The following is a 72,089-nucleotide window of genomic DNA, read 5'->3' on the forward strand; positions in this document are numbered from 1 at the left end:
CATCAAACAGATCCTTACGTTTTCTCCATGCATCATCGTCGTGAAGCCACCTTCGATGTCCCATGAACACGGTTTTTGAAGACCCGGGATCTCTATCTAGCTGGTGATACGTTGTGTCATCCATGCACCTGACGCATGCACAAAATCCGTGGACCACCTGCCCCGCGACATATCCGTAACCGAGATAGTCGTGCACCGTCGTGAGCAGTGCAGCTCTCATAGGGAAATATTGTTTCGCTGCGGCATCCCATGTATTGGCTGGCATTTTCCACAGCGTGTCTAGCTCCTCTTTCAGCAGCCCCAGATACAGATTGATGCCGTTCCCTGGTTGTTCCGGCCCTTCAATTAGCATACTCATGTGAATGTACTTCCTCTTCATGCACATCCCGGGGCACTACTAGGGAAAAGCCTATACATCGAAAGTTACTAGTAGCGAGGGTTAAAAACCCGCGCTACTGCTGTCAACTTAGTAGTAGCGAGGTTTAAAAACCCGCGCTACTGCTATCAACTTAGTAGTAGCGAGGTTTAAAAACGTGCGCTACTGGTAAGTAGCAATAGCGAGGGTTTTAACCCTCGCTACTACTAAGCGGTCTCTACCGTGCCCCCCGGGACATGCCATAGTAGTAGCGCGGGTTTTTAAAACCTCCCTACTACTAAGTTTGATAGCAGTAGCGTTGGTTTTTAGCCCTCGCTACTACTAAGTGGTGCCATAGTAGTAGCGAGGGGGTAAAAAACCGTGCTACTACTAAAGGTCCCATTTTCAAACTCTACCCCCCCCCCCCCCCCCGTGGATCGCCTTTTCAGTTTAAAAAAAAAGAAAATGATGAAAATGTCAAAAAAATAAATGAAAATAAGTTTCCCATGTGATATGTGGTCTAGTTGTTGGGAAAATTTGCAAATATGAATTTCGACTTTATTTGCAAAATCCCTCGAGAATTTGTAAAAATGGGCATATACTCGAAAAGTTACATCCAAATTTAACAGGGGGAACCCCGTTAAACATTTTCAAAATCCTCAAAAACCTAACAGAAAAGAAGTTACGGGGCTTTTAAGATCTAGAGTGGAAAAAATCGAAAAAATTTCAAACTGTGTGGTCAAACTGTGGTCAAACTAATTATTCTAGAATATTAGTGTTACTAAATAATTATTTTAGTTTTTTTGAATTTTGGTCAAATCTGGTCAAACTATGGCCAAACTGTGGTCAAACTAATTATTCAAGAAATATTAGTGTTACTATTTTTTTAGAACAATAGTTTCAAACTCAAATAGTGAAATGTGTGACTTCATGCTCAAGCTAAATTCCTGAGGTTAATAGGATTGACATCTTACTATTGTCAGGAAAACAACAAGTGCGGACTTGGAAACGAGGGAGAATAGAACCCGGAAGTTAAGCGTGCTCAGGCTGGAGTAGTGAGAGGATGGGTGACCTTCCGGGAAGTTAGATGATTTGGAATGATGAGGGGTGATTAGAGATTAAATTGAGCAGCGATGAGGGGTGGCACCCGCGCTACTGCTATAAGTTAGCTGTATCGCCTTATTAGTAGCGCCGGCCCCCGCGCTGCTAATAGACCCAAAACCCGCGCTGCTACTAGGCTTTTCCCTAGTAGTGGGGGGAAGGTTGTACATCCACACAATCACAGGCCAGGTGCTATGTGTGCTTCTCTAGCTGTCAAACGGATTGACTCCATCGGTGCTCGCGCCCAGCATGATGTTCCTTGGATCGTCCCCAAATTCTGGGTGTTTGAAGTTCAACGCTTGCCACTGGCTCGCATCCTTAGGGTCACTCATCATCTTGTCTTTTTTATTTATCTCCGGATCATTTCCGTCATCTTCTCGCTTCTTCTCCTTCCTATCCGCGTGCCAACGCAGGAGCTTTGCTAGCTTAGGGTCCGCGAAATAGCGCTGTAGACGAGGAGTGATCGAAAAGTACCACACCACTTTTCGAGGAGCTTTCTTCCTCTTCTTGTATCGAGTGACGCCGCACACCGGACATATGGTAGACTTTGCGTGCTCGTCCTGATTAATGATGTAATCATTCATGAACACATGGTATTTCACGTGCGGTAAATCCAGAGGACATACGATTTTCTTCGCCTCCTCGAAACTGGTCGGGCACTTGTTCCCCTTGGGAAGACGTTCGTGCCAGAATGACATGTTCTCGTCGAAGCATGCGTCGGTCATTTTGTGTTTTACCTTCATCTCCAGAGCCATGAGCGTTACTTTCAGGCGGGTATCCTCGGGCCTGCATCCTTCATACAATGGAGTAACCACGTCTATCTCCAGTTGATCCAGCTTGGCTTTCTCTCGGGCGGCAGCTCTTGTGTTACCCGTCTGCTTAAGAAGCAGCTCTTGAATATGAGGGTCCTGCACCCAGCCCATCGATGGTCCATCGTCGTCTGCTCCGGCATCTCCATCTTCATGATCATGCCCTTCGTCTTGATCTTCCCCATCATCATGTCCGGCATCTTCTACATGATGACTGTGTCCTGCATCTACTTCGTGATCATGCCCTAGAGATTCTTCGTCTTCTTGCCCGCCCTCGCCGCTATTGTCTTGCTGCCCTTCCTTATTTCTTGCCCGGCCCCCATGGACGACTTCATAATCATCTTCATCACCTTGCCACCAATAGCCATCCATGAAACCACGCACGAGCAGGTGGTCCCGCACCTGTCTGGAATCCGGGTCCATAAGGCTCTTCAGCTTGCATCTTCGACACAGACATCTTATCTCCGTCTCGTTCTTTTGAAGCATCTCGGCCTTCGCGGAGCTCAAAAACCTATTCACGATGCCTTCGGTCATCTTGCGGACCATGGTCGCCTGCGGGGTAGAGCAAAACGATATTTTAGAACAAAAAAAATTGACATGACTTTGCCTAAAAATAGGACCAAAAAGAATGCATAGTGCCAAATTCTCGCCGAAACGGAAATGAATCAACATTCCGGCAAAATACTGGCAACTATCGCATTTTAAATACCGGTACCTGCAAACACAAACATATGCAACACCACAAACATACGTAGATCTAGGCCATAAAAAGTGTGTACGTTGGAGGGAGAAAAAAGTAGATCTAGAACATAAAGAAAGCTTTCCCCTTACTTACCTATCAAAAAAAGGAAATTTAACCACTTAATTTGGGTGAATCTGTGGTGCAAATGAGGTGAGGAGGAGGAGGCATCCGAGACCAAGCTTGGTAAAGGTGGAGAGAATAAAGTGGAGAAAGTGAGTGTGGTGGGTGGCTGTCAAAAATATCTAGCTGCTCTCAGGTTACCAATGACGCACCTCCTAGAAATGCGCCATTGGTAACCAGGGTTACTAATGACACACCTGGTGTGTGGTGCGCCATTACTAGTTTTGGAAAAAAAATTGTTAGCCAATAGTGGCGCACCGTGGGTGTGGTGCGCCATTACTAGTTAAAACTAGTAATGACACACTTTCCCCTAGTGCGCCACTGCTAAGTCTGGAAAGAATGTGGGGCCAGGACAAAACTAGTAATGGCGCATCACACACCAGGTGCGCCATTAGTAATATGGCCATTAATGGCGCACCTATATCTGGTGTAGCAGTGGTGCACCCACATACATGTTGCGCCATTAATGTCTATATTAGCTATAGACATTTTTCTAGTAGTGAGTGTACCGCACAAATATTTTTTGTAAGAGTATTTTGTGAAGTGCACCTAAAATGGCACATCAACAACGTCGCTCTACCTTAGGTGCACTACAAAAAATAAGGGAGTACAATTTGAGCTCCCAATCTTAAAGAAGAGAAATTAAGGGTCTTTTGCATCGAGTTGAAGGATTCATTGGAATGTGAAATATGCAGTGTCGGGTTTGCTGAGGCCGCAATAGTTCTCGCTCAACAATGTTACTAATTCTTCCATGTCAAGACTCTTCTCTCCATTAGCACTTGAAAATATGTTGCCCTAGAAATTTGGACATGTAACAGAAATGTAAGGCAATTATGGTGGACGCGATTTATGCATTATGCATGTGATAACTTGTACAACAATCCATCCGTAGTTGCATTAATTGTTACTACATTGCTAGCAGTGCAAGGCCCGGGATTCCTAACCTAGAAAGTGTGATCACTGGGCGGCCATAGCTTTTTTGGTTAGTTGGTGACGAACTTTCGGGCCGTTCTTGAAAATCATCACCGATCGGTCAGTTGGTGAGGTATTTCATGTCATCATTGACCCGTAATCACGGACAGGTCTAAGGTGCGTCAGTGATGACTACTTTTCGCCAGTTAGTGCTGACTGGATCTGTAGTTAGTGCTTCTTCTACTATGTCAAGTTCATCTCCATGGCTAGCGGCAATAAAGTCAAGGCTATGGTCATCCCAAACCTAGATTGTAACTTCATATCACCACGTTATTGGTTCATGCAAATATTGTAGATGATTAGATTGGCCAGCCAATGTAGAAATGTTGTGGGCGCCCTTTAACTGTAAGGATATCGAACTAACACGTGCATAAGCACCGAAAGGGAATTGCCCAAATTTTTGGCTGACTAGAGAAAAAAAATAGGAAGCAATGGGTTTATAAGCATGATATGTCTCGGATAATGCGAGGTGGTAGCCAGCTTTGCCTGCCCGGACCTTACAGGAGCTGGTGATGGGCATGGTCATTATGGAAGTGAGTTCGTCATCCTGACATCATGATGACGCCATGCAATATTTTCTTTTTAGTTATATTATAAATGAATATATTTAAAAAAATACTTACAAAAAGTTAAAGCCATGAATTTAAAAAAAATGTCAACACGGTATAAAAAATGTTACCACAATTAAAATGTGAAATGTTTAAAAATGCATGTGATTTTCTAAAAATAAGTATATAATGTAAAACAATGTTTTGCATAGTATACAAATAAGTTTCATAGCATTAAAAATGTAAAAAAATATTTTTTAAATGTTCCCGCATCTCAAAAAAATACATGGAAAAAATGTGATTAAATGTAAAAAAGAAGACCACGTAGTTTTGAAAACAAATATGACCATACAAAATTCAATGTGTATTTGGAAACATGTTGACAATGCATTCCAAAAAGTGTGCAAAACTTTAAATGTACATTTTTTAATTGGAAAATCCAATGTGTATCAAATAAAAAATGTTTCATGTTGACATCATGAAAACTTAAATTAATTTAAAAAATATTTAAAACCATGACGAAAAATGTTAACACATAAAAAAATCTTTGCGCAACCTAAAAATGTTGACAGCTTTCAAAAGAAATGTTTGTGACACTGAAAAATGTTCATCGTTTGAAACTATGGTGTCTGAAAAATTTGCAAAATGCGGATACAATCTAAAACAAACTGTTTGCATAATATAATAGATGTACCACACCATTAATAAATGTATGTGACGTTTTATAGGAAAAGTAAAAATATGTTCACGTAGTTTCTAAAAAAATGTTTATTTCCACACAAAATGTTCGACATGTATTTGCAAAAATCTTGACCATGTATCGAAAAACGTGTTCAAAACCTATATTAAAAAATTACATTCTGTGTTGAACTGGGTTCAACGTGTTTCCAGAAACGTTTCATGTGTAGACTAAAAATGTATGTTGCATACTAAAATAATGTGATATATGTTGAACCCGAAAACACATAAAAAACAACAAAGAAACAAAAGAAAAATGAAGAAAACCAATAAAAACAACAACAATGAAAACCAAAGAAAACTAATTGAAAATAATGAAAATAGCGATATCCGAGAAGGAAACAAAGAAAAGGGAAGAAAACCGAGAAAAAGCAAAGAAAAGCAGCGAAAGTAAAAAAAGAAAAAAAAAAGACACATCAAAACCGAGAAAGAAACAAAGAAAACAAAAGAATGGTAAAAACAGAAAAGAATGTAGAAAACCATGAAGAAAACAAAGAAAAATAGAAAACCATAGAGAAACAGAGAAAATTGAAAAAAACATAAGAAAAGAAAAAAAACAAATAATAAAACCAGAACCTACAACAACTAAACGAGTCACAACGACCAATCAAACGTTAAATCGAAATCACTAATTAAATAGTATTCCTTCCAAAAATCAGTTTCACCTTGCCAAGTTGAGACAAGTGATGCGTTGCATGTGCGTCACTTGTCGCAACCTGGGCGTTTTTCTTTTTTTCATAGATTCGTTTATTCAAAACATTTTATCTCTTATACCGTGCTTCTAAATCTTGAACCGTTTTCACCATTGGATCTCTTGCGTCTCCTCAAAACTAGATCCCGCGTTCATAGGTTTCAACGAAAAAAAATTCAAGAAAAAAAATCTGAATTAGGAGCATGGTTTTTTTTCTTTTTGAAGAGGCACACGTATTTTCCCTTTCCGAAAGGCACGACCGTGCCTCCCATGGAAGCAAATCCTTGCCTCCACGAGAAGTAATCCATGCCTCTCACGGAATGAATTTTTTTTACATTTTTCCCTTTTCGAGAGGCATGCACGTCCATGCCTCTCATGGAAGTAAGTCCGCGCCTCCACGAGAAGTAAATCCGTGACTCTCGTGGAACAAAAAAAAAGAAAACATTTTCCCCTTTCCGAGCATGCCTCTCTCGGAACAAAAAACCGCATTTTTTCCCTTTCCGAGATGCACGACCGTGCCTCTCGTGGAAGAAAATTCACGCCTCCATGAGAAGTAAATTTGTATCTCTCGCGGAAAGAAAAAGAAGTGTTTTTTCATGATTTTTGGGGGGGTCGAATCCTAAGAAAAGTCAAAACAAAAATCTAAATGCCTAAAACGCGTACAGAAAAATGATCCTTGTGGGAACGGCTGAGTGCACTCCAAGTGACGGCGGCTGAGCGCGCCACTTCTAGCCCACCCCAAATTATCCTTGTGAGGGCTCCGAAGGAGTACTAATTTCTTTTGACAGCAGGAGTACTACTTTTTTTTCCAGCAGGAGTACTACTCAATTAGTTCCTCTCATGTTTAATGGAAGCTCCTAGTCAACGCGTTTTGTGTCGAACAGCCACGCGACGCACGCAGGCACACCGCGAGTGGGCTGGCTCAATAGTGGGGGCTATAGCGATCCCGCCTGTTTACTCTACAGTAGTACAGCGATGTTAAAAAGGAAAAAGGAAGCGCGCAAAATCCTTGCCTCCACGAGAAGTAATCCATGCCTCTCACGGAATGAAAAAAAAATACATTTTTCCCTTTTCGAGAGGCATGCACGTCCATGCCTCTCATGGAAGGAAGTCCGCGCCTCCACGAGAAGTAAATCCGTGACTCTCGTGGAACAAAGAAAAAGAAAACATTTTTCCCTTTCCGAGCATGCCTCTCTCGGAACAAAAAACCGCATTTTTTCCCTTTCCGAGATGCACGACCGTGCCTCTCGTGGAAGCAAATTCATGCCTCCATGAGAAGTAAATTTGTATCTCTCGCGGAAAGAAAAAAAAGTGTTTTTTCATGATTTTTGGGGGGTTCGAATCCTAAGAAAAGTCGAAACAAAAATCTAAATGCCTAAAACGCGTACAGAAAAATGATCCTTGTGGGAACGGCTGAGTGCACTCCAAGTAACGGCGGCTGAGCGCGCCACTTCTAGCCCACCTCAAATTATCCTTGTGAGGGCTCCGAAGGAGTACTACTTTCTTTTGACAGCAGGAGTACTACTTTTTTTTCAGCAGGAGTACTACTCAATTAGTTCCTCTCATGTTTAATGGGAGCTCCTAGTCAACGCGTTTTGTGTCGAACAGCCACGCGACGCACGCAGGCACCCCGCGAGTGGGCTGGCTCAATAGTGGGCGCTATAGCGATCCCGCCTGTTTACTCTACAGTAGTACATCGGTGTTAAAAAGGAAAAAGGAAGCGCGCAAAATCTTGCCTAAGATTCAAACTTTGGACCTCCTTCTTATGTACGATAGAAGCTAACCAGTGGAGCTACCAAACTATAGTGTAAAGAAAAGAGCATAATCGAACAAGAACAAATTTCAAAGAAGAATCTGGACAGGTTTTTGAATTTTTTCGAACTTTAACTGGAAATTATGTTTTTTACAACGAACAATGTTTGAAAATCCAATAATTTATTGAATAACTCGGACAGTTATTCAAATTTTTAAAAATTAAAATAAAAATGTGAACATTTTTCAACAGAAAGAATTTTGAAATTCCTAAACATTTGATGAAAACACAAACATTTATTGAATTTGAGAACAAAAATTTAATAATGGGAACAACTTTTGGAAAGTGCAATTTTTTTTTGAAATTCCCGACATTTTTTAAAAACTCAAATATTTATTGCATTTTGAAAACAAAATTTGATAATGGGAACTTCTTTTGAATTGTTGAACTTTTTTGAAAAGTCCCGAACATTTTTTGAAAACACAAACATTATTTGAATTTGTGAGGCATTAAAAAAAATTCTGAACAATTTTTTTAATGGGAATTTTTTTGAATTGTTGAACAATTTTTGAGAAGCAGGAACATTTTTTCTAAAATTACCGAACAATTTTAAAAAATGCAAACATCATTCGATAAGAGGGACAATTTTTTATCATCCTTAACATTTTTGTAAGCATGAACAATTTTGGCATTATGAGCAAAAAGTTTACAGCGGGATTTTTTTCTAAATCATGAACATATTTTGAATTCCTATAACAAATTTCGAAATGGAGAACAATTCTGAAAATTCCAACAAAATTGAAACACGAAGAAATTTTGAACACGTGACCAATAATTCAAAAAAAGAAATTTTTTTGAATTTGTGACCAAGTTTTCAATACAAGAACAAAAACATTCCAAACAATTTCTGAAAAACGGGAACATTTCTTGAAATTCCTGAACAAATTTAAAAAATTGAAATAGTTTATGAATTTATGAAGAGTTTTTAAAAAAACATAAAAATTTGATAAAATTTAAAAAAATAAAAACATGAACATTTTTTATGTTTTTGAACAATTTTGAAAAACATGAACTCTTTAAGAAAACTTGAAACATAAAAAAGGAAAAAAAAGGAAAAAAACAAAAAGGAAAAGAAAAGAAAAAAGAAAGAGAAAAAATAAACAGAAAACGAAAAAAGAAAAAGAAAAAACCAGAAAGAAAAAGGAAAACCGGTTCAGGAAACTATCTAGATGGTTCCCCAAACCAGAAAAACCGGAAAGGAAACCCAAAACCGGAAAACACTGCACCATGGCCCAGGTGATCGCTTGATCCTTGCCTCTCTATGCGAAAGACCGACACTTTTGACGCAAGGTGCATCCAATAGGAGATTCCATGTTTAATAGCGAGATATGAGAGCAACTAATTAACGAGCGCTGCTTCGGGAGCCTCACAACGATCAGCGCCACTTGGCGCGCTCTTAGCCATTCGCCACGTGTCACGCTCTGGGCGATTCCTTCAGATTTTGTTTTTTTATTTTTTTGCACGCGTTTTCGGCTTTTTAAACGGTTTTCCCGGGTTATTTTGACGTTTTGGTTTTCCAACGATCTTCCCTAGCTTTTCGACCAAAAAAATTTCAAGGAATTTTTTTTGCGCAAAAAGACGTGTTTTCTTTTTTTTCTTCACGAGAGTCACGGTTTTGCTTTCGTGAGAGTCACGGCCGTGCCTCTCAAAAACAAAAAAACATGTTTTATTTTTTTGTTCTTTCACGAGAGTCATGGTTTTGCTTCCGCAAGAGGCACGGTTGTGCTTTCGCGAGAGTCATGGTCGTGCCTCTCGGAAACGAAAAAAATGCGTTTTCTGTTTTTTTTTTCTTCCGCGAGAGGCACGGTTATGCTTTCGCGAGAGTCACGGCCATGCCTCCTCGCAAGCGAAAAAAATGCGTTTTCTGTTTTTCTTTCTTTCGCGAGAGTCACGGTTTTACATCCGCGAGAGGCACGGTTGTGATTTCGTCAAAGGCACGGGCGTGCCTCTTTCTGAAAGGCGGAAGGTTGAAAGAATTCGTCAAAACATATCAATATGGGATCTAGTTTGGAAGATCTCGATGTGAGAAATCCAATTGTGAAAGCGGTTCGAGATTTGGGCGCACGGTTTAAAAGATAAAATATTTTGAATAAACGAATCTACAAAAAAGGAAAAACTCCCAGGTTGCGACAAGTGATGCATATGCAGTACGCCATTTATCACAACCTGGGAAAGTTAAAATGATCTTTGCAATGAGTACTTCTTAACTGGTGATTTCGACGAGATATAACTCTCCGGGCTGGTTTATTGGACTTGATTGGCCTATGTTTATTTAGCCCAGCCCGTGATACGAAGAAGAAAGGCTCTAAAGTAATTACTCCAGCCCAAGCATCAGTACGTGAGCTCGAGCTCGCTCCCCTCTGCCGTCTCCAAACTCTCCACCACCCAAACCAAATCCTCGCCAATGGCGCCACTACTCTTCCAAACCCACACGGCCGCGCAAACCTTCCCGCCGAGCCCGCGCGGCACCCGCCGTCTGGCTCCCGCCGCCCCCCACGCCGTCGGTTTCCTCCGCGCCCTCTTCCCTGCCCGGCCGCCGCCGGCCAAGGCCGAGCTCCTCCGCCTCATCGCCGACCAGGGCCGCGGCCTCGAAACCCAGTCCGACCCGTCCCGCCTCGCGGACATCGTCTCCTGCATAGACGCCCTCGCTGCCTCTGCCCCGAACGCCGACACCGTATCGGACGCCACCAAGCTCTCCGGCACCTGGCGCCTCCTGTGGACGACCGAGCAGGAGCAGCTCTTCATCGTGCGCAACGCCCCCACCTTCAGCACCGCCGCCGGCGACGTGCTCCAGGTCATCGACGTTCCAGGCGGGAGCCTCAATAACGTCATCACCTTCCCGCCGTCTGGCGCGTTCGTCGTGAACGGCAGCATCGAGATCCAACCACCCCAGCGAGTAAATTTTCGGTAGGACCTGTTAACCATTTCTTTTTGTTTAACAACTGCATTCTTGTTATTTGAAGGAGTGAGGGGTGCTATATCGACGTTTTTTGTTTGCAGGTTTACACGTGCTATGCTGAAGGGGGGCAATTGGGAGGTTCCTTTTCCGCCATTTGGGAAAGGATGGTGAGTGCACAAGAGTTTGTTTGCTTCACATTAGCTTTACAAAACCACGTAAACAAAACAGATGTAAGCTCAGAGACTTGGCGATTCAGTTTAATCACTCTCTTAAGATTAGAAGATTCGAATTGTGTTTCACTGAAAGAAATTGTGAGAAAATTTGTATGAGTAAGAATCAGATGAGTCGATTGGAATTTCATAGAGATTCTAAGTCTCCGTGCCTAATGAATAACTTCCAAGTCTAACATTTTCTATCTCATCCTCACATCAACCTCTTGTAAACCTTTTTCCGTGTTTGGTGTAAACCTCATTGCCAAGCCTCTTGAAATCTTTGGCAATAAAAGATCCGCCGTGGTTGATCAATAAAAGTCGAATTGTTTTGTTTCTTCTTGGAAGATGGGGTGGTGGCACACTTTCTGAATTCCAGATTCAGTTAGGTCCGTACGTAGAAATAAGAGGAGATTGAGCAAATGATCAGGGATTTAGGAGCCTTTCTCACCATCAGATTTGTAAATGGTGTCTTCAGTTCTTCATTATTACTATTTTTCCATAAGAACAGGAGGGGGGAGAATCTTGGCATGGAAGGTAGAATGCTTTATTGGGAAAATGATTAGCGGTCTCACATGTTATTGTCATGGTGCTAGAAAAATCAACTAACTTGAGAAATGGAGATTGGCTAGACATTACTGGATTTGGTTGGCCCGAATCCAAGTCTGCTATGCCTATATATATTTATATATCCATGCAATTTTACAAATACAATTCAATTTATTCATCTAAACGACACGGGTATCTGAGTAAGATATGGGAGGATTCAAGGTGATAATTTTCAGACTAGAAGCTAGATGTGTAAGACCAACGGTTTTCATGCCCTTCTTTCCTTGTCTATATGTTGTTAGGAGATAGGACATGGGAGAAAAGCTTAATCAACCTTAACTTGATTCTCTTCAGTCAGTGAGCTAGGATATGACAAGTTTAATGTGGCCCTTTGGGTCCTTTTATTTATTTGAGCGCCAGGTATTCTCAATACACATGCTAAATTACTAATGAAGACCAAAAGGCTAAATACATATGTAATGTTAAACTGACCTTGATCCTTCCCTCTGCATATTACTGTTAATGATGTCAAACAGAATCTTTCGCTTTCCTGCAATGATATTTCCATTATCTTCATTTTCAGGTTTGATACTGTCTATTTGGACGATGAAATCCGTGTAGCGAAGGACATAAGGGGGGATTATTTAGTTGTGGAGCGTGCTCCATATTCTTGGAACAGATAGTTGCTAAGTTTTTGGTGGGTGCTTATCCACTCACACTTCATATTATGTGCGTAGAGACAAAAGATTTGCAGGACCTCATAATTTCCAAGCAAGTCCTTACCATTTACTAGGCCCTTCATTTTACTATACGACTAGCTGAATTGCTCGTGCAGGTATGCAGCTAGATACTACAATAGGTAATACCTATTAGGTATGTATATGTTTGAAAATAGCACTGTAGTTTCTTATGGTTGGAAAGCAAGTTGTAAATCTTATGCAACTTCAGCACTTTAAAGATATATCTGATTAAAATGTGTTATTATAATTGGGCCCACTAAAGTAAGCAGTGCGGATCTTCCTCTTTTATGGGATTTTTTCCCAGCATTTCAGAGTGAATGTGGATTTAACCATGTTAGTAATATGAAAGGTATCATGCTCTCTATGGCTTTTCCTTTTGACAAAATAGACATGGTATGTTGCTAAAGATGGTTGGATAAACCTCAACCACATAAATATACAAAGATCTAGTGGCCGGGATTTGGAAAATGCATGGTAAGTTCAATTTATGGCTAAGACATCAAAGTCGGTAATATCGTACAGATAACAGCAGGCTCCAAACATATACTGGTTATGGCCATCAGGTTGTAAAACGCCTCAATTGGAGTATGAAATGTTCGGGAACTGTCAGACTTCTTAAGCTTGGTATATAGAAGTAATTGTCATGGCCATGATAGTATAATTGCCAAATTGCAGCTATTTTGTTAGTATAATTGTGCATGTCAGATTTAGGTTTTGTAGAACTGGGTAAAGCATAGCTTGAGGAAGAGGTTTGTGCATTTGATGCCTGTCCTCATTTGAGTCAGGTCAATGTATCATTTTCACAAGAACATTATATGTGGTGTTTCATTATTGATTTCTCTTTGGGAAAAGTGGCCAATCTACAGTTGCAAACTTAGCAGAGGGGAAAATTAAGATGTCTGATGAGTAACCACTTGCCATGTTACCCAAGGCACATGATACTATGCTACAAGTCAAGCGTGTCTCAGGTACAATGTTACGTTGTTCATTATCTGCAAATAACTAAGATGAGATCAGTTGCATTTATTCCCTTTCAGATTGGATATATGCGGGACATTTCAGAGAATTCAGGCCATTATGTTTACTATTATAATTAATTATATATGCATCTGGGGAAAAAATTCTACACTTAAGGTTCGCTGCAACTTGTCAGAAATTATCAACTATTGTACATTCCTTGTCTAGGAGCTACTCTAGCAAAGTCCCCATATCAGGCTCATCAGCATGCTAACCGTCGATGTGCCGATTTTGGTAAAAAATGGTACTTAGTTGCCATATGCCTCCCGATCGGCATAATTTGTGGAGCGTGCGCCATATCTAGCCCGTGAGCCTCCAACTATGGAGGTTGTGGGTGTTGGTTTGGAACGTGCTACATCCACCATCCACTCTTCAAGTCGGCCTCTTCCTCTTGGGCGAACCTGGTCAATGGTGTTGTCGTTCGAACAACTATCATGTTCGCCCCTGCCGCTTATCCACTAGGAAGAGAGTCAATTAATAGTCACCATTGCATGCTCCGCGCTTGCCAAATCCCCCCCCCCCCTCCCGTCCCCCATTTCCCACGGAATCATGCCCATTCATGGGTATATAAATCCCCATTTGCCCCCCTTCGTCGGCGCCACCACATTCACTCTCTTCCCCCATCCATAGCTTTGGCACACTTACCCCCATTAGCCGCCTTCACCAGCCGTCACCCGACACCCTCTCTTCCCCAAATACTATGTATGTCGGTGCATTTGCGCCCTTTCCGTGGACCTTTTGTCGGCAAAATCGAAGAGGACCAAGCGAATATAGATTTCTGGGGAACTTCTTCGAGTGGGTCGAGGACAACGCGTGTTGTAAGGCTGAATGAGCTGTTGGACACGTCCGCCAACCCCACCCTTGAGTACTTTGAATGCATGTCGACGGCCGCCTGAGCAGAAATGATCGTCGACCTTAGGGACTGTGACCTTATCCCGCATCCAGGACGCACATGCATGCTTTGTCCGAATGGCGGTGGAAGTTGCGATAACCGAAGCCTCTCCCACCTGCGAGGTCACTTCCAAGAGGAAGAAGATCCTGTAGTTCAATTAGCAGATAAACATATTTTTAAGCTTGTTCAAATCCTAGTTGTAATCTGTCTTGAAATCTATTTTGTAAATCCATATTGAAATCCTAATTTAAATTGACGTTGAAATATGGTACTGAAAAATTTCTATTGTTGAGGTGGGGGAGGAAGAAGAAAGATGTCTTCTAATCACTAATAAACGTGTCCGACATGGGATTTTTTTAGCCTACTCTTATGGGACTCTGAGTTTGTGTGTCGCCTCGACAATCTTCCAATGCATACGAAGCACACTATGTGTATTATGGTGATCACAGAGATGACTGACTCCACTAAAGTTTTTCTTGAGAGAGATTTCGCATATACCATTAAACAAATGTCAAATTACAACACGAAATTGTGAAAATCGCGAGAAAGAAAGAGAAAAGACACATGCCCAAGAACATATGCAAGAAAACTTCATTGAAGAAGAATTTTGCAACCATCATCTTCACCACTTGCCATCTTCGGAGACGAAGAAGCACCATCTTCCATGAGGACTTTGTGAGCCGAAGAAGAGGCCTGCCACCGGCAAGGCCATTATCACTGTGGCGCGTCGACTGGGGATCATCCCCGTGCTTCTCGAAACCCAGATCCGTTGCTTACCGTCGATGTCGTCGAGGTAGAACACCGGAACCACCACCGACTAGCCTCCAACCTTGTTCTTGGACCTTTATCTTCCCCCAAACAAAGGCGACACCACACAAAATGAGATCTTCCATAGACACAATAAACACCACCAAATCCATCGCACCAAGAAAATGATGGAATATGGTTCCCATGGATCCCTCAATTTCACCACCGAGGATGTCATCGAGATGGGGCTGAGAACAGGGAAATTTTATTCCAAACACCAGCGTCACCGCCATCCAAACGCCGCTGTGGGACACACTAAACCTAACCCTAACTATAGCCGCTGCAGAGAGCCGGGGTTCCCCACCCATCCGTCATCAGAGTGGCGTCGGAGGGCAAGAGAACCCGTGGCCTCGCCGGCAGAGCACGGGAGGAGTTGGTCGCCTCCCTGATCGCTTTTTCGTGGACAGGGAGCGAAGCGGTTAGAGAGCCCACTGACATGTACGCCCCCGGCACCTTGGGGATTCGACTCTACTAAAGTTGCTCTAACAGAGTGAAAGCATATAGAGGCGTGCGTTTTTTTAACGGTATGCAACTTGCTGGCTTCGCTGCTGGTCGAGGCCCAACACAGTAAATACTGAACGAACTAACTACCTCCATCCTGGTTTATTGGTCGCATTGTATTTTGTGCCAAATTTTAATCAAAAATTTAATTAACAAAACGTTCATGCATGTCAAAAAAATTGTAACATTGAAAACTATGTTCAAATATGAATCCAACGATGCAATTTTTATTGACATACATTAACATTTTGTTTGTTAAATATTTGGTCAAAATTTGATACAAATTACAATGAGGACCAATAAACCTGAACAGAGGTAGTAGTTTTTTCAGAGCCAGATCCTCTCTGACTTGCAGGAGGCATGTCACGAAGCTACAATGTCCTCTTTGTATAAATGGGAAGGCAAGTCAGAGATTTTACATTGCTTAGAAATCACTATCGATATATTGTTCACGGTCCTATTTATAAATCACTATTAAATTGCAGTTTAGGCAAATCTAACGAGGGGAACACACTATAGTGATTTAACGAAGGGTACTATAGTAGCTTCCCTGACTTCTCTCCATAGAGGATCTAGATCCAGTTTTTTCGGCAACACATTTATAAGTTTTTCGAGTGATAGTTCGTATGTGGTCAGCGATAATAGATGGTGTTGTTGCTTATCTGTTGCAAGTCGTTGGCCATGTCGGCTCTTTTTCTTTTTCCTTCTTCTATTTAATTTTGTTGTTGTGCGCAACCTTGATGCCTCTACTTAGTCTCGAGATATTATCTTGATATTAATATAATGTCCTTTATCGATAAATAGTGTGGTCACCTTCATCTTGTTTTCTGGATATTGTAACCCTTCTTTGGAGAGCCTAGCACTGGCGGAGCCAGCGAGCTAAAGGAACCGGAGCAAAGTCTTTACACAGCGTTGTTGCCCAGCATTTGCCCAAGTAATTAATAATGCTACATGATTTCTTATGATTTCTTTGTATTGTTTAGTAAAAAATGGCTGGAGCAGCCCGGGCAGCTGCCCCAGGTCGTCGTGAGCTAGCTCCGCCACTGGAGCCTAGTAATGGTGGAGAGAGGATTCCGTGCATGCACGGAGGGGCACGGATTCTTGGCCGCATGATTGCATCAAGATTCAGAAAACTTACAAATGTGCTTAGAACTTAATTACTCTGCATTTGGTGAAACTTTAGATAAGAGGCCGCACGGACCATCCATCCCACCTCACATGATTTTTAATTCGATTCTAAATTTGAATCTATTATAACCTTTGAACCAAAAGTCCAATCCATATCTCATTTGCATATTCGTGTTCCTTGTGACGAAGGCTTTGGAACAAGACAACTCTTGATTATGTTTTGACAAGTTTTAAAAACTTCACCAAATTTCAACTACTAAAAATTAATAGTAACAAATGATAAACTCATTGAGTTTAAAAAAAAAACTTAAACCCTAAACGAAAATGAAAGTCGGTACAACTTGGTGAAAGGTGGTAAAAACTGAATATTAAAACTACGAAGTTTTAATGTTTAAATTTTAAAAGTTTTCAAAATGTATTCAAGAGTGGTCTTGTTCAAAATTTCTCGCCGCAACGAACACAAATGCATATGAAACTTAATTTGGACTTTTTGTTTAAAATATATAATAGATTCAAATTTGAAAATAAAATGAAAAAGTTGTTGGGGAACGTAGTGATTTCAAAAAAATTCCTACGCACACGCAAGATCATGGTGATGTATAGCAACGAGAGGGGAGAGTGTTGTCCACGTACCCTCGTAGACCGTAAGCGGAAGCGTTATGACAACGCGGTTGATGTAGTCGTACATCTTCACGATCCGACCGATCCAAGCACCGAACGTACGGCACCTCCGAGTTCAGCACACGTTCAGCTCGATGACGATCCCCGGACTCCCATCCAGCAGGGTGTCGGGGATGAGTTCCGTCAGCACGACGGCGTGGTGACGATGATGATGTTCTACCGACGCAAGGCTTCGCCTAAGCACCGCAACGATATGACCGAGGTGGAATATGGTGGAGGGGGGCACCGCACACGGCTAAGGAACGATCACGAAGATCAACTTGTGTGTTATGGGTGTCCCCCTGCCCCCGTATATAAAGGAGCCAAGGAGGAGGGGGTGGCCGGCCAAGGAGGGCGCGCCAAGGAGGAGTCCTACTCCCACCGGGAGTAGGATTCCCCCCTTCCAAGTAGTAGGAGTAGGAGTCAAGGAAAGGGGGAAGAGAAGAGAAGGAAGGAGGGGGCGCAGCCCCTCCCCCTAGTCCAATTCGGACTAGGCCTTGGGGGGGAGGCGCCCAACCTCTCCTCTCTCTTTCCCCTAAAGCCCAATAAGGCTCATATACTCCCCGGCGAATTCCCGTAACTCTCCGGTACTCCGAAAAATACCCGAATCACTCAGAACCTTTCCGAACTCCGAATATAGTCGTCCAATATATCGATCTTTACGTCTCGACCATTTCGAGACTTCTCGTCATGTCCCCGATCTCATCCGGGACTCCGAACTCCTTCGGTACATCAAAACTCAAAAACTCATAATATAACTGTCATCGAAACCTTAAGCGTGCGGACCCTACGGGTTTGAGAACTATGTAGACATGACCGAGACACGTCTCTGGTCAATAACCAATAGCGGAACCTGGATGCTCATATTGGCTCCCACATATTCTACGAAGATCTTTATCGGTCAGACCGCATAACAACATACGTTGTTCCCTTTGTCAACGGTATGTTACTTGCCCGAGATTCGATCGTCGGTATCCAATACCTAGTTCAATCTCGTTACCGGCAAGTCTCTTTACTCGTTACGTAATGCATTATTCTGTAACTAACTCATTAGCTAAATTGTTTGCAAGGCTTATAGTGATGTGCATTACCGAGAGGGCCCAGAGATACCTCTCCGACAATCGGAGTGACAAATCCTAATCTCGAAATACGCCAACCCAACATGTACCTTCGGAGACACCTGTAGAGCTCCTCTATAATCACCCAGTTACGTTGTGACGTTTGGTAGCACAAAAAGTGTTCCTCCGGTAAACGGGAGTTGCATAATCTCATAGTCATAGGAACATGTATAAGTCATGAAGAAAGCAATAGCAACATACTAAACGATCAAGTGCTAAGCTAACGGAATTGGTCAAGTCAATCAGATCATTCTTCTAATGATGTGATCCCGTTAATCAAATGACAACTCATGTCTATGGTTAGAAAACTTAACCATCTTTGATCATGTCTATGGTTAGAAAACTTAACCAGCTAGTCAAGTAGAGGCATACTAGTGACACTATGTTTGTCTATGTATTCACACATGTATTATGTTTCCGGTTAATACAATTCTAGCATGAATAATAAACATTTATCATGAAATAAGGAAATAAATAATAACTTTATTATTGCCTCTAGGGTATATTTCCTTCAGTCTCCCACTTGCACTAGAGTCAATAATCTAGTTCACATCGCCATGTGATTTAACACTAATATTCACATCTGTATGTGATTAATACCCATAGTTCACATCGTCATGTGATCAATACCCAAAGGGTTTACTAGAGTCAATAATCTAGTTCACATCGTTATGTGATTAACACCCAAAGAGTACTAAGGTATGATCATGTTTTGCTTGTGAGAGAAGTTTAGTCAACGGGTCTGTCATATTCAGAGCCGTATGTATTTTGCAAATATTCTATATCTACAATGCTCTGCACAGAGCTACTCTAGCTAATTGCTCCCACTTTTAATATGTATCCAGATTGAGATTTAGAGTAATCTGGATCGGTGTAAAAGTTTGCACCGATGTAACTCTTACGACGGGCTCTTTTATCACCTCCATAAGAGAAGTATTTCCTTAGTCCTCACTAAGGATATTTTTGACCGCTGTCCAGTGATATACTATTAGATCAAAATTGTATTCCTTTGTCAAACACAGAGCAAGGTATACAATAGGTCTGGTTCACAGCATAGCATACTTTATAGAACCTATGACTGAGGCATAGGGAATGACTTTTCATTCTCTTTCTATTTTCTGCCATGGTCGGGTCTTGAGTCTTACTCAACTTCACACCTTGCAACACAGGCACGAACTCCTTCTTTGGCTGTTCCATTTTGAACTATTTCAAAAAAATTATCAAGGTATGTACTCATTGAAAAATCTTATCAAGCATCTTAATCTATCTATATAGATCTTGATGCTCAATGTGTAAGCAGCTTCACCGAGGTCTTTCTTTGAAAAACTCCTTTAAAACACTCCTTTATGCTTTCCAGAAAATTCTACATCATTTCCAATTAATAATATGCCATTCACATATACTTATCAGAAAGGCTGTAGTGCTCCCACTCACTTTCTTGTAAATACAGGCCTTTCCAAAAGTCTGTATAAAACCATATGCTTTGATCAACTCATCAAAGCATATATTCCAACTCCGAGATGCTTGCACTAGTCCATTGATGGATTGCTAGAGCTTGCACAATTTGTTTAGCACCTTTAGGATTGATAAAACCTTCTGGTTGCATCATATACAAGTCTTCTTTAATAAATCCATTAAAGAATGTAGTTTTGACATCCTTTTGCCAGATTTCATAAAATGTGGCAATTGCTAACATGATTCAGACAGACTTAAGCATCGCTACAGTTGAGAAAATCTCATTGTAGTCAACGCCTTGAACTTGTCGAAAACCTTTTTGCGACAAGTCGAGCTTTGTAGATAGTAACACTACCATCAACATTTGTCTTCCTCTTGAAGATCCATTTATTTTCTATGGCTTGCCGATCATCGGGCAAGTCCATCAAAGTCCACACTTTGTTCTCATACATGGATCCAATCTCAGATTTTATGGCCTCAAGCCATTTCGTGGAATCTGGGCTCATCATCGCTTCCTCATAGTTGGTAGGTTCATCATGGTCTAGTAACATGACTTCCAGAACATGATTACCGTACCACTCTGGTGCGGATCTTACTCTGGAAGACCTACGAGGTTTGGTAGCAACTTGATCTGAAGTTTCATGATCATCATCATTAACTTCCTCACTAATTGGTGTAGGAATCACTGGAACTGATTTCTGTGATGAACTACTTTCAAATAAGGGAGAAGGTACAATTACCTCATCAAGTTCTACTTTCCTCCCACTCACTTCTTTCGAGAGAAATTTCTTCTCTAGAAAGGATCCATCTTAGCAACGAATAACTTGCCTTCGGATCTGTGATAGAAGGTGTACCCAATAGTTACCTTTGGGTATTCTATGAAGATGCACTTCTCCGATTTGGGTTCGAGCTTATCAGGTTGAAACTTTTTCACATAAGCATCGCAGCCCCAAAATTTAAGAAATGACAACTTTGGTTTCTTGCCAAACCACAGTTAATAAGGCGTCGTCTCAACGGATTTTTGATGGTGCCCTATTTAAAGTGAATGCATCTGTCTCTAATGCATAACCCCAAAACGACAGTGGTAAACTGATAAGAGACATCATAGATCGGACCATATCTAGTAAAGTACGATTACAACGTTCGGACACACCATTACATTGTGGTGTTCCAGGTGGCGTGAGTTTGTGAAACTATTCCACATTGTTTTAATTGAAGACCAAACTCGTAACTCAAATATTTGTCTCCGTGATAAAATCACAGAAACTTTATTTTCTTGTTACGATGATTCTCCACTTCACTCTGAAATTCTTTGAACTTTTCAAATGTTTCAGACTTGTGCTTCATTAAGTAGATATACTCATATCTGCTCAAATCATCTTTGTGAAGGTCAAAAAATAACGATACCTGCCACGAGCATCAATACTCATTGGATTGCATACATCGGTATGTATTATTTCCAACAAGTCAGTAGCTCGTTCCATTGTTCTGAAGAACGGAGTTTTAGTCATCTTGCCCAAAAGGCACGGTTCGCAAGCATCAAATGATTCATAACCAAGTGATTCCGAAAATCCATCTTTTGGAGTTTCTTCATGCGCTTTACACCGATATGACCCAAACGGCAGTGCCACAAATAAGTTGCACTATCATTATCAACTTTGCATCTTTTGGCATCAATATTATGAATATGTGTATCACTACGATCGAGATCCAACAAACTATTTTCATTGGGTGTATGACCATCGAAGATTTTATTCATGTAAACAGAACAACAATTATTCTTTGACTTTAAATGAATAACCGTTTTGCAATAAACATGATCAAATCATATTCATGCTCAACACAAACGCCAAATAACATTTATTTAGGTTTAACACTAATCCCAAAAGTATAGGGAGTGTGTGTGATGATGATCATATCAATCTTGGAACTACTTCCAACACTCATCGTCACTTCCCCTCAACTAGTCTCTGTTTATTATGTAACTCCTGTTTCGAGTTACTAATATTTAGCAACCGAACAAGTATCAAATATTCAGGGGCTACTATAAACACTAGTAAAGTACACATCAATAACATGTATATCAAATATACCCTTGTTCACTTTGCCATCCTTCTTATCCACCAAATATTCAGGGTATTTCTGTTTCCAGTGACCATTTCCTTTGCAGTGTAAGCACTCAATTTTAGGCTTTGGTTCAGCTTTGGGCTTCTTCGTGGGAGTGACAACTTGCTTGTCATTCTAGTTGAAGTTCCCTTTCTTTCCCTTTGCCCTTTTCTTGAAACTAGTGATCTTGTTAACCATCAACACTTGATGCTCTTTCTTGATTTCTACCTTCGTTGATTTCAGCATCACGAAGAGCTCGGGAATTGTTTTCGTCATCCCTTGCATTATTGTTCATCACGAAGTTCCAGTAACTTGGTGATGATGACTAGAGAACTCTGCCAATCACTATCTTATCTGGAAGATTAACTCCCACTTGATTCAAGCGATTGTAGTACTCAGACAATCTAAGCACTTGCTCACTAGTTGAGCGATTCTCCTCCATCTTTTAGCTATAGAACTTGTTGGAGACTTCATATCTCTCAACTCGGGTATTTGCTTGAAATATTAACTTCAAATCCTGGAACATCTCATATGGTCCATGACGTTCAAAACATCTTTGAAGTCCCGATTCTAAGCCTTTAAGCATGGTGCACTAAACTATCAAGTAGTCATCATATTGAGCTAGCCAAACGTTCATAACGTCTGCATTTGCTCCTGCTATAGGTCTGTCACCTAGCGGTGCATTAAGGACAAAATTCTTCTGTGCAGCAATGAGGATAAACCTCAGATCACGGATCCAATCCGCATCATTGCTACTAACATCTTTCAACACAACTTTCTCTAGGAACATATCAAAATAAACATATGAAAGCAACAACGCGAGCTATTGATCTACAACATAATTTGCAAAATACTACCAGGACTAAGTTCATGATAAATTTAAGTTCAATTAATCATATTACTCAAGAACTCCCACTTAGATAGACATCCCTCTAATCCTCTAAGTGATTACATGATCCATATCAACTACACCATGTCCGATCATCACGTGAGATGGAGTAGTTTCAACGGTGAACATCAATATGTTGATCATATCTACTATATGATTCACGCTCGACCTTTCGGTCTCCGTGTTCCGAGGCCATATCTGTTATATGCTAGGCTCGTCAAGTTTAACCTAAGTATTTCGCGTGTGCAACTGTTTTGCACTCGTTGTATTTGAACGTAGAGCCTATCACACCCGATCATCATGTGGTGTCTCAGCATGAAGAACTTTCACAATGGTGCATAATCAGCGAGAACACTTCTTGAATTTTTTTAGTGAGAGATCATCTTAAAATGCTACCGTCAATCAAAGCAAGATAAGATGCATAAAGGATAAACATCACATGCAATCAATATAAGTGATATGATATGGCCATCATCATCTTGTGCTTGTGATCTCCATCTCCGAAGCACCGTCGTGATCACCATCGTCACCGGCGCGACACCTTGATCTCCATCGTAGCATCGTTGTCATTATGCCATCTATTGCTTCTACGACTATCGCTACCGCTTAGTGATGAAGTAAAGCAATTACAGGGCGTTTGCATTTCATACAATTAAGCGACAACCATATGGCTCCTGCCAGTTGCCGATAACTTCGGTTACAAAACATGATCATCTCATACAATAAAATGTAGCATCACGTCTTGACCATATCACATCACAACATGCCCTGCAAAAACAAGTTAGACGTCCTCTACTTTGTTGTTTGCAAATTTTACGTGGCTGCTACGGGCTGAGCAAGAACCGTTCTTACCTACGCATCAAAACCACAACGATAGTTCGTCAAGTTAGTGTTGTTTTAACCTTCGCAAGGACCGGGCGTAGCCACACTCGGTTCAACTAAAGTTGGAGAAACAGACACCCGCTAGTCACATGTGTGCAAAGCACGGCGGTAAAACCAGTCTTGCGTAAGAGTACGCGTAATGTCGGTCCGGGCCGCTTCATCCAACAATACCGCTGAACCAAAGTATGACATGCTGGTAAGTAGTATGACTTGTATCGCCCACAACTCACTTGTGTTCCACTCGTGCAAATAACATCAACGCATAAAACCTAGGCTCGGATGCCACTGTTGGGGAACGTAGTAATTTCAAAAAAATTCCTACGCACACGCAAGATCATGGTGATGTATAGCAACGAGAGGGGAGAGTGTTGTCCACGTACCCTCGTAGACCGTAAGCGGAAGCATTATGACAATGCGGTTGATGTAGTCGTACGTCTTCACGATCCGACCGATCCAAGCACCGAACGTACGACCCCTCCGAGTTCAGCACACGTTCAGCTCGATGACAATCCCCGGACTCCGATCCAGTAGCGTGTCGGGGATGAGTTCCGTCAGCACGACGGCGTGGTGACGATGATGATGTTCTACCGACGCAGGGCTTCGCCTAAGCACCGCAACGATATGACCAAGGTGGAATATGGTGGAGGGGGGCACCGCACACGGCTAAGGAACGATCACGAAGATCAACTTGTGTGTTATGGGGTGTCCCCCTGCCCCCGTATATAAAGGAGCCAAGGGGGAGGGGGTGGCCGGCCAAGGAGGGCGCGCCAAGGAGGAGTCCTACTCCCACCGGGAGTAGGATTCCCCCCCTTCCAAGTAGTAGTTGTAGGAGTCAAGGAAAGGGGGAAGAGAAGAGAAGGAAGGAGGGGGCGCAGCCCCTCCCCCTAGTCCAATTCGGACTAGGCCTTGGGGGGGCGCCCAACCTCTCCTCTCTCTTTCCCCTAAAGCCCAATAAGGCCCATATACTCCCCGGCGAATTCCCGTAACTCTCCGGTACTCCGAAAAATACCCGAATCACTCGGAACCTTTTCGAACTCCGAATATAGTCGCCCAATATATCGATCTTTACGTCTCGACCATTTCGAGACTCCTCGTCATGTCCCCGATCTCATCCGGGACTCCGAACTCCTTCGGTACATCAAAACTCATAAACTCATAATATAACTGTCATCAAAACCTTAAGCGTGCGGACCCTACGGGTTCGAGAACTATATAGACATGACCGAGACACGTCTCTGGTCAATAACCAATAGCGGAACCTGGATGCTCATATTAGCTCCCACATATTCTACGAAGATCTTTATCGGTCAGACCGCATAACAACATGCGTTGTTCCCTTTGTCAACGGTATGTTACTTGCCCGAGATTCGATCGTCGGTATCCAATACCTAGTTCAATCTCGTTACCGACAAGTCTCTTTACTCGTTACGTAATGCATCATTCCGTAACTAACTCATTAGCTACATTGCTTGCAAGGCTTATAGTGATGTGCATTACCGAGAGGGCCCAGAGATACCTCTCCGACAATCGGAGTGACAAATCCTAATCTCGAAATACGCCAACCCAACATGTACCTTCGGAGACACCTGTAGAGCTCCTTTATAATCACCCAGTTATGTTGTGACGTTTGGTAGCACAGAAAGTGTTCCTCCGGTAAACGGGAGTTGCATAATCTCATAGTCATAGGAACATGTATAAATCATGAAGAAAGCAATAGCAACATACAAAACGATCAAGTGCTAAGCTAACGGAATGGGTCAAGTCAATCACATCATTCTTCTAATGATGTGATCCCGTTAATCAAATGACAACTCATGTCTATGGTTAGGAAACTTAACCATCTTTGATTAACGAGCTAGTCAAGTAGAGGCATACTAGTGACACTATGTTTGTCTATGTATTCACACATGTATTTTGTTACCGGTTAATACAATTCTAGCATGAATAATAAACATTTATCATGAAATAAGGAAATAAATAATAACTTTATTATTGCCTCTAGGGCATATTTCCTTCAAAAGTACGGGAGGTGGAGTGGGTGGAGCATGCAACTTTGCAAAAAGCATGCATGCATGGACCCTCACGCCCCTCAAGGGAGATTGTTTGCCGCCCCAAGGTCCTTAGAGTGTTCTCCTATAATGGGCCTCACCCACTTTCTTCTAGATTCAGCACGACCACACCACCTACGCCGTCAGGATGGTCCATGGACCACCCTAAAATTTTTCCACCAGCCCACTTCGATATACTTTGGCCCATAAGAAAACTAGTGTTCAATGCTACAGACAAGAAAAAAACGCTCAACTAATATTTTTTTTGAGAAATCTCACCACTTTATTAGAGGATAGAAATGTTCATAGGCACACGAGTCTGGTCATGGGAATACCTAGCCAAACATGTCGACCTACTTCTAAATTACAAGCGAACTTGGCGAGATTGTGAGCCTCAAAGTTGTGGTTTCTACGCTCAAAAACAAAAGAGACTAAGTCCAAGGAGCTTCTCCGTTGCATTATTTCATGTACAATAGCTGAATGCGGACCACCCGTCCCCTTGTTTATGTCCAGTACCACGCCTTTGCAGTCTGAAGCGACCATCATATTTGTCAGATGAAGATCCAGAGCCAGCGCCAACTCCTTCCTGCAAGCGAAAGTTTCCAGCGTTGTGGGATCGGTAATGCCTCGATAGACTACCACCGAAGAACCCAGATATAGTCCTGTGTGGTCTGGGCACACTGCAGAAACTGCCCCTCCACGTTTATGTCGCGCAACAGCTCCATCAACATTGATTTTCACCAGCCCCTCTGGTGGAGCTAGCCATCTCCTTGGCCCTCCGCTAGTTGCTGATGTCCGTCTGTGATCGTCCAGAGGTTTTTCAAGCTGCTGCAGCTCGTTAATATAAGACGCCACAAACGAAGAAGTTTGCATTGGGGACTGAAAGACCCCCTCGTGGATGGCCTTCCTTTTGGCATACCATATTGCCCAAAGAGTCACAATCAGTGTTGTAAATAACTTGTGATCCAAGTCCTCATTCAAACGAAACAACCAGTCTTAGCACTAGCTTCACCAATCTCCGCCATCTTCGCGACCAGAACAGGATCAGACAACGCCCAAGTGCAGTGAGCCGAAGAACATGACACCAGCGCATGCCGCCATGAATCGGGAGAGCCACATAGTGGACACGCATCACGAGTAGCCATATTTCTCCAACCGAGGACGTCTGTTGTCGGTAGACAGTGGCGGGCGAGACGCCACAGGAAAACCCTAACTTTGGATGGTACCGTCAGGGACCAAAGTGAGGTCCAGTCGTGCTCCTCTCTATCATTGCTCGAGGACCCACTCCTGCCTTCGAGCCAGTTCTCTCTCGTAATTTTAGTTTTGATCATGAACTTATAAGCCGAGCTCACCGAGAACCGTCCCTTCTTCTCTGGATGCCATGCCCAAAAGTCGTCTACATTGCTTGTGCATACTGGAATTCTCAAGATTGCCTGCACATCAGTTGGCAAGAAAACCAATCTAACAAGATCATCGTTCCAGGAGCCCGTTGCTGGGAGTAGTAGCTCGGAGATAAGTTCAGGCGGGTTTTGGACCAAAGACAGGATTGGCCGTAGCGATCCCTCCTTGGGTATCCAGTTATGATCCCATATGCTCGTCGATTGTCCATTGCCAACCCTTCGAATGATGCCTTGCTTAAGTATGTCTCGTCCTTCCAATATCGCTCGCCAAATTTGCGATGGACGTGAGCCCAGTTCTGCCGCTAGAAAGTCAGTGTTGGGGAAATAAAAGGCCTTCAAAATTCTTGCGCTCAACGATGATGGATCTTGCATCACCCTCCAAGCCTGCCTAGCCAAAAGTACAAGGTTAAAAAGTTCCAGGTCTCTTAAACGCAGTCCTCCTAAGTACTTAGGCCTTGTCATTACTTCCCACGAGACCCATGCATGCTTCCATTGCCCCTCCTTGCATCCCCACCAGAATTTCCGGATGATCGAATTTATATGTTCGCATAAACCTCTAGGGAGCTTGAAACAGGACATGGAGAAGACCGGGATGGCTTGTGCAACTGATTTAATCAACACCTCCTTTCCTCCGGCAGACAAACACTTGCCCATCCATCCTTTTACCTTGTCCCATACACGACCACTCAAGTGTTTGAATGTGCCTTTCTTTGAATGTCCAACATCTGTGGGCATACCAAGGTATCTGTCACTTAATGACTCATTAGGGACCTGAAGGCATCCCTTGACTGCATCTCTCACAATCTGCGGGCATCCTTTACTGAAGAAAATAGACGATTTGTCCCTATTAATCCTTTGACCTGAGGCCATGCAGTAAGTATCCAAAAGGTGTGACACATCTTCTGCTCTATCAACACTCACCTTGAAGAACATCAGTCTATCATCCGCGAATAAAAGGTGGTTCACCGACGGAGCCGATGTAGCCACCTTGATGCCGCTGAGTTGGGATGATCGATTCTGAGATTTTAACACGCACGAAAGGCCCTCTACTGCCAACAAGAAAAGGTATGGAGAGATTGGGTCTCCCTGGCGAATATCTCTAGATAGTTTGAACTCCTCCAAATTACTTCCATTAAACAAAACTAAGAAAGAAACCGTTCTGACCATGTTCATTACAGTATTGATCCACGGTGCTGTGAAACCCAATTTCCTCATGATGGCTTCCAGATAATTCCACTCCACTATCATATGCTTTCATCATGTCGAGTTTGAGAGCACAGTAATTATTGTTCTTTGACTTATTCCTCTTCATAAAGTGCAAACACTCGTACGCTGAAATTATGTTATCAGTAATAAGCCTGCCAGGCACAAAGGCTGACTGTTCTTCAGAAATAACCTCAGGCAGTATAACCTTCAACCGGTTAGCCAAAACCTTTGAAGCAATTTTGTAGAAGACATTGCATAAACTAATCAATCGGAATTGAGACAGAAGAGTTGGTTTTGATACCTTAGGAATTAGAACCAGGACCGTATCATTGACACACTCCGGGCTTTCTTCTCCTCGAACTATACTCAATACCGCACGAGTGACCGCAGCTCCACAAATGTCCCAATGCCTTTGGAAGAAGTGAGCGGGGAACCCGTCATGCCCCGGAGTCTTGGTTGGGAACATCTGAAAAAGCGCTTTCTTCACTTCGTCTTCCTTGTAAGGCGCCAAAAGAGTGTCATTCATGGCTGTTGTGACCTTTGAGGGTACATGTTGGATAATCTCATCTAGTCCCTCCACCCCCTCGGAGGTGTATAATGTCTTATAGAAATCAAGAGCTAACTGCTGCATCTCCGTTAAGTCGTCCGTTAACTGCCCGTCCTGCTTCTGCAATGCTTTTATCAAGTTTTTGCGCCTTCTTTTCGAAGCTCGAAGATGGAAAAAATGTGTGTTCCTATCTCCCTCTGACAACCATGCCACCCTTGATCTTTGGCGCCACATTATCTCTTCCCGTAGATATAACTCGATCAAGCGATCATTTGTTTTAATCTCTATATGGCTCGGTGCAGTCCTTAACGGATCATTTCTTAGTCTAGTCGTTCCAAATCTCTCTTCAACCTTTTTATTTCTGCCTTGACACTACCAAAAGTGGACTTGCTCCACTTGCCCAAATTATTGGACAATGATTGCAAGTTAGCCCGAACTTCCGCAGCCGTCCGATTAGGGCCATTCGCCTCCCATGCATGTTGAACCGTGGGGATTAGCTCGGGGTGCGTGTCCCACATGCATTCGTACCGGAACTACTTATGGACTTGCTTGCCTCTTTCCGGTGGATCAAGCATCAACCTGATGGGAGAATGATCAGATGTCGCGGCTGTTAGATGCTCCACAGCCGCCAGTGGAAAACGAGCACCCCACTCGGGAGTGCACAAAGCCCTATCAAGTCTTACTCTCGTGTAAGACCCCCCTGTCACTTTCTTTTCAAATGTCCATTTACGACCCTGAAAACCAAGATCGATTAATCCACACACGTCAACTGCATCACGGAATCATTGAATCTGAGATGGACTCCTCTGGCCGATCCCCTCATGCTCATCATAACGGAGAACCTCGTTGAAATCCCCCATACACACCCACGGTATGTTTTGGATGGCTGATAAGTTTTTCATCGTGGCCCAAGTTATATGCCGGAGGTGCGTTTGTGCCTCTCCGTAAAATCATGAGAGCCTCCAAGGATCGCCCCCAAAATCTGAGATCTTTGCATCTATGTGATACTACGAGTAGCCTAAAATCTCGATATATATTTCATCATTCCAATACAAAGCTAAACCACCGCCACGACCGGTGGAACCAACAGCAAAAGAAGAATCAAAACCTAAAGTACTTGATAAGCTTTCAGCTCTATCTTGACCAATTTGTGTCTCAACAATGCAAAGTACTCCAGGGGCAAACTTTAACACGATTTCTCGCAGCTCTTGAACTGTCGGGGCGTTGCCTAGTCCCCGGCAGTTCCAGCTTAGGCAACTCATTTTGCTCGGCGGTCCTCCGCCGGGGAGGCCGCCGTTTTTGCATCCGGATTCTTCAGACCCGCCAAGTTCTTCCTCCCGCTTGGGTTCGGTGCCTTCTCTGACTGCTGCGTTATCCTAGAGCATCTCCAGCCGCGCCCCCAACAGGCCCCCCGGGCGACTCTTTCGGCGCCGGCGCCAAAAAAACGCCCCAGTCGCGCCCCCAGGACGACGGAAATCGCCGGTTCGGCACTTTTTTCCGCCCGGCGGCCGCAGGCCGAACCCGGAGCGCTGGGGGCGCTTGGGGGCTCCGACGCAAGGGAAAGCGCGGCTGGCCCACGTCGTCAGGTGAAAAGTCAAGACTTTTCTTCCCCGACCTGCCTCCCACCCCCCGCGCTCTCGGCCTCCAGTAGCTATATCCCGGCGCCGCCCGCCGCCCTTCACCGGTAGATAGCCGGTAGATAGCCATTCCCCGCCGGAAAAATAACAGAGGTTCCCCGCGGCAGCCCCTCCGACAACAGCTGGGCATTTCCGGCCGCGGAGGGGCAGTTTAGCGGCGGGTACACGCTCACCGGGCGCAAGGTGTTCGGCGATTTTCCTGCCTCGGTGATGGACTCGGATGACGAGGAAGTGCTCGCCGCGCTGCTGGAGGAGGAAGCCGAGGCCGACGTCCAGGAAGAAGAGCATCTCATGGTGCTCGCCACCCTCGCCCAGCTGCTGGCGAGCAATGAAAAGCCGCGGCGAGGTGGCTCGGCGCCGGGGCGGGTGAAAGCAAAGAACCGGCATCGTCTCTTGCCCAAGTTGATCACCAGCTACCGGCAACCTGGACTGCCTACCTCAGTATGCGTCAAGAGATCCGAGACCCACAGGTGCATCATCAACTGCAGCAAGATCTGATAGAGCACCTATGGAGGCTCAAGGGCGACGCCGGGCGCGACATGTGATGAAATATGAGTTTTTATTTGTTGAACTATTTAATTTGTATCGAACTATTTGTTGTTTGTACTATTTTGTTGGAGTATTTGATTTTTCTGTGATGAAATATGTGTTTTAAAAAAATTTACATTGATAATTCAACGCCGAGCCACGGCGAACCACGCCGAATATGGGCCTATTCTCGCCCATATGGGCCCTTTCCGCCGAAATGGGGCTTTAAAATTGGGCCTACATCGACGCCTGGGGGCGACGACTGGGCGCAGAACCGCCCCCAGCGCCGAACGAAGCGCCGGCTAGGCCCCAGGAGGCGATTTTTACGCGTCGGTGGGGGGGGGGGGGGGGGGCAACGGCTGGAGATGCTCTAACCCCCCACCAAGGCCGGGTAGCAGTACTAGACTGCCCCGTGGTCAGCCCGAGCGGAGAAGATCAGATGGGCGGCTGCGAAGGATAAAATTTCTCTACATCGCCGGTGGCGGGCAGAGGAAGACGAAAACCCTAACGAGAGGGAAGGTTTAAAGAGCAACTCGGTGACAATGCTCAACTAATTGTTCAAGCCCAAAGCTCGATATATGTGGCAACTTGGTGGTTTCCTCATTGGCCCAATGTTCAGTCAGTACCAGTTCGGTTTGCTTGAAACTGGAATAGTTTTCCTGTTACAGTTGTACGGCAACATCGTTCCCAATCTCTAAAGTCCAGAAGGCAACAGGAGATCATGACCAGGCCAATTAGAGCAGGCGGCCGGCGGCGTGCGATGTGTCCAATGGCAAACGGGCGACGCTGGCATTCGGAGCCATGGAGGTAGAGGCGGCGACGGTTTGCGGCAGCTCTGACGCCGATGTGTAAGTGCAAACCTGCTCTCTCTTTTTTTCTGAACTTAGTGCGAACCTGCTCTCTAATCCAAGGCTGGGGCAAGGTTTCTGAAAAAAATTTGTTTTTTTACGGGGAAACATTTTCAAATGTTTTAGCCTTGTATCAATTGATTATGATGTGCATAAATTGAAAACTAAATACTAATATATTGGCATGTTGTATTTGGGGGGTGGGGGGAGGTGTCCATTGAACCACTCTGACTTTAAACCCTAGCCACGGCACTGCTTGATGAGATGGGTTATTGGAGACATCGATAACAATCAAAACTGTCATTGCAACGGTTTCCTTATATACATCATGTCGAACATCTTGATAGAAACGAATCGCCACATCTTCAATGACACGACAATGACCTTCATAGAGGTCAGAATGTCACACAGAGCGCCATGACTTTCCGGCCAAGAGTTATCCAGAACCATGAGTAGTTATCACTTGGTGTTGCCATGTCGTGTTTTTGGTTTCCGGCTCGTCCCTGTTTCTTGCAAACGGGCGAGCATGCACATGTCATTTTTCTCCCTACTTGACAATTTTTTTTTTACCGGAGTCCGTAGGACATCCATGCAGCAAAAGAGAGAGGGGGCGATGTCGTCGTGCTTATCCGATGGCCCTGGTATAGCAGTACGCAAGAGTATATCGCAAGCCACCGCTGCATGTCTGTCTATCTTGGTTTCCAACGAACGAGACGGGGAAGGTCTGGCTGTGTGTAGCTGGCAGGCGGCAGCCACCTGGGAGCTGGGACTGGGAGCCATCACAGGCAACGAGGCACAAGCGCGGTAGGAGGGGAGAGCCCGGCGGCGAGCCGCCACCACGCGGTGCAGCATGCATCCGCGCGCCCGGGCCAGAAGATCCGGCAGCGAGATCTCTACTAGCCAGGCCACAGCAAGCAGCGAGCGAGCGAGCCGGCGAGCGGTCGATCGAGGGAGCACGGCATGGGCCGGCTATCGTACCTGCCAAGAAAAGGAAATCCAAACAGCGCGCGGGGCGGGCCATCGCTGAGTCAGTCAGGCCCGTGCTGCTGCGATCACCATCATTTCGCCTTCCCTTTCTCTCTGTTGTTTATTGCGGGAACTGGCATGGATCGGCAGCAGCAGCGCGTGGTCCTGGTACTTGCGCACGCACGGACACCCACTTTCCCTGCCCACCCCCACTGTGCCCATCTCCGTGGCCATCCACTTCCGGGTCGGCCCGCCCGGCAGTGCCACCCTTGGTTTCCCCCGCTTTTCCACGCTGACACTACCGTGCCCGCACGTTACCCGCTTAATTACCACCACCCCTATCTATGACCTTGTTTCGATCAAGGTGACAAGGTCTCCGTTGGACAGCTAGGTTAGAGAAAAGGTTTTTGTTGGACGCACGGATGGGATTATACTTGTATTGTACTGTAGCAGTACATGCGTTGGACGTACGTGCTTTCTTGTCGGCGAGTGCACCTGCATGCGCCTGGTACAGCACACGTTTGTCTCGACGCAAAAGAAAAAGAACAGTACATGTTTGTCCTACGTACGTACGTGCGTCCTTGACTCGATCGACAAGCTTCTTCTCCTGCCCGGCCGACCATGGACACGGTAGGTGCACGGCGTTTATACATGGGCGTAAATGCACCAGCGTGTACTGCATCGCGATCACGTGTGACCCGTGCTATGCCGCTATGCCATACGCCTACGCTAAACTTTCAATTCTCGGCCCTCGCACAAGCGACGTGGACTACAAGTTAAATCCATTGATTAAGCACGTACGGGACGGGATGCATGGGGGTTTCGGCTTTGGCTTGCTGCTGATTCGCGCACTTTGAAATACTCCGCACGTAGTAGTACGTCGCACGCAGTCCGGACGCCTTTGTCCATTCTTTTGTTACCTTGACATCATCCCACTTGATCTCTTCTCGTTGTTCAATGTTGTAGGATTATTACAGTTATGTCAGTATCAGAGGAACCGTAAAGAAACGTATATCATTCAGAGGCAACAGGCAAGCTGCTTAATAAAAAAAATATATGAGACGCCCACTGATACACTACCATAGACAGCTAGCTAGCGACGGCAATCGTCGAGAACCTATGAGTACCCATGGACATGCAAGTCTCAAACTAATCAACGGATATTATTTTAACCTAGTTTAGCAAGCAAGAGCTAGAGTTAGTGGGTTAATCGAAGGGGCCCTGGAAGAAAATATTGAGAATGGGATTAATATGTTGCAATATGATGACTATACAAATTTTCTTTTGCAAAATGATTATGATAGTGCCCAGAAGTTGAAGTTTGTGTTGTGTCTTTTTGAACAAATGCCTGGTTTAAAAATTAATTTTCGTAAAAATGAATTGCTCTTATTTGAAGATACTTTTAATAAAGCAGAGAATTTTGCCAAAATCTTTACCTGTTACGTGGGTTCTCTACCTATGAGATAACGAGAAACCTTCACTAGTAGAAAACGACCCTTTGTCTCGGTTCCAGAGGCACATTAGCCCCGGTTCTGGAACCGGGACTAAAGGGTCGGGACTAAAGCCCAACACCTTTAATCCCGGTCCGCTTATGAACCAGGACAGATGGTGCTCCACGTGGCCGCTGCGGCGAGCCCAGGCAGGAGAGCCTTTAGTCCCGGTTGGCACTAGTAGAAAAGGGGGCATTTGTCTCGGTTCGTAAGGGCCTTTAGTCCCGGTTCTTGAACCGGGACTAAAGGGTCGTTACTAATGCCTCCCCCCTTTAGTCCCGGTTCTAACAGGAACCGGGACAGATGTGCCTCCACGTGGCCGGTGCGCCGAGCCCAGGCAAGAGGGCCTTTGGTCCTGATTGGTGGCACCAACCGGGACCAAAAGGCGTCCACGCGTCAGCAATTCAGTGGCTGAGGTTTTTATTTTTTTAAAGGGGGGGGGGGGTGGGGGTTTTGGGGGGTTAATTTAGGTGTTTCATATATTGTGTTAGATAGCTAATTAATAGAGAGAAGTGTCCTCTCTTATGTCCGTGCTTGGTCGACGCTACGTACTGTACATAGAGAGGCCCTCGACACGCTAGCTAGTAAGAAAATGAAGGGAACCATTAAGTACAGAAATTCGTCATGCATACCGAGAGAAGTGATCGATCGACCTCTCCTTCTCCGAGAGATTGGTCGAACAACAAGTTTTCGTATTATCTATCCGACGCTACTGGCTATACATACATATACAATATGTAAGATCTCTTACAATCCCCTAGCAATTGAAATCAACTTCCACATGGTATTCTCCGGCTTTATTGATGACGTGGTCAAGAAAGAATCCCGCCAGTTCCTCTTGAATTGCTTTCATGCGATCTTGTTCTAGGAGTTCATCCCGCATCTGCCACGTCTAATTTGAAGAAGGGGGTTAATACATATATGAATGAAACTCAACAGAAATGATGGTGTAATAAAATGAAATTGTGAATATTATTGCTTACGCACTTCATATTGTCTTTTAGAGTAGCCCCACTTATTTTTCAAAGTCGCATTGTAGATGAACTCGCACACGTAGTATCCACAGAAATCATTCCCTTGTTCCTGCCACAAGCACTTTACGAGAAATAGAGGTCAATCAAACTGATAATGAAGCATTATAAATGGCATTGATGAAAGTACAGCTATAGAATCAACGGGAGATGCGCGCAACTAGCTAGCTAGTAGTACTTACTTTCGGGTATGTATATCGCAGCTCCTTCGGCAGTCCCGAACTTCTGCGGTGAACTGTTTCCAAACCCTGCAAGACAAAGAAAATAATTATTATTACTTGAGATATCAGGAAATGAACAAAAAGTTGCCGATATGGTGCGATAAATGATCGATTGAACTTACTTGTTGAGCAATTTAGTCATGTCCGCATAGGTTTGGGGATCTTTTCGTCTCGAGTCTAAGACGTTTACTACTCCCCGCTCAAGCTTAATCTCCAGAAGAACATAGTGGAATCTGCGCACGCATGCATAACTCATCAATTACATTACTATAACCTCGCTCGAGTAATAAGGGAAACCGAATATGCACACGACAGTAACACTCACTGGAAGTTGTAAGGAAAGAGTATTAAATCTTTGTTTTGATTTTTGATCAACGATTGTAGCAAGTTGGCCTCGGCCTCTTCGGCATGCTTTTTAACCAGAAATTCATCTATGATATTTGTGTTAATGAACCCAATATCATACATTTCTTGTTTTTTGCACTCGACGATCTTCAATCTGCATAATATAGTGAGGATAATTAATTATAAATACATGCAATGAAAGAGCCGAGCTATATATAGAGACTTAATGACAAAAATATTACTTACAGACAGTAGAAAAAGACCGTTAGTTTATCGAGGGCCTTTTGATTGAAGAACGCAAAGAACTCATCAAATGGAACAGTCAACAGATCAGTTCCAACGAGGTCGTGCTCCTCTTTAATATTCAGATACAAAGCATTCGTCCCCCCAGACTCTCTGTAGGTTTTCATGTACCAATTATGGAATCTCCGCATCATAGTTGTTAGAGATTTTTCATCTTCGACGAGAGGCTTCCCGTACTCGTATCTGTGTTTGTCCACCTCCAAGAAATCAGGAAGTTGATCGTCAGGCAGGTAATCTCCAAGATTGCCATAACCGGCCACCGTCCCCGGAGCATTAGCGACGATGTCGCCGCTAAACACATTGAGCGGGGGGCACGATTGCTTTGCTTGTTCGCCGAGCTGGGCAATTTTTTTCCCACCTGCTCGTTCTTTTAACCTTTTATCACTGACAGTACTTCCCGACCGCTCCGCTTCGAGATATGTCTGTTCAGTAATGCGCTGATAGTTGGTTCTCGGCGGAGACTTTGGTGGTTTCCTCAGGGCATCGATAGTGTGCTTTGCTTTCATCGGATCTATCTTCTCCTCCGGAGGTGGATGTCTCTTTGCTTTCAACCCGGCAAAGAAGTCGTCCACTTCGGCCTGCACGATCTTCGCGTTTTCCTCCTTGGTCCTCTCGTACGGTAACTTCTCTAGAGGCTTGAGAGAAGGACCGTATCTATATTGCCTCCCGCCTCTGCTGGCTGTACTGCTAGACGCCGGAGCAGACAGAGCGGCTGCGGCGCCTGTCTTCTTTCGTGCTTGCTTATGAGGCGGAGGAGAAGGACTACGATGCGCCGGAGCAGCCGGGGCGGCGGCGGGTCTCTTCCGCCCTTGCTGGCGAGGCGGAGAAGGAGGAGGCTGCTGGCTGCTCGGGCGCGCCGGCGTAGGCGGAGAAGGAGGCGGAGTGCCACCACGCGCCGGAGAAGGAGGAGGCTGCTGGCTGCTCGGGCGCGCCGGCGCAGGCGGAGAAGGAGGCGGAGTGCCGCCACGCACCGGAGAAGGAGGCCCAGTGCCGTGATCGTCACCCACCGGAGGAGGAGGTGGTGGAGGAGGCGGAGTGCCCTGACTCGCTGGAGGAGGAGGAGGAGGCGGAGGCATCCAGTTCGGAAGGTTGATGAGCTCCTTCCGCCATAGGCATGCAGTCTTCAGAGCAGAACCCAGCCTAGTCTCCCCTTCACCGGTAGGGTAGTCAAGCAGGAGGTCCTCAAATCCCTCCGTTATTTCATCCACCATCACCCTAGCATATCCTTCTGGAATCGGCCGGCAGTGAAAAGTTGCGCCGTGTTCAGTAGGATAAACAGAGCCAACAACCGCCTTGACCTTCAAATTCATCCATCATGTCATAAGGTGGCAATTTTGAGCCTCCGTGATAGCATCCATGGGATAGCTGGCAGGAGCCGTCAAGACATGCTCCGGCTGAAGCAGCTCGGTGGAAGCCACGCTGCTTCTCCGCTGAGATGGCGGGGTAGCTTCGGGGGAAGCTTCGGCAGGTCGTTTGTTGCGATCTGCTTCTCGTTCCTCTAGCCCCATTACCCTTTCGTGCAGCGCCTGCAGTTGGCTCTGCTCCAGTTTCTTCCTCCTCTCGTGGGTTTTGTAACCCCCTGCATCCGGAAAACCAACCTTCCACGGAATGGAGCCTGGCATGCCTCGTGTCCGTCCAGGGTGCTCAGGATTCCCGAGGGCCATTGTGAGCTCGTCCTTCTCCCTGTCTAGAACGAACGTCCCTTGCTCCGCTGCATCAATATACTGTCGAAGCCTTGTGCCTGGTGTTTTCAGTTGCTCGTCCGTCCAACGACACTTCCCTGATAGAGGGTCCAAGGTTCTGCCAGCCCCGAAGAACCAAGTCTGGCAACGGTCTGGTCATCTCATTGTCTCCTGTTCGATCCCTTTATCAAGCAGATCATTCTCAGCCATGGACCACTTAGGCCGGGCTTGCAGGTAGCCACCTGACCCCGTGCAATGGTGAAACTTCTTCTTCGCAGCATTTTGCTTGTTTGTCGCCGACATCTTCTTACTCTTTTCCGATGTCGTGTAGGCCACAAATGCGGGCCAGTGATCTCTGATCTTCTCATATTTGCTGATGAATTCTGGTGTCTCTTCTTTGTCGACAAACTTTTTCAGCTCTTTTCTCCACCTCCTGAATAGGCCTGCCATCTTCTTAAGAGCACAAGACTTGATTAATTGCTCTTTAACTGGCTTCTCCGGATCCTCCTCTGGCGGTAGGGTGAAATTTGCCTTCAGCTCAGTCCAAAGATCATCTTTCTACATATCATTGACATAAGACACCTGAGGGTCTTCCTCCTTAGGCTTATACCATTGGTGGATGCTGATCGGGATCTTGTCCCTAACAAGAACCCCGCACTGAGCAACAAATGTGTTCTTTGTCCGGATGGGTTCAATCGGCTCGCCATCGCGCGCGATTTCTGTGATCTCAAACTTTTCATCCGAGCTCAACTTTTTCTTCGGGCCTCGTCTCCTTACCGAAGTTGTGCTTGATCCGGAGGGCTAGAAAAAGGAAGAAAGACGAGAGTTAATTAATATGTGTACATATACCAAAACAATGAATGCATCAATTAACTAGTCAGCACAGGCTTAACTAATATATATATACCTGGCCGGACTCGGTTCGGTCACCGGAGCAGTCATCACGGTCTCCTTCTTGTACCTCCATTGGGTCACCGGAGCCATCATGAACATAGCCCTCTTCTTGTATCGGCATTAATGGGCCGAAGCCATCATGAACATAGCCCTCTTCTTCACCCAGTCCTTCCTGACCAACGGTGTCATTGAAAAATGACGCAACGACATCACTTCCTTCTGCGATTATCTCCCCCAACATCGCTTCTGTTGCTTCGTCTCAGGAGTGCTCCATAGTTTCTGCAAATATTTACAACATGTCAATTATTATTCAAACATGGTATAGATGGATATATATTAGTTGCAAATGTAGAACTATCTAGCTAATCACAATAAGGAATCATGTTAATGGCCTCGACGCTGCTTCTCTAGGGCTTGCGGTGGCCTAGACAACGCTTCAAGGGTTTGGGGTGGCCTCGACACAACGCTTCAAGGGTTTGGGGTGGCCTCGACGACAACACTCTTTTAACTTGGTAAATTTGGGTGGCCTCAAGAGAGTTTGTCGGGTAGGGGCGCAACGGGAGGGGGTAGGAGACCAACATCGTTTTTTCTCTAGGGTTTTGGGTGTCCTCGAGAGTTTTGGTCGAGCGAGAGGGCCGAGGGGGGGTATATCAACGACGACAGAGGAGAAGATCGAAGAAGAAAAAGAAGAAAAAAAAGGAGAATAAGAAAGGAATAGAGGAGAAGAAGCTGAAAGGAATAGAGGAGAAGATCAAAGAAAAAAAGAAGAAAAAAAAGAGGTGAAGAAGAAAGGAATAGAGGAGAAGAAGAAAAAATAGAAAAAATAATTTCTAGTTTTTCTTCTTCTCCTCTATTCCTTTCTTCTTCTCCTCTTCCTTTTCTTCTCTTCTTCTTATTTATTTCTCCTCTTCTTCCTCTCCTCTTCTTCTTTCTTCCTCTTCTTTCCTCTTCTTCTTTCCTTTTTCCTCTCATTATTCTTTTTCTTCTTCTTCCCTTCCTAGCTAGATATATAAAACTTTTCTAAAATTGTAACTTTTGCATATATAAACCTTGTCCATGGATCATCATTTCTCATATATATCGAATATATATCCATTGTCATATATAAAAACTTTCTATATATGAACAAAAAACTTTCTATGAACAAAAAAACATTTTTGACGTATATATTTAGCATATTCTAGCCACATACACATATACATCACATACACATATACATCACATACACATATACATTATAGACACGTACACATATACATCACAACACATGTACATTATAACCATATACACATATACATCACATATGAACAAAAAAAATAAACTAATAAAAATAAAAAAAACATATAGCCACATATGAACAAAAACATATAGCCACATACATACACATATACATTATATATATATATATATATGAACAAAAATATTAAACTAATAAAAAAATAGAGCCAGGGCGGTGGCTCACAGTGGGGCCGGCGCGCGGGAGCGGGACGGGGCAGAGGCAGGGCGACGGCAACGACGAGCACATGGCAGGGGCTCGGGGCACCGGGGTGGCGCGCGCGAGCAGGGGAGCTCGAGGCGACGGCGGGGGCGGCGAGGGCCAGCACGAGGCAGGGTCGCGGGGCGACGACGACGAGGAGCGGGCGGCGATGGCGACGAGGAGCGGGCGGCACGGGCAGCCTGGCGGTGTCGAGGAGGTCGTCGGCGTCGTCGGGGGCAACTGGCGTGGGAAATCTAAAAATTCTCCAAGTGTTGCTTATGTAGCAAAGGCTTTGGTCCTGGTTCATGGCACCAACCGGGACCAATGCCACCTTTAGTCCCGGTTGGTGCCACCAACCAGGACCAAAGGTCAGTTTTCGGCAGCCCAAAGGGCGGGAAGCGGCGGCCTTTGGTCCCGGTTGGTGGCACCAACCGGGACTAAAGGTGGGCATTGGTCCCGGTTTGTGCCACAAACCGGTACCAATGCACCCCTTTAGTCCCGGTTGATGGCACCAACCGGGACCAAAGGCCTTATGCTGGAACTGGCGCGGCGTGGTGCGGTGGGATGTTTAGTCCCACCTCGCTAGCCAAGAGGGCTCGACAGTGGTTTATAAGCGCTGCTGCGCTGACCACTTCGAGCTCCTCTCAAATGCAGGCTTACGGGCCTAAAGTCACTTATCTGCCTGTGGGCCTACTAGGCCTCCTGCGGGCCTGAATCCTGGCCCATGGTAGGGTTTCTAGTCATATTCAGGCCGTGGGGGGCCAGTAGGAGGCATTTTTTTGTTTTTTTGTTTTCTTTACTTATTGTTGCTATTTTTTATTTTTTTCCAGTTTTTTGTTTTGTTTTCTGCATTATTTATTTTCTTTTGTTTTTTGCTTTATTTTTTAATTCTTTTTGCTTTTAGTTTTAGAAAAATTATAAACTTTCTGTTAGTGCCATTAGTTTTCAAATGTGAAAACACTTTTTTTGTTTTTTTTTCTTTCTTGCTTTATTTGTTTTATTTTGTTTCTACTTACAACAAAATACTTATTGTTGCTATTTATTTATTTTCCAGTTTTTTTGTTTTGTTTTCTGCATTATTTATTTTCTTTTGTTTTTTGCATTTTTTTAAATTCTTTTTTGCTTTTAGTTTAGAAAAATTATAAACTTTCTGTTAGTGCCATTAGTTTTCAAATTTGAAAACACTTTTTTTGTTTTTTTGTTTTCTTTGTTGCTTTATTTATTTTATTTTGTTTCTACTTACAACAAAATACTTATTGTTGCTATTTTTATTTTCTTTCCAGTTTTTTGTATTGTTTTTTGTATTATTTATTTTCTTTTGTTTTTTGCTTTATTTTTTAATTCTTTTTTCTTTTAGGTCAGCAAAATTATAAACTTTCTGTTAGTGCCATTAGTTTTAGAAAAATTATAAACTTTCTGTTAGTGCCATTAGTTTTCAAATTTAAATAGTTAAAATTTGAATTCTTTGAAATTTGTGTGAATCACAAGTTTGTGATTAACTTTACTAAAAAATGAACATAGATGCGCCTATAGAGAAAATTCAACCTAAATTCATAATAAATTTCTATGAATTTCAGAGAAATTCACTATGAATTTAGGTCAAATTCCCTGTATAGGGGCATCTATTTTCACTTTGAGTGGAGCTCAACAAGGCAGAGAGGGACGGGCTTATAAACCGGTGTGAGCGCCATTCGGTTGGCGAGGTGGGACTAAACTCTGAGCGCAACGAGGACCAACCCTTTAGTCCCGGTTTGAGGCACAAACCGGGACTAATGGTCATGGGCCAGGGGCGAGGTGCATTGGTCCCGGTTCGTGTGTGGAACCGGGACCAAAAGGTCCAGACGAACCGGGACCAATGGCCCACGTGGCTGCCCTCTTAAGAGTGTTCTTGGTGAGAACATAGTTGACAAGGAGCGAACCGGGATTAATGGTATTACGAGGGCCGAACCATAAGACATTAAAGCATTTCAAATGAACTCTGAAAAAGTGGAAAGTTGGCATGGTATCATAATTTCACCCACATAGCATGTGCATGTACAAAACGGACAATGGTATCATACTCGTCTGTTACAAAGTTGGCATGGTATCATCATAATAGTTGCGGGAGAAAGTCTTCACTTTTTCTTCGCTTGTGTCATTTGCTTATTGCGCCATAGTCATGGATAATCTTCATCGTTTATCAGGATGCTGGGGTCAGCCTTGACTTTGAAGGGAGGAATTTCATGAAACTTTTCATAATCTTCAGACATGTCTGTCTTGCCCTCCACTCCCAGGTACACATTCTTCCTGCAGCTTCCGAGGTATATAATTTCGGTGTCAAGTAAACAGTGCATGCATGCGTGGTATCGCTTGTTTGTCTATCCTGAAAGGTTACTGAGAGCGGGCCAATCGTTGATGGTCACGAATAGCAACGCCTTTAGGTCAAATTCCTCCTGTTTGTGCTCATCCCACGTACGTACACCGTTTCCATTCCACAGTTGTAAAAGTTCTTCAACTAATGGCCTTAGGTACATATCAATGTCATTGCCGGGTTGCTTAGGGCCTTGGATGAGAACTGGCATCATAATGAACTTCCGCTTCATGCACATCCAAGGAGGAAGGTTATACATACATAGAGTCACAGGCCAGGTGCTGTGATTGCTGCTCTGCTCCCCGAAAGGATTAATGCCATCCGCGCTTAAAGCAAACCATACGTTCCTTGGGTCATGTGAAAACTCAGCCAAGTACTTTCTCTCGATTTTTCTCCACTGCGACCCGTCAGCGGGTGCTCTCAACTTCCCGTCTTTCTTACGGTCCTCACTGTGCCATCGCATCAACTTGGCATGCTCTCCGTTTCTGAACAGACGTTTCAACAGTGGTATTATAGGAGCATACCACATCACCTTCGCAGGAACCCTCTTCCTGGGGGGGTCGCCGTCAACATCACCAGGGTCACCTCGTCTGATCTTATACCGTAATGCACCGCATACCGGGCATGCGTTCAGATCCTTGTACGCATCGCGGTTGAGGATGCAGTCATTAGGGCATGCATGTATCTTCTGCACCTCCAATCCTAGAGGGCATACGACCTTCTTTGTTGTGTATGTACTGTCGGGCAATTCGTTATCCTTTGGAAGCTTCTTCTTCAATATTTTCAGTAGCTTCTTAAATCCTTTGTCTGGCACAGCATTCTCTGCCTTCCACTGCAGCAATTCCAGTATGGTACCGAGCTTTGTGTTGCCATCTTCGCAATTGGGGTACAACCCTTTTTCGCGATCCTCTAACATGCGATCGAACTTCATCTTCTCCTTTTGACTTTCGCATTGCGTCCTTGCATCGACAATGACCCGACGGAGATCATCATCATCGGGCACATTGTCTGGTTCCTCTTGATTCAGCAGCTTCGCCCATTGTAGCATCATCGTGCACATCGTCTGGTTCCTCTTCATGTTCAGTAGCATCACCGTATTCAGGGGGCACATAGTTGTCATCGTACTCTTCTTCTTCGCTGTCTTCCACCATAACCCCTATTCCTCCGTGCCTCGTCCAAACATTATAGTGTGGCATGAAACCCTTGTAAAGCAGGTGGGTGTGAAGGATTTTCCGGTCAGAGTAAGACTTCGTATTCCCACATATAGGGCATGGACAACGCATAAAACCATTCTGCTTGTTTGCCTCAGCCACTTTGAGAAAATCATGCACACCCTTAATGTACTCGGAGGTGTGTCTGTTACCGTACATCCATTGCCGGTTCATTTGCGTGCATTATATATAATTAAGTGTGTCAAAAATCATTACAGAACATCATGAATAGATAACTAAGTGACCAAATTAATAGAAGTTCATCATCACATTAAAACCAAAGTACATACATAGTTCTCATCTTCAAGCGAAAATCATTACAGAACAACATAAAGCTCTGCAGAGCATCTAAATTAATTAAACCATATATTGAAACTATGTAAAACATTTCAATGCTAAAACAAATGCGACCATAATCGCAACCAAGGTAACAACTGATCCAACGGCATGATGGTACCAAGCCTCGGTATGAATGGCATATTTTCTAATCTTTCTAATCTTCAAGCGCATTGCATCCATCTTGATCTTGTGATCATCGACGACATCCGCAACATGCAACTCCAATATCATCTTCTCCTCCTCAATTTTTCTTATTTTTTCCTTCAAGAAATTGTTTTCTTCTTCAACTAAATTTAACCTCTCGACAATAGGGTCGGTTGGAATTTCCGGTTCAACAACCTCCTAGATAAATAAAATCTATGTCACCTTGGTCGGCATAATTTTCATAAACAATAAATGAACCAATAGTTATGAAAAGATAATATATACCACATCCGAATCATAGACAGGACCAGGACCGACGGGGGCGGATACCAAAACCATCGCACAATATAAGATGCAATAATAAAAGTACGAAAATAATACAAGTATCTATCTAAACATACAAGTAAGAATATTTTTCCTTTCAGAAAGAAGATAAGAACAAGAGGCTCACCACAGTGGTGCCGGCGATGAGATCGGCGCGGGTGATCGATGGCGGTGAAGACGGGTACGGGGCGTGACGGACCGCTAAACCTAGACAAATATTGAGGAAAATGGAGCTTAGAGAGGAGAAAGCTTAAGTAGTGTATCTCGGGCATTCCATCGAACACCTTGTGTGCATAGGAGGTGAGCTAGAGCACCACCAAGCCCTCTCCCCCTCGGCGGCCAGAAAAAACAGAGCAGTGTGCTCTGCTCTTACACGAGGGGGTATATATAGGCACCTCATTGGTCCCGGTTGGTGGCATGAACCGGGACTAAAGGGCAGCCTTTGGTCCCGGTTCATGCCACCAACCGGGACCAATGGTGGTGGGCCAGGAGTGATGCCCATTGGTCCCGGTTCGTCCCACCAACCGGGACCAAAAGGTCCAGACGAACCGGGACCAATGGCCCATGTGGCCCGGCCGGCCCCCGGGGCTCATGAACCGGGTCCAATGCCACCATTGGTCCCGGTTCTGGACTGAACCGGGACTAATGGGCTGACCTGGCCTAGACCAATGCCCCTTTTCTACTAGTGTGGTAACACCAACCGGGACCAAATGGCATCCACGCGTCAGCAGCTCAGGAGCTGGAATTTTTTTCGAAGGGGGGGAGGGTAGGGGGTTTTGGAGGGTTAATTTAGGGGTTTCATATATTGTGTTAGCTAGCTAATAGAGATAAATGACCTCTCTTATCTCTGTGCTTGGTCGACGCTAACTACCATATGTATAGAGAGAGAACTCGACACACTAGCTAGTAAGAAAATGAAGGAACCATTAAGTACACAAGATCGTCATGAACATGTACAGAGAGAAGTGATCGACCTCTCTTTCTCCGCGAGATTGGTCGAACAACAAGTTTCTGTATATCTATCCGACGCTACTAGCTACATATATACAATATAAGATCTCTTACAAACCTTAACATCTAAGGTCTATATCAACTTCCGCATGGTATCCTCCGTCTTTATTTATGACGTGGTCAGGAAAGAATCTCGCCAATTCCTCTTGAATTGCTTGTATACGATCATGTGGTAGGTGTTCATCCCGAATCTCCCACATCTAATTTAAAGAAGTGGGTCAATACATGTATATGAATGAAACTCAACACAAATGATGGTAATAAAATAAAATTGTGATTTTTTTGTTTACGTACATCAAAATCTTCTTTAGAGTAACCCCGCTTAGAGGTCGTCGAGTTATAGATGAACTTGTAAACGTAGCATCCACAAAAATCATTCATGGCTTCCTGCCACAAGCACTTTACGAGAAATAGATTTCAATCAAACTGATAATCAAGCATGCTTAATGGTTTTGATGAAACTATCTAGAACCAATGGGAGATGCACGGAACTAGCTAGTAGTACTTACTTTTGGGTGTGTAAATCGCAGATCCTTCGACAGTGCCGTAACAATGGCGGTGAACTGTTTCCAAACCCTGCCAGACAAAGAGAATAATTACTTGATATCAGGAAATGAACAATGTTGCCGATATGGTGCGATAATGATCGATTGAACTTACTTCTGGGGCATATCAGTCATGTTCGCATACTCCTGGGAAATTTTTCGTCTAGAGTCTAAGACAATTACTATTCCCCATTCAAGCTTAATCTCTAGTAGAATAAAGTGAAAGTTGCGCACGCATGCATAACTCATCAATTACATTACTATAATTAACCTCGAGTAAGGGAAACCGAATATGCACAAGACAGTAACACTCACTTGAACTTGTAAGGAAAGAGTATTTTATCTTTGTTTTGATTTTTAATCAACGATTGTAGCACGTTGTCCTCGTCTCTTTGACATTGTGTTTGACCGTCCATTCATGTATGATATTTGGGTTAATGAACCCAATGTCATAGATATCTGCTTTTCTGCATTCGACGATCTTCAACCTGGATAATATAGTGAGGATAATTATACATACATGCAATCAAAGAGTTGAGCTATATATAAAGACTTAATTATAGAAGTAGTACTTACAGACAGTAGCAAGTCACGAGTGTTTAGTCGAGGGCCTTTTGATTGTACAACTGGAATAACTCATCAAATTCAATATTCAAAATATCCATTCCAATGAGGTCGTGCTCCTCTTTAATTCTCATCGTCAAAGTATGCCTCCCAGACTATCGCATCTTTGCATGTACCATTCATGGAGTCTTCGCATCATCGTTGTTAGACGAGGATGATCAGGTTTGACGAGAGGCTGCACATACTGGAATTTTAATTCGTCCACCTCCATTATTTCAGTGGGTACAACATCGGGCAGGTAATCAGCAAGATTGGTACCGGGCACCATTCAAGGATGATTAGCGATGAGACACCTTGAGCAGGGGCACGTTTGCTTCGCCTGTTCGCTGAGCTAGGGAATCTTTTTCCCACTTCTTCATTATGCTAACCTTGCATCACTGCAAGTACTTACCGACCGCTTCACTTCCTTATATGTCTTTTTAATAGTGCGCACATAGTTGGAATCCGGTGGAGGCGATGGTGGTCGCTTCAGGGCATCGATAGTCCGCTTCACTTTCACCGGATTTACCATTTTCTTCGGAGGTGGAGGTTTCCGTGCAAAAAAGTCCCTCACTTGAGCACGACTAGTGTCCTTGTTTTCCTTGTCCGTCCTCTCATAAGGTAACTTTTCCGGAGCCTTGAGAGATGGACCGTATTTGAAATGCTTCCCTCCTCTACTTGTACTACTGCTAGCCGCCAGAGCGGTGGCCTCTCTCTTCCGTCGTTGCTAACGTGGCGGAGTTCGTTGACGCGCCATAGGAGGCGGAGTGCTCCGACGCGTTGGAGCAGGCGGAGTGCTCCGACGCGCCAGAGGAGGCGGAGGAGGATCTGTAGTGCCCTCACGCGTCGGAGGAGGTGGAGTGCTTGTTGGAGGAGGCGAAGAAGGAGCCGGAGTGCTGTCATGCGTCGGGGGAGGCGGATGAGGAGGCAGAGAGCCCTGATCACTCACCGGAGGAGGAGGTGGAGTGCCCTGACTTGTCGGAGGAGGAGGAGGAGGAGGCATACAGTTTGTAAGCTTGATGTACTCCTTCCGCCATAGACATGGAGTCTTCAGAGCAAGACCTAGCTGAATCTCCCCTTCACTTGTAGGGTGGTCAAGCTCGAGCTCCTCAAATCCCTCCATTACTTCATCCCCCATCACAATAGCATAGCCCTGTGGAATCGGACGGCAGTGAAAAGTTCCATCGGTTGAGGAGGTGGAACAGTGCCGACAACCGCCTTCAAGGTGATGTTTTGCCATTTCGTCATAAGCTGGCAATGTTGAGCCTCCGTGATAGCATCCACAGGGTAGATAGGATCCGTGAAGTCAGGCTGCTGAACGAGCTCCATGGAAGCCACGCTGCTTCTCCGCTGAGATGGCGGGGTAGCTTCTGGGGTAGCTTCGTGCCGCTGAGATGGTTGGTCGGCAGCTCGCTCGCTCTCAACTTATTCCTCTAGCTTTAGTACTCTTGCATTAAGCTTGTGTATATCGCTCAGCTCCTATTTCCTCTTCCTCTCCTGGGTTTTGTAACCGCCTGCGACGGGAAACCCAATCTTCCATACAACAGAACCTAGCATGCCTCATGTTCGTACATGGTGCTCGGGTTTCCCGAGGGCCTCAGTCAACTCGTCATTCTCTCTGTCGGGAATGAACATCCCTTCCCGTGCTGCCTTGATTGCTGCCTGAAGCTTCGGGATGGATGTTGCAAGTTGCTCGTCCGTCCAACGGCGCTTCCCTGTTTCAGGGTCCAAAGTTCTCCCAACCCCGAAGAACCAAGTCCTTGAACGGTCTGGCCAGTTCAATGTCTCTGGTGACCCCTTTAGCAATCAGGTCCTTCTCTCCTTTGTCCCACAACGGCCGGGCTTTGAGGTAGCCACCTGACCCTGTGCGATGGTGCCACAGCTTCTTCGCAACATTTATCATATTTATCCCTGACATTTTCTTACTCTTGTCTGATGTCTTGTAGGCCACAAATGCGGGTCAGTGATCTCTTATCTTCTGAAATCAGCCAATGAATTTTGGAGTCTTCCCTTTGTGAACAAACGTTGATTTGAAACCTTTCTTCCACCTCCTGAATAGCTCTGCCATCTTCTTAAGAGCATACGACTTGACCAATGTCTCTATAACTGGCTTATTCGGATCCTCCTCTGGGGGTAGGGTGAAATTTGCCTTCAGCAAGGTCCAAAGATCATCTTTCTCTCTATCGGTGACATACGAAACTTGAGGGTCTTCTTTCTTAGGCTTATTCCATAGTTGGATGCTGATCGGGATGATGTCCCGAATAATAGCTCTGCAGTAAGCAGAAAATGCATCCTTGGTCCACGTGGGTTCAATCGGTTGTCCATCGTCCGCGATTGCTGTGATCGTGAACCATTCATCTAGGTGCAACCTTTTCTTCTGGCATCGTCTCGTTACCGAAGTTTGGCTCGATTCGGAGGGCTATAAAATAAGAAATAAGAGTTAATAAATGTACATACAAAAACAATTAATGCATCAATTAGCTAGTCAACACATGCTTAATTAATATATATACCTCACCGGACTTTGCAACAGCTGATCCTGAATCAGTTCGGTCACCGGAGTCGTCATCACGGTCTCCTTCTTACACCGGCATTCGGTCGCCGGAGCCACCATGATCATGACTTTCCTCCTCCATTGTTCGATCACCGGAGCCTGCTTCATCCTCTCCTTCCAGACCATCAGTGTCGTTGAGAAACGACAAGACATCACCTCTGCCGAAGATTATATCCCCAACAACTGTTCTTTTTCCAAGTCTCTTTGTTGATCCATAGTTTCTGCAAATATTACAACATGGCAATTAATATACAAACATGAGATATGGATATATTAGTGGAAAACATAGACCTAGCTAGCTAATCACAACAAGGAATATTAATTAGCGGCCTCGATGCTTCTATGGTTTGGGGTGGCCTCGACAACGCTTCTAGGGTTTGGGGTGGCCTCGACAACAACACTCTTTTAACTCGATAAATTTGGGTGGCCTCGGCGATTCTAGGGTTTGGGGTGGCCTCGACGACAACACTCTTTTAACTCGGTAAATTTGGGTGGCCTCGATGCTTCTAGGGTTTGGGGTGGCCTCGGCCGCTTCTAGGCTTTGGAGTGGCCTCGACACTTCTATGGTTTGGTCGGGCTGATCGACGTCCCCCCTCATGTTGAAGAGTTACCGGAGTTCTCTCATGAATGTCCGACGTTCGGACCACCTCTCTCATGAATGTCAAACAAGGGATTTAACAAAATGGCACCAATCTGGATGTGCAGAAAATGGTCCATATTTTCCCTGATCTCATCTACCCTTCTATATGTCACATTGTCTAGTGTCAAAGGATTCAAGAAAACCATGGCTTCATCATTAGCTGGAAGTAACAGGCGCATGATGGTACGAAGCTCTCCAAAGTTGTTTTGGAACGGAGTCCTGATAGATCCATTTAGCATCATGATTTTATATCAATATTTATTGCATTATGGGCTATTATTAAACATTATGTCACAATACTTATGCATTTTCCTCTTATTTTACAAGGTTTACATGATGAGGGAGAATGCCGGCAGCTGGAATTTTGGGCTGGAAAAGGAGCAAATATTAGAGACCTATTCTGCACAACTCCAAAAGTCCTGAAACTCAACGAAAGTCAGTTTTGGAATATATTAAAAATATTGGGCGAAGAAAGCACCAAAGGGGGGCCACCCACTGTCCATGAGGGTGGAGGGCGCGCCCCTGCCTCATGGGCCACCTGGCAGCCCCTCGATACCCATCTTCTGGTATATGGTGTCTTTTGCCCTGGAAAAAAATCAGAAGGAAGCTTTTGGGACCTTGGCGAAACCAATCTAGGGCTCCGGCGGAGCTGTTCTGCCGGGGAAACATCCCTTCAGGAGGGGGAATCATCACCATCGTCATCACCATCGATCCTCTCATAGAGAGGGGCTCTATCTCCATCAACATCTTCACCAGCACCATCTCCTCTCAAACCTAGTTCATCTCTTGTATCCGATCTTTGTCTCAAAACTTCAGATTGGTATGTGTGGGTTGCTAGTAGTGTTGATTATTCCTCGTAGTTGATGCTAGTTGGTTTATTTGGTGGAACATAATATGTTCAGATCCTTTATGCATATTAATACCCCTCTGATTATGAACATGAATATGATTTTTGAGTAGTTACGTTTGTTCCTGAGGACATGTGAGAAGTCTTGTTATAAGTAGTCATGTGAATTTGATATTCGTTTGATATTTTGATGAGATGTATGTTGTCTTTCCTCTAGTGGTGTTATGTGAATGTCGACTACATGACACTTCACCATTATTTGGGCCTAGAGGAAGGCATTGGGAAGTAATAAGTAGATGATGGGTTGCTAGAGTGACAGAAGCTTAAACCCTAGTTTATGCGTTGCTTCGTAAGGGGTTGATTTGGATCCATATGTTTCATGCTATGGTTAGGTTTACCTTAATTCTTCTTTCATAGTTGAGGATGCTTGCGAGAGGGGTTAATCATAAGTGGTATGCTTGTTCAAGGAAGGGCAGTACCCAAGCACTGGTCCACCCACATATCAAATTATCAAAGCAACGAACGCAAGTCATATGAGCATGATGAAAACTAGCTTGACGATAATTCCCATGTGTCCTCGGGAGCGCTTTGCTTTATATAAGAGTTTGTCTAGGCTTTTCCTTTGCTACAAAAAAGATTGGGCCACCTTGCTGCACCTTGTTACTTTTGTTACTTGTTACCCGTTACAAATTACCTTATCACAAAACTATCTGTTGCCGATAATTTTAGTGCTTGCAGAGAATACCTTACTGGAAACCACTTGTATTTCCTTATGCTCCTCGTTGGGTTAGACACTCTTACTTATCTAAAGGACTACGATAGATCCCCTATACTTGTGGGTCATCAAGACTCTTTTCTGGCGCCGTTGCCGGGGAGTGAAGCGCCTTTGGTAGGTGGAATTTTGTAAGGAAAAATTTATATAGTGTGCTAAAATTTACTGTCACTTGTTACTATGGAAAATAATCCTTTGAGGGGCTTGTTCGGGGTATCTTCACCCCGACTGGTAGAGCAACGAGTTGCTCCTCAACCTACTGAAGCTACTGAAAATGTTTACTTTGAAATTCCTTCGGGTATGATAGAGAAACTGCTAGCTAATCCTTTTACATGAGATGGAACATTACATCCTGATATGCACCTAATCTATGTGGATGAAGTTTGTGGATTATTTAAGCTTCCAGGTATGCCCAAGGATGTTATCAAGAAGAAGGTCTTCCCTTTATCTTTGAAGTAAAGGCATTGACATGGTTTAGGCTATGTAATGATATTGGATCATGGAACTACAACCGATTGAAACTGGAATTTCATAGAAGTTATATCCTATGCATTTGGTTCATCGTGATCGTAATTATATATATAATTTTTGGCCTCGCGAAGGAGAAAGTATCGCTCAAGCTTGGGTGAGGCTTAAGTCATCGTTATATTAATGCCCCAATCATGAGCTCTCAAGAGAAATTATTATTCAAAAAAATTATGCTCGGCTTTCTCTCAATAATCGCTCAATGCTCGATACTTCTTGTACCTGTTCTTTTATGATGAAGACTATTGAATTCAGATGGGATTTATTGGAAAGAATTAAACACAACTCTGAAGATTGGGAACTCGACGACGGTAAGGAGTCGGGTATAACACCTAAGTTTGATTGTGTTAAATAATTTATGGATACCGATGCTTTTCATGAATTTAGCACTAAATATGGACTTGACTCTTAGATAGTAGCTTCTTTCTGTGAATCACTTGCTACTCATGTTGATATCCCTAAGGAGAAGTGGTTTAAATATCATCCTCCCATTGAAGTAAAAGTAGTTGCACCTATTAAAGTTGAAGAAAAGACTATCACTTATAATGTTGATCCTATTGTTCCTATCGCTTATATTGACAAACCACCTTTCCCTGTCAGAATAAAGGATCATGCTAAAGCTTCAACTGTGGTTCGTTAGGGTAATGCTAGCACACCTACACCCCCTAAGCAAATTAAAGTTGAACCTAGTATTACTATGGTTAAGGATCTCTTGGTCGATAATATTGATGGGCATGTTATTTACTTCTGTGATGAAGCTGCTAGAATTGCTAGACCCGATACTAAAAATAAACATAGACCTGTTGTTGGCATGCCTGTTGTTTCTGTTAAAATAGGAGATCATTGTTATCATGGTTTATGTGATATGGTGCTAGTGCGAGTGCAATACCTCATCCTTATACAAGAAATTATGCATGATATTGCACCTGCTGAGATAGAAGATATTGATGTTACAATTAAGCTTGCCAATAGAGATACTATTTCACCAATTGGGATTGTTAGAGATGTTGAAGTCTTGTGTGGGAAAGTTAAATATCCTACTGATTTTCTTATTCTTGGTTCCCCACAAGATGAATTTTGCCCCATTATATTTGGTAGACCCTTTTTGAATACTGTTAATGCTAAGATAGGTTGCGAAAATGATATTGTTACTGTTGGTTTAGGGGACATGTCTCATGATTTTAATTTTGCTAAATTCCGTAGACAACGCCATGATAAAGAATTGCCTAGTAAAGATGAAATTATTGGTCTTGCTTCTATTGTCGTGCCTCCTAATGATCCTTTAGAACAATATTTGCTAGACCATGAAAATTATATGTTTATGAATGAAAGAAGGGAAATAGATGAAGTATTCTTTAAATAGGGACCTATTTCGAAACACAACTTGCCTGTTGAAATCCTAGGGGATCCTCCTCCACCCAAGGGTGATCCCGTGTTTGAGCTTAAACCTTTACCTGATACTCTTAAATATGCTTATATTGATGAAAAGAAGATATATCCTATTATTATTAGTGCTAACCTTTCAGAGCATGAAGAAGAGAAATTATTGAAAACTCTAAAGAAGCACCGTGCTGCTATTGGATATACTCTTGATGATCTTAAGGGCATTAGTCCCACTCTACGCCAGCACAAAATAAAATTGGAGAAAGACGCTAAACTAGTTGGTGATCACCAACGGCGGTTAAATCCTAAGATGAAAGAAGTGGTAAGAAATGAAATACTAAAGCTTCTAGAGGTAGTTATAATTTATCTTGTTGCTGATAGTTAGTGGGTAAGTCCTGTCCATTGTGTCCCTAAGAAGGGAGGTATTACTGTTGTTCCTAATGATAAAGATGAATTGATCCCACAAAGAATTGTTACCGGTTATAGATTGGTAATTGATTTCCGCAAATTAAATAAAGCTACTAGAAAAGATCATTACCCTTTACCTTTTATTGATCAAATGCTAGAAAGATTATCCAAACATACACATTTTTGCTTTCTAGATGGTTATTCTGGTTTCTTTCAAATACCTGTGTCAAAAGAGGATCACGATAAGACCACTTTTACTTGCCCTTTTGGTACCTTCGTTTATAGACGTATGCATTTTGGTTTATGTAATGCACCTGCTACCTTTCAAAGATGTATGACTGCTATATTCTCCGACTTTTGGGAAAAGATTGCTGAGGTTTTCATGGATGATTTCTCCGTGTATGGAACTTCTTTTAATGATTGCTTAAGCAACCTTGATCTGTCTTGCAGAGATGTGAAGAAACTAATCTTGTCTTGAATTGGCAGAAGTGCCACTTTATGGTTAATGAAGGTATTGTCTTGGGGCATAAAATTTCTGAAAGAGGTATTGAAGTTGATAAAGCTAAAGTTGATGCTACTAAAAAGATGTCGTGTCCCAAGGACATCAAAGGTATAAGAAGTTTCCTTGGTCATGCCGGTTTTTATAGGAGGTTCATTAAAGACTTCTCAAAAAATTCTAGGTCTCTAACTAATCTCTTACAAAAAGATGTTCCTTTTGTCTTTGATGATGATTGTGTAGAAGCATTTGAAATACTTAAGAAAGACTTGATTTCTGCACCTATTGTTCAGCCACTTGATTGGAATTTACCCTTTGAAATTATGTGTGATGCTAGTGATTATGATGTAGGTGCTGTTCTAGGGCAAAGAGTTGATAAGAAATTAAATGTTATTCAATATGCTAGTAAAACTCTAGACAGTGCCCAGAGAAATTATGCTACTACTGAGAAAGAAATTTTAGCAAATGTATTTGTTTATGATAAGTTCAGACATTATATTGTTAATTCCAAAGTAATTGTTCACACTGATCATGCTGCTATTAAATACCTTATGGAAAAGAAAGATGCTAAACCTAGACATATTAGATGGGTTCTCTTGCTACACGAATTTGATTTGCATATTATTGATAGAAAGGGAGCTGAGAACCCCGTTGCAGACAACTTGTCTAGGTTATAGAATGTTCTTGATGACCCACTACCTATTGATGATAGCTTTCCCGATGAACAACTGACTGTCATAAATGCTTCTCGTACTGCTCCATGGTATGCTAATTATGCTAATTACATTTTTGCTAAATTTATACCACCTAGTTTGCATACCAGCAAAAGAAAAGTTCTTATATGATTTAAGACATTACTTTTGGGATGATTCACACCTTTATAAAGGAGTAGATGGTGTTATTAGACGTTGTGTACATGAGCATGGACAGGAACAGATCCTACGCAAGTGTCACTCCGAGGCACATGGAGGACATCACGCGGGACATAGAACTACACATAAGGTATTGCAATCCGGTTTTTATTGGCCTACTCTTTTCAAAGATGCCCATAAGTTTGTCTTGTCTTGTGATGAATGTCAAAGAATTGGTAATATTAGTAGACGTCAAGAAATGCGTATGAACTATTCACTTGTTATTGAACCATTTGATTTTTGGGGCTTCGATTATATGGGATCGTTTCCTTCCTCTAATGGGTATACACATATTTTAGTTGTTGTTGATTACGTTACTAAGTGGGTGCTTGCTAAGTATGATGTTAAGTATGATGTTAATTATATAATTGCATATCCATACCATCCACAGTCCAGTGGTCAAGTAGAATTGAGTAATAGAGAAATTAGATTAATTTTGGAAAAGACTGTTAATAGATCTAGAAAGAATTGGTCCAAGAAACTTGATGATGCATTATGGGCCTATAGAACTGCATATAAAAATCCAATGGGTATGTCTCCTTATAAAATGGTTTATGGAAAAGCATGTCACTTACCTCTCGAACAAGAACATAAGGCATATTGGGCTATTAAAGAGCTCAACTATGATTTCAAACTTGCCGATGAGAAGAGACTTTTTGACATTAGCACACTTGATGAATGGAGAACCCATGCCTATGAGAACGCCAAACCGTTTAAAGAAAAAGTTAAAAGATGGCATGACAAAAGAATACAAAAGCATGAGTTTAATGTAGGTGATTATGTTTTGCTATACAACTCTCGTTTAAGATTTTTTGCAGGAAAACTTCTCTTTAAATGGGAAGGTCCTTACGTTATCGAGGAGGTCTATCGTTCTGGTGCCATAAAAATCAAGAACTTCGAAGGCACAAATTTGAAGGTGGCGAACGGTCAAAGAATCAAACATTATATCTCAGGTAATCCCATAAATGTTGAAACCAATGTTATTGATACCGTAACCTCGGAGTACATAAGGGACACTTTCCAAAACGTTTCAGACTCCAAAAAGGAATAGGTATTGCTGGAAATATGCCCTAGAGGCAATAATAAAATGGTTATTATTATATTTCCTTGTTCATGATAATTGTCTATTGTTCATGCTATAAATGTATTAACTGGAAACCATAATACATGTGTGAATACATAGACCACAACGTGTCCCTAGTGAGCCTCTAGTTGACTAGCTCGTTGATCAATAGATGGTTATGGTTTCCTAAACATGGACATAGGATGTCATTGATAATGGGATCACATCATTTTGAGAATGATGTGATGGACAAGACCCAGTCCTTAGCATAACACAAGATCGTATAGTTCATTTGCTAAGAGCTTTTCTAATGTCAAGTATCATTTCCTTAGACCATGAGATTGTGCAACTCCCGGATACCGTAGGAATGCTTTGGGTGTACCAAACGTCACAACGTAACTGGGTTGCTATAAAGGTGCACTATAGGTATCTCCGAAAGTGTCTGTTGGGTTGCCACGAATGAGACTAGGATTTGTCACTCCGTATGACGGAGAGGTATCTATGGGACCACTCGGTAATGCCATCATAATGAGCTCAATGTGACTAAGTAGTTAGTCACGGATCATGCATTACGGAACGAGTAAAGTGACTTGCTGGTAACGAGATTGAACGAGGTATTGGGATACCGACAATCGAATCTCGGGCAAGTAACGTACCGATTGACAAAGGGAATTGCATACGGGATTGCTTGAATCCCCAAAATCGTGGTTCATCCGATGAGATCATCGTGTAACATGTGGGAGCAAACATGGGTATCCAGATCCTGCTGTTGGTTATTGGCCAGAGAGTTGTCTCGGTCATGTCTGCATGGTTCCCGAACCCGTAGGGTCTACACACTTAAGGTTCGGTGATGCTAGAGTTGTTATGGGAAATAGTATGTGGTTACCGAAGGTTGTTTGGAGTCCCGGGTGAGATCCCGGACGTCACGAGGAGTTTCGGAATGGTCCGGAGGTGAAGATTTATATATGCGAAGTCCAGTTTCAGTTGCCGGAATGGTTTTGGGGGTTATCGGTATTGTACCGGGACCACTGAAAGGTGTCCAGGGGTCCGGCGGGTGGGGCCACCTGCCCCGGGGGACTTAATGGGCTGAATATGGGAGGGAACCAGCCCCCTAGTGGGCTGGTGCGCCCCCCAGGGCCCAAGGCGCCTAGGGTTTGGAAACCCTAGGTTAGGGGGGCGCCTCCACCTTGCTTGGGGGGCAAGTCTCCCCCTCCTGGCCGACGCCGCCCCTCTAGATTGGATCTAGAGGGGCCGGCCCCTCTCCCCTTCACCCTATAAATAGAGGGGCGGGGGGTGGGAGGGCTGCAGCACCCTTGCTTTTGGCGTAGCCCCTCCCTCCTCCAACTCTTACTCCTCCTCCGTAGTGCTTGGCGAAGCCCTGCAGGAATACCAAGAGCTCCACCACCACCATGCCTTCAAGCTGTCGGAGTTCTCCCTCAACTTATCCTCTCCCCTTGCTGGATCAAGAAGGAGGAGACGTCCCTGGACTGTACGTGTGTTGAACGCGGAGGCACCATACGTTCGGTGCTAGATCGGATCTTCCGCGATTTGGATCGCCGTGAGTACGACTCCATCAACCGCGTCTAGTAATGCTTCCGCTTAGCGATCTGCAAGGGTATGAAGATTCACTCCCTCTCTCTCTTGTTGCTAGAATCTCCATAGATTGATCTTGGTGATGCGTAGAAAATTTTGAATTTCTGCTACGTTCCCCAACAGTGGCATCATGAGCTAGGTCTATTGCGTATATTCTATGCACGAGTAGAACACAATTTGTTGTGGGCGTTGATTTTGTTCAATATGCTTACCGTTACTAGTCCTATCTTGTTTCGACGGTATTGTGGGATGAAGTGGCCCGGACCGACCTTACACGTACACTTACGTGAGACAGGTTCCACCGATTGACATGCACTTGTTGCATAAAGGTGGCTAGCGGGTGCCGGTCTCTCCCACTTTAATCGGATCGGATTTCAATGAAAAAGGTCCTTATGAAGGGTAAATATAAATTGGCATATCACGTTGTGGTTTTGGCGTAGGTAAGAAACCTTCTTGCTAGAAACCTATAGCAGCCACGTAAAAACTTGCAACAACAATTAGAGGACGTCTAACTTGTTTTTGCAGCATATGCCGCGTGATGTGATATGGCCAAGAAGGATGTGATGAATGAAATATATGTGATGTATGAGATTGATCATGTTCTTGTAATAGGAATCACGACTTGCATGTCGATGAGTATGACAACCGGCAGGAGCCATAGGAGTTGTCTTAATTTATTGTATGACCTGTGTGTCACTGAATAACGCCATGTAATTACTTTACTTCATTGCTAAACCGTTAGCCATAGTAGTAGAAGTAATAGTTGGCGAGACAACTTCATGGAGACACGATGATGGAGATCATGGTGTCATGCCTGTGACAATGATGATCATGGCGCCCTGAAGATGGAGATCAAAAGGAGCAAAATGATATTGGCCATATCATGTCACTATTTGATTGCATGTGATGTTTATCATGTTTTTGCATCTTATTTGCTTAGAACGACGATAGTAAATAAGATGATCCCTCATAATAATTTCAAGAAAGTGTTTCCCCTAACTGTGCGCCGCTGCGAAAGTTCGTTGTTTCAAAGCACCACGTGATGATTGGGTGTGATAGATTCTAACGTTCACACACAACGGGTGTAAGCCAGATTTACACATGCAAAACACTTAGGTTTACTTGACGAGCCTAGCATGTACAGACATGGCCTCGAAACACAAGAGACCGAAAGGTCGAACATGAGTTGTATAGAAGATACGATCAACATGACGATGTTCACCGATGATGACGAGTCCGTCTCACGTGATGATCGGACACGGCCTAGTTGACTCAGATCATGTATCACTTAGATGACTAGAGCAATGTCTATCTGAGTGAGAGTTCATTAGATGAACTTAATTATCATGAACATAGTCAAAAGGTCTTTGAAAATTATGTTGTAGCTTGCACTTTAGTTCTACTGTTTTAGATATGTTCCTAGAGAAAATTTAGTTGAAAGTTAATAGTATCAATTATGCGGACTGGGTCCATAAACTAAGGATTGTGCTCATTGCTGCGCAGAAGGCTAATGTCCTTAATGCACCGCTCGGTGTGCTGAACCTCGAACGTCATCTGTGGATGTTGCGAACATCTGACATACACGTTTTGATGACTATATGATAGTTCAGTAATGTTAAACGGTTTAGAATTGTGGCGCCGAAGACGTTTTTGAAACGTCGGGAACATATGAGATGTTCCAAGGGCTGAAATTGGGATTTCAGGCTCGTGCCCACGTCAAGAGGTATAAGACCTCCGACGAGTTTCTTAGCCTACAAACTAAGGGAGAAAAGCTCAATCGTTGAGCATGTGCTCAGATTGTCTAGGTACTACAATCACTTGAATCGAGTGGGAGTTAATCTTCTAGGTGAGATAGTGATGTTTCTCCAAAGTCATTACCACCAAGCTACTAGAGCTTCGTGATGAACTATAACATATCAGGGATAGATATGATGATCCTTGAGCTATTCGCGATGTTTGACACCGCAAAAGTAGAAATCAAGAAGGAGCATCAATTGTTGATGGTTAGTGAAACCACTAGTTTCAAGAAGGGCAAGGGCAAGAAGGGATACTTCATGAAATGGCAAATCAGTTGCTTCTCTAGTGAAGAAACCCAAGGTTGAACCCAAACCCAAGACTAAGTGCTTCTGTAATAATGGAACGGTCACTGGAGCAGAATTACCCTCGATACTTGGTAGATAAGAAGGCAGGCAAGGTCAACAGAAGTATATTGGATATACATTATATTAATGTGTACTATACTAGTACTCCTAGTAGCACCATGGTAATAGATACCGGTTTGGTTGATAAGTGTTAGCAACTCGAAATAAAAGGCTACGGAATAAATGGAGACTAGCTAAAGGAGAGGAGACGATATGTGTTGGAAGTATTTCCAAGGTTGATGTGATCAAACATCGCATGCTCCCTCTACCATCGGGATCGGTGTTAAACCTAAATAATTGTTATTTGGTGTTTGCGTTGAGCATAGACATGATTGGATCATGTCTATCGCAATACAGTTATTCATTTAAGGATAATAATGGTTACTCTGTTTATTTGAATAATACCTTCAATGGTCTTGCACCTAAAATGAATGGTTTATTGAATCTCAATCGTAGTGATACACATGTTCATGCCAAAAGATATAAGATAGTAATGATAGTACCACCTGCTTGTGGCACTGCCATGTAAGTCATATTGGTATAAAACGCATGAAGAAGCTCCATGTTGATGGATCTTTGGACTCACTCGTTTTTTGAAAAGTTTGAGACATGCGAACCATGTCTATTGGTATGTACGCATGAAGAAACTCCATGAAGATGGATCGTTTGGACTCACTTGATTTTGAATCACTTAAGACATGAAAATCATACCACATGGGCAAGATGACTGAAAAGCCTCGTTTTCAGTAAGATGGAACAAGAAAGCAACTTGTTGGAAGTAATACATTTTGATGTGTGCAATCCAATGAGTGCTGAGGCACACAGTGGATATCGTTATGTTCTTACTTCACAGATGATTTGAGTAGATGCTGAGTATATTTACTTGATGAAACACAAGTCTGAATTATTGAAAGGTTCAAGTAATTTCAAGTGAAGTTGAAGATCTTCGTGACAAGAGGATAAAATGTCTATGATATGATCATAGAGATGAATATCCGAGTTGCGTGTTTGGTACACAATTAAGACATTGTGGAAATTGTTTCACAACTAACACCGCCTGGAACACCATAGTGTGATGGTGTGTCTGAACATCATAGATGCACCCTATTGGATATGGGGCATACCATGATGTCTCTTATCGAATTACCACTATTGTTCATGGGTTAGGCATTAAAGACAACCGTATTCACTTTAAATAGGGCATCACGTAATTCCGTTGATATGACACCGTATGAACTATGGTTTAGAGAAACCTAAGCTATAATTTCTTAAAAAAATTGGGGTTGTGACGCTTATGTGAAAAGTTTTTCCTGATGAGCTCGAACCCAAAGCGGATAAAATGCATCTTCATAGGACACCCAAAAACAGTAGGGTATACCTCCTAATTCAGATCTGGAAGCAAAAGTGATTGTTTCCAGAAACGGGTCCTTTCTCGAGGAAAAGTTTCTCTTGAAAGAATTGAGTGGGAGGATGGTGGAGACTTGATGAAGTTATTGAACCATCACTTCAACTAGTGTGTAGCACGACACATGAAGTTGTTCCTATGGCGCCTACACCAATTGAAGTGGAAGTTGATGATAGTGATCATGAAACTTCAGATCAAGTCACTACCAAACCTCATAGGTCGACAAGGATGCGTACTACTTCAGAGTGGTATGTAATCCTGTCTTAGAGGTCATGTTGCTAGACAATAATGAACCTACGAGCTATGGAGAAGCGATGGTGGGCCCTGATGTCTACTACACAACCTTCTTCTTGTAGACGTTGTTGGGCCTGCAAGTGCACAGGTTTGTAGGACAGTAGCAAATTTCCCTCAAGTGGATGACCTAAGGTTTATCAATCCGTAGGAGGCGTAGGATGAAGATGATCTCTCTCAAACAACCCTGCAACCAAATAACAAAGAGTCTCTTGTGTCCCCAACACACCCAATACAATGGTAAATTGTATAGGTGCACTAGTTCGGCGAAGAGATGGTGATACAAGTGAAAAATAGATAGTAGATATAGGTTTTTGTAATCTGAAAATATAAAAACAGCAAGGTAACTAATGATAAAAGTGAGCGTAAACGGTATTGCAATGATAGAAAACAAGGCCTAGGGTTCATACTTTCACTACTGCAAGTTCTCTCAACAATAATAACATAGTTGGATCACATAACTATCCCTCAACATGCAACAAAGAGTCACTCCAAAGTCACTAATAGCGGAGAACAAACGAAGAGATTATGGTAGGGTACGAAACCACCTCAAAGTTATTCTTTCCAATCAATCCGTTGGGCTATTCCTATAAGTGTCACAAACAGCCCTAGAGTTCGTACTAGAATAACACCTTAAGATACAAATCAACCAAAATCCTAATGCCACCTAGATACTCCAATGTCACCTCAAGTACCCGTGGGCGTGATTATACGATATGCATCACACAATCTCAATTCATCTATTCAAACCAACACATAGAACCTCAAAGAGTGCCCCAAAGTTTCTACCAGAGAATCACGACGAAAACGTGTGCCAACCCCTATGCATAGGTTCCCAATGTCATGAAACCCGCAAGTTGATCACCAAAACATACATCAAGTGGATCAACAGAATAACCCATTGTCACCACGGTTATCCCACGCAAGACATACATCAAGTGTTCTCAAATCTTTAAAGACTCAATCCGATAACATAACTTCAAAGGGGAAACTCAATCCATTACAAGAAAGTAGAGGGGGAGAAGAAACATAAGATCCAACTATAATAGCAAAGCTCGCGATACATCAAGATCGTGCCAAATCAAGAACACGAGAGAGAACACGAGAGAGAGAGAGAGAGATCAAACACATAGCTACTGGTACATACCCTCAGCCCCGAGGGTGAACTACTCCCTCCTCGTCATGGATAGCGCCGAGATGATGAAGATGGCCACCGGTGATGGGATCCCCCCTCCGGCAGGGTGCCGGAACGAGCTCCCGAGAGGTTTTTGGTGGCTACAGAGGCTTGCGGCGGCGGAACTCCCGATCTATCTTCTGTTCTGGAAGTTTTTCGATACGTAGGTATATATGGGTGTAGGGGGTACGTCGATGGAGCTACGGGGGCCCCACGAGGCAGGAGGCGCGCTCTAGGGGGGTGGGCACGCCCCCACCCTCGTGGCCACCTCCCTTCTTCCCTGACGTGCACTCCAAGTCCATCGGGTGGCTTTCCTTCCAAAAATAACTTCTCCAGTTGATTTCGTTCCGTTTTGACTCCGTCTGATATTCCTTTTCCTCGAAACACTGAAATAGGCATAAACAGCAAATCTGGGCTGGGACTCCGGTTAATAGGTTAGTCCCAAAAATAATATAAAAGTGGATAATAAAGCCCAATATTGCCTAAAACAGTAGATAATATAGCATGGAGCAATCAAAAATTATAGATATGTTGGAGACGTATCAAGCATCCCCAAGCTTAATTCCTGCTCGTCCTTGAGTAGGTAAATGATAAAAAACAATTTTTGATGTGGAGTGCTACTTGGCATAATTTCAATGTAATTCTTCTTACTTGTGATATGAATATTCAGATCCAAATGATTCAAAATAAAAGTTCATATTGATAAAAGAAATAGTAACACTTCAAGCATACTAATCAAAGTAATCATGTCTTCTCAAAATAACATGGCAAAAGAAAGTTCATCCCTACAAAACCATATAGTTAGGCTATGCTTCATTTTCGTCACACAAAGATGTTCCCAACTTCTATACCCCCGATGACAAGCCAAGCAATTGTTTCATACTTAAATAATCTCAAACTTTTTCAACCTTCACGCAATACACGAGCGTGAGCTATGGATATAGCACTATGGGTGGAATGGAATATGATGATGGGGATTGAGTGGAGAAGAGAAAAAGGAGAAAGTCTCATATTGACGAGGATAATCAACAGGCTATGGAGATGCCCATCAATTGATGTCAGCATGAGGAGTAGGGATTGCCATGCAACAGATGCACTAGAGCTATGAATGCTCAACAAAAGGAAACTAGTGGGTGTGCATCCAACTCGCTTGCTCATGAAGACCTAGGGCATTTGAGGAAGCCCATCGTAGGAATATACAAGCCAAGTTCTATAATGAAAATTTCCCACTAGTATGAAAAAGACAACTTATGAGACTCACTATATGAAAAACATGGTGCTACTTTGAAGCACAAGTGTGGAAAAAGAGATAGTAGCATTGCCCTTTTTATTTATTTTCTTTTTTTGGGCCTTTTTTTGGCCTTTCTTCTCTTTTTTTGGGCAATGCTCTAATAATGATGATCATCACACTTCTATTGGTTACAACATAAGGATTACAACTCGAAACTTAGACCAAGTTATGACTCTATATGAATGCCTCCGGCGGTGTACCGGGATGGTGCAATGAATCAAGAGTGACATGTATGAAAAATAATGCATGGTGGCTTTGCCACAAATACAACGTCAACTACATGATCATGCAATGGCAATATGACAAAAGTAATGTATGTCATGATGATGATGATGGAAGTTGCATGGCAATATATCTCGGAATGGCTATGGAAATGCCATGATAGGTAGGTATGGTGGCAGTTTTGAGGAAGATATAAGGAGGTTTATGTGTGATAGAGCGTATCATATCACGGGGTTTGGATGCACCGACGAAGTTTGCACCGACTCTCAAGGTGAGAAAGGGCAATGCACGGTACCGAAGAGGCTAGCAAAGGTGGAAAGGTAAAAGTGCGTATAATCCATGGACTCAACATTAGTCAAAAGAACTCATATACTTATTGCAAAAATTTAGAAGTCATCAAAAACCAAGTACTACGCGCATGCTCCTAGGGGGATAGATTGGTAGGAAAAGACCATCGCTCGTCCCCGACCGCCACTCATAAGGATGCACTAGCCAGGTACACTTCATGTTTCAAATTTGTTACACAACTTTAACCATACGTGCATGCTACGGGACTTTCTAACTTCAACACAAGCATTCTTTAAATTCATAATCACCCAACTAGCATGACTTTAATATCACTACCTCCATATCTTGAAACAATTATCAAGTATCAAACTTTTCTTAGTATTCAACACACTCATAAGAATTTTTCTTTTATTAGTCTTGTATGCCTAGCATATTAGGATCATTTAAGCAAATTACCATGCTATTTAAGACTCTCAAAATAATCTAAGTGAAGCATGAGAGTTCATCTATTTCTTCAAAATAAAACCACCATTGTGCTCTAAAAGATATAAGTGAAGCACTAGAGCAAATGACAAACTACTCCGAAAGATATAAGTGAAGATCAATAAGTAGTCGAATAATTATGCAACTATGTGAAGACTCTCCCAATTAATAATTTCAGATCTTGATACTTTATTCAAACAGCAAGCAAAGCTAAATAAAACTACATTGCAAGGATAGCACAACTCATGTGAAGAAGCAAAAACTTAGGCTCAACCGATACTAACTGATAATTGTTGAAGAAGAAAGGTGGGATGCCTACCGGGGCATCCCCAAGCATAGATGCTTGAGACTTCTTGAAATATTATCTTGGGGTGCCTTGGGCATCCCCAAGCTTGAACTATTGTGTCTCCTTAATTCCTCTCATATCATGGTTTCTCTTTTTATCAAAAGCTTCATTCACAACAAACTCAACAAGAACTCGTGAGATAGGTTAGTATAAACCAATGCAAAACCTTATCATTTTGTACTGTAACAAATCACTAAAATTATTATTCAACATTTCATACTAAATGCCTCTGTATATTTAATACTCCTATCCTCAAATAGAATCATTAAAAAAGCAAACATATGCAAACAATGCAACCATAACAGCAATCTGCCAAAACAGTACAGTCTGTAAAGAATTCAAGAGTATCAATACTTCCCTGACTCCAAAAATGATGAACTAAAATTCCCACTGTAATAAATTTATCAGAGCTTAATATGCAAAAAGATTCAACGTTATACCATTCTCTGACTTTTCTAGGGAATGTTTGCAACAGCGGTAAACTTTCTGTTTTCAACAGCAACATGTATACAAGCAAAATAAGCATGGCAAAGGCTATCCTTGACTTTTTTATTGAAACTAAAGATGCAAAACATTATTCTAACTAACATCAAGCAAAAACCAACAAAATAAAATGACTCTCCAAGCAAAACACATATCATGTGGCGAATAAAAATATAGCTCCAAGTAAAGTTACCGATGAACGAAGACGAAAGAGGGAATGCCTTCCGGGGCATCCCCAAACTTAGGCTCTTGGTTGTCCTTGGATATTACCTTGGGGTGCCTTGGTCATCCCCAAGCTTAGGCTCTTGCCACTCCTTATTCTATAGTCCATCGAATCTTTACCCAAAACTTGAAAACTTCAACCACACAAAACTCAAAACATAACTCGTAAGCTCCGTTAGTATAAGAAAATAAAACTACCACTTAGGTACTGTAATGAACTCATTCTAAATTCATATTGGTGTAATATATACTGTATTCTAACTTCTCTATGGTTCATACCACTTAATACTAGCCATAGATGCATCAAAATAAGCAAACAACACATAGAAAACAGAATCTGTCAAAAACAGAACTGTCTGTAGTAATATGTATAAAACGTATACTTCTGGAACTCCAAAAATTATTAAATAAATTGCTTGACATGAGAAATTTGTCTATTAATCATATTCAAAAAGAATCAACCTAAAGGCACTCTCCAGTAAGAAATGTCAGCTAATCTCGGAAGCGCTAAAGTTCTGTTTTTCATAGCAAGATCACATAAACTTCACCCAAGTCTTCCCAAAGGTTATACTTGGCAATTTATTGAAACAAAAGCTATAAAACATGGTTACTACAGTAGCATAATAATGTGGACACACAAAAACAGTAAGGATAAATATTGGGTTGTCTCCCAACAAGTGCTTTTCTTTAATGCATTTTTAGCTAGGCATGATGATGACAATGATGCTCACAAAAAAGATAAGAATTGAAACATAACGGGAGCATCATGAAGAATATGACTAGCACATTTAAGTCTAACCCACTTCCTATGCATAGGGATTTTGTGAGCAAACAACTTATGGGAACAATAATCAACAAGCATAGGAAGGTAAAACAAGCATAACTTCAAGATTTTAAGCACATAGAGAGGAAACTTGATATTATTGCAATTCCTACAAGCATATATTCCTCCCTCATAATAATTTTCAGTAGCATCATGAATGAATTCAACAATATAACCAGCACCTAAAGCATTCTTTTCATGATCTACAAGCATAGAAAATTTACTACTCTCCACATAAGCAAAGTTCTTCTCATTCGAAATGGTGGGAGTATCATAAGAGACTTGAACACTAAAAATTGTTTCCACATTAAAAGAATAATGTTCAGAAAAATGGTAATCATAATCATGACAAGTTTTATAAATATAATCATCACTACTTTTTATAGCATAAGTTTTATCACAATAATCATCATAAGTAGCAACTTTGTTCTCATCATAATCGATTGAAACCTCTTCCAAGATAGTGGAATCACTACTAAGTAACGTCATGACCTCTCCAAATCCACTTTCATAAATATTATAAGATTTAACATCCTCCAAAATTGTGGGATCACTACTTCCTAAAGTTGACACTCTTCCAAACCCACTTTCATCAATATAATCATCATAGGTAGAAGGCATGCTATCATCATAACAATTTTGCATATCGAAACTTGAGAGGCTAAAAATATCATCATTACTAAACATAGCATCCCCAAGCTTGGGACAAACACTAATTGCAGCAAATATGTTCTCAAATATGTCATCCTCATTAAACATAGCTTCCCCAATCTTGGGCCTTTTCATATCATAAGCATAATCACTCTCATCATTAATAGTATGGATAGCACCAATAGTATAGCAATTGTCATATTCCAAGCAAGTACCAAAAAGATTTTCAAGATCATAAGAAGTATCATTATCTTCCCAATCATAATCATCACAACAAGCAATAGGCATAACGAGATCATCACCAAGTGCATCATCTTCCACAATTATTTTTGATTCATTTTCATGAGGCACAACAATAATAGGAGCAACTTTATTTGGGAGATATACCTTTTTACCTCTCTTCCTTTTTCTTTTCTTCTTCTTCACCACATCATGTGTGGGTTCAATCCTCTTTTTGGAGCTCCTTATTAATGAGATTGGTTGAATAGAAGGCTCCTCCTCGTTACCTGATTCATCATAAGAAATAATAGGAGGATATTGGGCGGTCTCTTCCCTTTCATTAGTATTCTCTTCATCTTCTATTTGTTTTCTTTTCTTTATGTAATTGGCAATATAAGGATTTTCAATGCAATTCACCGCACAATACATATAAATTTCCTCTAGACCAAAACCAAGAAGTTTATAACGGGCAAAATCTGGGAGATAGTTCTTTATACGTTTCATTTCTTCATAGCCCATAAGCAAACTAATTTCATTATAATGTGCAAGGGAAATCAAGTCATCACAATTTTTGGACACGATTAGATCATGAAAAATTTTGCATCGGATAGCTAAATTACCAATTTCATTACAAAGTCCACAAGTACGGCCAAGATAATTTAAATCTTCAACACAAACATCTATCCTTTCTTGCAACAATTTAGTTTCTAAGTACTTATGCCTCTTGCAATATCTATCTTCCCTATTTGGTGTGTACTTGCAAACCCAATGCACTCCACAAAAATTGACATGTTTATAGGAGGCATTTTCATCATAATAGTGCAATCATCATTAGTACTATGGATATTCAAGGAGTTCATACTAACAACATTGCAATCATGCTCATCATTCAAAGATTTAGTGCCAAACATTTTAATGCATTCTTCTTCTAACACTTTGGCACAATTTTCCTTTCCATCATACTCCCGAAAGATATTAAAAATATGAAGCGTATGAGAAACACTCAATTCCATTTTTTTGTAGTTTTCTTTTATAAACTAAACTAGTGCTAAAACAAGAAACAAAAAGATTCGATTGCAAGATCTAAAGATATACCTTCAAGCGCTAACCTCCCCGACAATGGCGCCAGAAAAGAGCTTGATGTCTACTACACAACCTTCTTCTTGTAGACGTTGTTGGGCCTGCAAGTGCACAACTTTGTAGGACAGTAGCAAATTTCCCTCAAGTTTATGACCTAAGGTTTATCAATCCGTAGGAGGCGTAGGATGAATATGGTCTCTCTCAAACAACCCTGCAACCAAATAACAAAGAGTCTCTTGTGTCCCCAACACACCCAATACAATGGTAAATTGTATAGGTGCACTAGTTCGGTGAAGAGATGGTGATACAAGTGCAAAATAGATAGTAGATATAGGTTTTTGTAATATGAAAAAAATAAAAACAGCAAGGTAACTAATGATAAAAGTGAGCGTAAACGGTATTGCAATGATAGGAAACAAGGCCTAGGGTTCATACTTTCACTAGTGCAAGTTCTCTCAACAATAATAACATAGTTGGATCACATAACTATCCCTCAACATGTAACAAAGATTCACTCCAAAGTCACTAATAGCGGAGAACAAACGAAGAGATTATGCTAGGGTACGAAACCACCTCAAAGTTATTCTTTCCAATCAATCCGTTGGGCTATTCCTATAAGTGTCACAAACAGCCCTAGAGTTCGTACTAGAATAACACCTTAAGATACAAATCAACCAAAACCCTAATGTCACCTAGATACTCCAATGTCACCTCAAGTATCCGTGGGCATGATTATATGATGTGCATCACACAATCTCAATTCATCTATTCAAACCAACACATAGAACCTCAAAGAGTGCCCCAAAGTTTCTACTGGAGAATCACGACGAAAACATGTGCCAACCCCTATGCATAGGTTCCCAATGTCACGAAACCCGCAAGTTGATCACCAAAACATACATCAAGTGGATCAATAGAATAACCCATTGTCACCACGGTTATCCCACGCAAGACATACATCAAGTGTTCTGAAATCTTTAAAGACTCAATCCGATAACATAACTTCAAAGGGGAAACTCAATCCATTACAAGAAAGTAGAGGGGGAGAAGAAACATAAGATCCAACTATAATAGCAAAGCTTGTGATACATCAAGATCGTGCCAAATCAAGAACACGAGAGAGAGAGATCAAACACATAGCTACTCGTACATACCCTCAGCCCCGAGGGTGAACTACTCCCTCCTCGTCATGGATAGCGCCGGGATGATGAAGATGGCCACCGGTGATGGGATCCCCCTCCGGCAGGGTGCCGGAACGAGCTCCCGAGAGGTTTTTGGTGGCTAAAGAGGCTTGCGGCGGCAGAACTCCCGATCTATCTTCTGTTCTAGAAGTTTTTCGATACGTAGGTATATGTGGGTGCAGGGGGTACGTCGATGGAGCTACGGGGGCCCCACGAGGCAGGGGGCGCGCCCTTGGGGGGTGGGCGCGCCCCCCACCCTCGTGGGCACCTCCCTTCTTCCGTGACGTGCACTCCAAGTCCATCAGGTGGCTTTCCTTCCAAAAATAACTTCTCTAGTTGATTTCGTTCCGTTTTGACTCCGTCTGATATTCCTTTTCCTCGAAACACTGAAATAGGCATAAAACAACAAATCTGGGCTGGGCCTCCGGTTAATAGGTTAGTCCCAAAAATAATATAAAAGTGGATAATAAAGACCAATATTGCCTAAAACTGTAGATACTATAGCATGGAGCAATCAGAAAATAATAGATACATTGGAGACGTATCAGGCCCGGATTCCGACAAATGGCTTGAGGCCATAAAATCCGAGAGAGGATCCATGTATGAAAACAAAGTGTGGACTTTGGAAGAACTACTTGATGGTCGTAAGGCGATTGGGTATAGATGGATTTTAAAAGCAAGACGTACAATGATGGTACGTGTCACCATTAACAAAGCTCGACTTGTCGCTAAGATGTTTTCCAACAAGTTCAAGGAGTTGACTACGATGAGACTTTCTCAGTCATAGCGATGCTAAGAGTCTGTTGGAATTATATTAGCAGTTACTGCATTATTTATGAAATCTTGCAGATAGGATGTCAAAACATTGTTTCCTCGAAGAGTTTCTTGAGGAAAGGTTGTATGTGATACAACCAGAAGGTTTTGTCAATCCTAATAGATGCTAACAAGTATGCAAAGCTCTAGCAATCCTTCTAAGGACTGGAGTAAGCATCTCGGAGTTGGAATATACGCTTTGATGAGATGATCAAAGATTTTGGGTTTATACAAAGTTTATGAGAAACTTGTATTTCCAAAGAAGTGAGTGGGATCACTATAGAATTTCTGATGAGTATATGTTGTTAACATATTGTTGCTCAGAAATGCTGTAGAGTTTCTGGAAAGCATATAGGGTTATTTGAAAAGTGTTTTTCAATGGGAAAACCTGGATTAAGCTACTTGAACATTGAGCATCAAGGTCTATAAGGATAGATCAAAAATGCTTAATAGTACTTTGAAATGAATACATACCGTGACAAGATGAAGGAGTTCAAAATAGATCAGCAAAGAAGGAGTTCTTGGCTGTGTTATAAGGTGTGAGTGTTGAGTAAGACTCAAGACCTGACCACAGCAGAAGAGAGAGAAAGGAAGAAGGTCGTCCCCTATGCTTTAGACGTAGGCTCTACAGTATGATATGTTGTTTACTGCACCTAAAGTATGCCTTGCCATGAGTCATTCAAGGGGTACAAGAGTGATCCAGGAATGGATCACATGACAGCAGTCAAACTTAACCTTAGGAACTAGTGGACTAAGGAATTTTCTCGATTATGGAGGTGGTAAAAGAGTTCGTCGTAAAGGGTTACGTTGATGCAAACTTTGACACTAATCCGGATGACTCTAAGTAGTAAAATGGGTTCGTATAGTAGAGCAATTATTTGGAATAGCTCCAA

General features: G+C 42.9%; 1 protein-coding gene across 1 annotated transcript; it reads left to right on the forward strand.

Annotated features, from left to right (window-relative positions):
• The first annotated feature begins 10,219 nt into the window (after window positions 1-10,219).
• On the forward strand, window positions 10,220-12,533 carry LOC123046395 (probable plastid-lipid-associated protein 11, chloroplastic). The gene is made up of 3 exons (XM_044469755.1): window positions 10,220-10,796; window positions 10,890-10,955; window positions 12,130-12,533. Exons 1-3 carry the CDS (start codon window positions 10,294-10,296, stop codon window positions 12,227-12,229), a joined length of 669 nt encoding a protein of 222 aa, XP_044325690.1. The 5' UTR covers window positions 10,220-10,293; the 3' UTR covers window positions 12,230-12,533.
• Window positions 12,534-72,089: the final 59,556 nt, after the last annotated feature.

This window comes from Triticum aestivum, chromosome 2B, assembly GCF_018294505.1.
Source record: "Triticum aestivum cultivar Chinese Spring chromosome 2B, IWGSC CS RefSeq v2.1, whole genome shotgun sequence".
In the NCBI taxonomy this organism is placed as follows: Eukaryota; Viridiplantae; Streptophyta; class Magnoliopsida; order Poales; family Poaceae; genus Triticum; species Triticum aestivum.

Bases quoted from the DNA above. Each gene is read 5' to 3' on its own strand.
- LOC123046395 (XM_044469755.1), top strand. From the start codon at position 10,294: ATGGCGCCACTACTCTTCCAAACCCACACGGCCGCGCAAACCTTCCCG. The intron at 10,797-10,889 runs GTAGGACCTGTT...TTTTGTTTGCAG, and splicing joins CCCCAGCGAGTAAATTTTCG to GTTTACACGTGCTATGCTGA. The intron at 10,956-12,129 runs GTGAGTGCACAA...CTTCATTTTCAG, and splicing joins CCGCCATTTGGGAAAGGATG to GTTTGATACTGTCTATTTGG.